Here is a 67,906-nt window from a genome sequence, read left to right on the forward strand (position 1 = left end):
CTTCAGGGGAATGCACGGGCACTTTGTGGTTCTTTAATCCAGCTGGTCTCCTCCAGGGGAAACCTTGTGGCCTCACCCAGCACCAATCCTCTCTCAGCTGGTTAGGCAGAAAAGATGCAGAGGCTCAGCTTTGCAGGAGCTGTGCCTTGATCCCTTCCAGCCAGAAGTGGTAGACTAATGCTAATTCACGTACACCAGACACCACAGTGGCTCCAGAAGTCCTCCGGGAGCAGATTCCTCTCCTGCTCCAAGTCAGCAGATTCCAAGCAAGGTAGCTCTACCAAAGCTGGCTCCTCGGGGAAGCAGCTGAAGGTGGGAACCCCGAGGTGCTTCTGGGCCCTCTGCCACCTCTAAGAGGAAAGGGACATCCCCACTGTGCTCCCCTCCTTCTGGTTCTCGGTTCTCGGTCTGCAGAAGCAACACCTCTGGGTCCCCACAGCCAGGGGCCCAGGTCAGGGAAATGTGTTGTTGAGGAAAAGGGAAGATGGGTGCTTTGTTGCCTAGGTCTGTTTAACTTGAACCTGCTGGGCAGCCTGGCGAAGGACACTACTCTCCTGTGGCATCAGATACTGCTCTGGAAATCTGAACCAGTCCTGCTCTGCCAGATCTTCAAATAGCTGCCTCATTGATCGGACTCCCTCCTGCCAGCTGCACCACAACCAACAGTTCTGGGTCAGCTTCCTTCCCATCTCCTGCCAGGTTGCCAGCCTCCTGTTGTGCTCTGGATCTCTCTATGTAGGAGGTGGGGAGCCGTCCTGTCAGTTCAAAATCACTTAGAGGCTAGTAATGTCTGGATGTAATGGAACAATGACATTGCCCAGGAATGAGCGACAACTGGTTATTTTCAGTAAAATTGGGAGAACAATTATGTCTCAGGATTATAAGGATTAAATGTACATAAAAGACTTAACAGGCGCTTGGGTAGTGATTGTCTTTGTTTCTTCTGGTGCCTGCTCCTTATCTTTCTTACATATTTATATATTGCCTATGCCCACACATTCATTTATTCCCAACACCCCCCTCCTGCATACAAAGCCACCACCATTTTGTGAGGGATTCCCTCCGAACATGACAAGAAAAGGAAATTATTTTAAATTCATATCCCGCAACTAACAGAGTTCCCTCAGTACGTGTGCGAGGTAGGTAAGAGGAACTGGTGAGCTGATGTGAGGACTGTCCTCCCGCTCAGCTCCTGGTGAATGCAAACAGGGCTACTTCCTCTTTAAATGCAAATCACCTCCAGGCGGCTTAGCTCCCACCAGCTCTAGTTCCCGGGAGGAGAGAGAAAGCAGGGCGGAGGGAGACTGCTAAGAAGCACTGTTCCACACTCCAGACCCCAAACCTCCAGGTCAGTAGAACCCCAAGGGGTGTGAGAAAGGAGTGAGGAGGGTGGGGTGGGGTAACGCACCTGATGCTCGTTTTTGAAGCCATAATTGAGAACCGAGTGATTCCTTAGACACATCTTCCCAGGCTGATCTCAGTCGCTCTGGCTGCTGCTTCCATCAGTCACTGGGTCACACTGCTGCTAACAGGGAGAGACAGAGTTCTCTGTCTCTCTTCCACCCTCCCCCCGCCCCACCCCCAGCCCCACTGATGCCACCCAGTTGTTCCATGCCAGTTTAAATGCTTATGTTCCTATTCCACCATTGCCATCTCGGAAGTAAAGTGACCGAGCTGATAACAGTCTGGACTGAGCCCCCCACCGTGCCCAGAGGACCCCAGCAGACCAGATGCCTAGGTGATGAGGCTGCACGGGAGTCAGGCTAAGCCAATCTAGTCACAGTTACAGACATTGTTGGAGGTCTACCCTCAAAGACTTTCTAACTGGAAAAAGAAGAGATTAGAAGCTGTTCGAGGAACTTCTGGGCATCCCTGGCATGTGTGGTTGAAGTGAAGTGGAAGAGAAAGACCAGTATGTAAGTGATGAGCCTGGTCGATATGGTTGACACTAGGGTATTTCCAGGCGCCTCTGCTTTAGCTTGGTTGCATCTTACGCAGTGTTGGTCAGTATCCGCCATATACAGACTGTGGCCTAGTGAAGACACTCCTGACCCTCAGCTGGCTCCCCTAGTCACATCACCTGTCTCCTGAGCATTTTCTTCTACAGCCCCAGGCTCTGGGCTGAAGTGACAAGAAAACAACACAGTGACCCTGGTCTAGGCCAGCCCTCTCAGGCACGCAAATGGGGATTTCAGGGAGAAGGGGGCTTCACTGGCTTTGGAAGGTTCTTCAGACACATAGCTACAGTTTAGCAGCAGGCTGGCATCTGGCTCTGTACAGACACCAGGACGGAGCTCCTGACTGCTCGACAAGGACAAATTTGAAGACCTTTCTCTGATCAAAGGGGGTGCAGGGTGAAGGGGTGATTTTGCCCCCTCATTATCTTCCTTCCCAGACCTGAGGTCCAACAACACCCAATGGAAGACAAAAAGAAGAAACGGAGTCCTAAGCCCTGCCTGACCCAACCAGCACAGGCCCCAGGCACACTGCGCAGAGTCCCCGTGCCCACCAGCCACAGTGGCTCCTTGGCTTTGGGACTCCCTCATTTGCCATCACCCAAGCAGCGAGCCAAATTCAAGAGGTGAGTAAGGAAGGGGTGCTTGGCAAGAACAGAGAGTCCCAGTTCTGGGCTGAGCACTGTGGAAACGAGGGAGAGCCTTCAGACATTGCTGCAGCTGATGCCTCCCTCACCCACTCACTGGTGATGCAGACCTAATCCATGTCCTCAAGTGCACAGAGAGAAAAGCCGGGACTTCCTGGGACTGAGCAGAGTGACAGTGTATCTCTGAGGAGGAAGTGAGTGAGTGTGAGAGAGAAGAGGTTGCTGGACACTGAAGAGGGGAGGTTATTCAAGACTGAAAAGCTCGCATGCAGTGAAAGCAAGCATAGGGAATGAATACCTGGGGGTGATTTTTCCTCTATTTCATTTTATTTTGGTAATGCTGGGGGGTTGTACTCAAGTACCCAGCATGCTCAGCAAGTGCTCTCCCGCTGAGCTCTCTTTCTTTCTAGCCCAGTTAAGTTCTCTACTCAGTTCTTTTTAAATAATGGAAATCTGCCTGAAAGTGGCAGTGCAGGACCATAATCCCAGCACGAGGGTGGCAGAGGGGCAGGATCAGGAGTTCAAAGATCATTGGCTATGTAAAGGGTTTGAAGCCTGGGTTACAAGAGACCCTGCCTCAAAAAAAAAAAAAAAAAAAAAAAAAAAAAAAAAAAAAAAAAAGTCAATAGTTGTTGCTAAGTATTTTGGTGGCACCGGGCGGTGGTGGTGCCTTTAATCCCAGCACTTGGGAGGCAGAGGCAGGCAGATCTCTGAGTTCGAGGCCAGCCTGGTCTACAGAGTGAGTTCCAGGACAGCCAGGGCTACACAGAGAAACCCTGTCTCAAAAAACCAAAAAAAAAAAAAAAAAAAAGAATTTTGGTGGCCAGGGATGGTGGCAGAGGCTGGTAGATCTCTATGAGGACAGCTTGGACTACACAATAAGTTCTAGGCCAGTCAAGGCTGTATAGTTAGACCTTGTCTCAAAACAACAAAAAATAATTTGGACCCTACCCTATGTCCACTTTTGTTCCCATAAATACAATGTGTTCTTTTCCCTATTGTTCTAAATAAAACCAGTGTCCTCTGTGGGACTCCATACCATCTGCCCGGCCAGCTCGTACTGGCACGGCTGTAGGTTTTATCTGAGGCTCAAGGCTGTTTAAGAATACTAGGAAATGCAGTTGGAGAGGAAGGAAGGCCCAACTGGCTGGTTCAGGGTTACCCTGGGGAGACAGAATGTGTTACCCTGCTGGAGCCAAAGCCACACCTTCAAGGAGATGGAAAATTCAGAACAGTTTCTGGAATGGAACAAGAGCAGGAAGATTTTTGGTGGTATGTGCTTCGTTGGCAGTAAAGGAAGAAACTCCCTCAAGGCTGAGGACAAGTGACCTGTCCAGGGTGACAGGGGCTTCATGGGCTCTTGCTCAGTCTCCTTGTAGGTATGCCTCTGGCTGCAGCACTCGTGGAAACAGATGTCTTTCTGCCCTCTTCCTTCCCTTCATTAGCTCCTTCCCTTAACCTATCCTGCTGCTCAGGGTAGGACCTGAGAACAAACACCAGTTTGTGTTGGTGAGTGGGTGGGGCAGATGAAGCAGTGCAGAGAGACATGGCACACCCATGACCATGGTCGTGTCTACTTCACCCAGAGTAGGCAAGGAGAAATGCAGACCGGTGCTGGCTGGAGGTGGAGGCGGCTCCGCAGGCACACCCCTGCAACACTCCTTCCTGACAGAGGTGACAGATGTCTATGAGATGGAGGGGGGACTACTGAACTTGCTCAATGATTTTCATTCAGGTCGCCTGCAGGCCTTTGGTAAGTCCAGAGCAGGGTAGTTCTGTGGGTGCTGCTGGGGGTCTTGGTCTGGGGGCAGGCTGGGTTTAGGGTCCCAGGCTGCCTCCTAAACTCAAGAGTTGTCCAGGGACGGAATGTTCCTTCGAGCAGTTGGAGCATGTTCGGGAGATGCAGGAGAAGTTGGCTAGACTTCACTTCAGCCTGGATGTGTGTGGCGAGGAAGAGGACGAGGAGGAGGAAGAGGATGGGGTCACAGAAGGCTTGCCTGAGGAGCAGAAGAAGACAATGGCTGACAGAAACCTGGACCAGCTGCTTAGCAATGTGGGTCATAGAGCTGGCTGTTTAAGGATCCTGGGGACACCAAGGGTGGAGAGGGCACAGGCTCCCAAGTCTCCCAGTGAAAAGTTAGGGGTACATGAATCAAAGAGTTGTGAGTTCCTCAAGCTGCACTAGTAGGACTTCCCCAGAGCATTCAGGTTTGTTCTGGGTCCCCTGACATAAACCCCCTTTTCCCTCTGTTGACAGCTAGAAGATCTTAGCAATTCCATGTATCCTTTCCAAGCGGCTTAATGAGGTTTCTGTGCCTCTCAGGTGAGGGAGAAATGAGGGGTGGGAAATAAGTTTCTTCCTGCCTCTATTCACACATAACAAATATTCCCATTTCTTGCTGTCCTACTGACTCAGAATTAGCCACAAACTGCCCCCACTTAAGATGAATGTAGAATTTACCAAATTCTAAAGGAAAAATGCATCAGGTGTGGTGGCACAAAATGTTAATCCCAGCACTTGGAAGGTAGAGTCATGCAAGTGGGGCTCTTGAGTTTGAGGCCACCTACATAGTGAATCCAGGATTCTAGGACATCCAGGAGTCAACAAAGCGGGGTGATGGAGGAGAGAAATGCATGTAGGGTCTATGGTTTTGTTTTGAGACCAAGTCTCACTGTGTAAACCCTGGCATGCTGAAAATCTTTGAAGCTGACACAGATACATAGCAAAGCTTGTCTACTCCTGCCCTTTCGGCCTTTTCTTTGGGGGTTGGGGGTGCAGGAGGAATTCGGGAGTTCGAGACAGGGTTTCTCTGTGTAGCCTTGGCTGTTCTGAGTAGAGCAGGCTGGCCTCGAACTCACAGTGATACAGAGATCCACCTGCCTCTGCTTCCCAAGTGCTGGGATTAAAGGCATGCGCCACCACACCTGGCTCCTTTCAAATTTAATCTTTGTTTAGATTGTTCCCTGGTGTGTTGGCCCGGAACACACACACACACTCACTCACAAGGCCTATAACAGGGTGAGAAGGCATGTGGATACACAGGTCCAAAGTGTCACAGTCCTTGACTGGCACAGACAGAAGCTGCATTTGGCAGAGAATGCTGAGCCTGAGGAGCAGCCAACGGCGTAGGTGTCGCCTAGACTCTTCTCTCCTCTTCAAACTGTGACTTTTTACGGATTCGGGAGCCCCTAGGTGCTATGGGGTCGGGGGCACTGGCTGGAATTAAACAAACTGAAAAGCGACTCCTCGGTGTTCTCCTTGCTCTTACTGTGCTATACTCCAGGTGTGTGGGGTGGGGGGAGCTCGAACGGGACCCGGATGAGGGTGCAAGTAGGAGGGAGAAGCCCAGCGTGTGACCCTGGAAACAGCGGGTGTGGCCTTGTGTTTGCGCATGCCCAGGAGCGGGGCTGCCTGAAGATTCACTGCGCAAGCGCACGCATGCGGGTGAGACACAGCGCAAGGCGGTTGGCAGGAGATGGATCCCGACCTCTTCCTCCGAAAGCTGTCTACATTGCAGGTCGGGATGGAGTTGCGAGTGCACCTGGGGTCAGGGGCTAAACCTTCCCGTGAGATGCAGCTGTCACATAACGTCCCTTACCCGCACGCCCTCCGCACTGCACTGAAGAAGGCGGAGCTGTGGCTGGGTTAGGGAAGAGATAAAAGAACCGTAAATCGAGAATGAGGGTCCAGCTCAGCATCTTTTCTTCACCTCCCAGAGCTCCAAAACATAGTCGCCTAACCCTTCCCCACGACCGTGTTCTCTCTGGCAGCCCCCAGGATGCAAAGATCTCTCCCTTTTGGGCTCAGAGGTCGAGTGCTTGCCCAGCATGTGCAAGGCCCTGGGCTTGATTCTCCATCTGCCAACAACCACAAAATCGAGAGTGCTTGCCAAAATACCGCTTTCTAAAAATGTTAAGAGGTATCTTTCCCACTTATTCTCTACATTAGGCTGCCTTCCGGGGCTTCTTAGTCCGACGTCAATTCCAGAGCCTTCGAGCTGAGTATGAGACAATTGTACAAGAGATTGAGGGTGACCTCAGCACGCTTCAGTGGACTGGGGGATGGATTCCCAGGCCCATATTTCTCCCAGAGGTACTACACACCCCAGGGGGAAAGGAAAGGAGAACCTGCTATAGGGTTGAGGGGAATGGTGGGACTCCTCTCTTTGAAGGTTTATTTTATGTGAGGGTGTTTTGCCTGTTGTTTGTACACTGTATGTATGCCTGGCACTCCCGTTGGTCAAAAGAGGACATTAGGCCCTCTAGAACTGGAGTTAAAACTGAACCACCATATGGGTGCTGGGAACTGAACCTGGGTCCTCTCAAAGAACGAGTTCTTTTAACTACTGAGCCATCTCTCCAGCAAGCTCCAAAAGTCTGTAGACACAGAGCCTTACTGGGTAGCCCTGGCTGGCCTTGAACTCAACGGATTTTTCTGCCTCAGTCTCCCCAGGTGCTACTAGCCAGACTGGAACTGATTTTTTTCTTCCAAAAGCCTCAGTAGTCACTGGAAGAGAAAGCAGGTTCACTTCCTCACACCCCAGTCCCTAATCCTACCCACTTGCCCACTAGACTATGGTTTCCAGCCATTAGTGATCCTGGTGGTGGTAGGGTTAGCCCTGCGATTCTCACACCTCTCTAAATTCTCATAAGGCAAAATCTCATCGATCCTGGAAAGCAGAGAAAATACCAAACCCAGAGCAGAAACTATGGAGCCATTCCCCATATAAAGACTCTAAAAAAGAGCTCATCCGGGAGGAGATGGTCCTGAAGAAGACAGAAAAGAGCCCAGCAGAACCAGGACGTCTTTGCAGAGATGACAGCTCCTGGCTGCAGGCTGAGCAGGGCAGGAAAACCAGCCAGAGGAACAGCAAAGATACCTCTGTCTCCAAGGTGGAAAATGCAGGTACTTATCTGGCTAGACGGGTGTTCCGACCTCCTCTGGGTCCCAGCCTCCCATGAACCATGAAAAGATATAGTTGCAACCCTCCCCCACCTCCTTCCCTCTGCCAGTACCTAGAACTAGACTAGTTCCCAGTATCTAAGGCTGTCTCAAGGCCTTCTTCTCTTCCTTCTTCATTGAAGTCACAGATCTAGGATTGTCCCAGAGCCAACAGGAGCTCCAGGAGCAGCGCAACCACTTGGCCATGGAGCTACTGTGGCTACAGCAGGCCATCAACAGTCGAAAGGAGGTAGGACTGACTGAGAGCCCTCTCTAAGCTCAAGGTGGGGGAAGGGCCTTCTGCCATACCTGAGCAAGCTTGCCTCTCTTCTTTCCTGACAGTACCTAATTCTCAAGCAAACACTGAGATCCCCAGAAGCAAGCCAGACCAGAGACAAGCCTTCTAACACGTGCCTGAAGCACAGGGGACAGGCCTATGAGAAGACCTGGTTGCAGTCAAGCTGTGTTCTGGAAAACCAATCCTATAGAGACAGGGTCATAGGAGAGTCACAACATGCAGAGGACTCCTGCCACACGGGCAGGTTGCAGCCCCAGAAACCCCCAGACAGTGTGACCAGTACCGGCAAAGCCACTGCTGGGTCTAAAGGCAGAGAACTCTGCTATAGGAACTCGGGATCACACCTGCCTGCAGCATTAGAGAGCCAGGCTGGAGGGGACAGAGTCACCAAAGGGCCAGACCATGGAGGACAGCCCTTTAATGAAACCTCCCTACAGCAGTTGAAACTCCTAGAGGATCAGACCCCTGGGGACCTCAAGTTTAGAAGTCCTTATTCTGGAAAAGCTGAAACACAGCTGCCTATTCTGTGTGAAAATCTAAATGTTAACAACAGACATTCCAGAAAGGCAAGCTACAAGGAGGCTGCCTGCCGAAGAGCCGGGCCCTGTGATCTGAGTATCTCAGAAGGCCACATGATTTGGGATGAGACCTTGGCAGGGCAGGAATGTGGTAGCCTGGATCTCACGAGGACTAAACCACCTAAGAGCCAACCCCCTAGTGCTAGCACTTTTAGGGATCTCACAAGGACTAAACCACCTAAGAGCCAACCCCCCAGTGCTAGCACTTTGAGCCATGGAACTACCAGTGAGCTTAGTCCAGGATGGGAAAGCTATGGGACTCTGCAGTGCAGATGAAGAACTGGAGAACTTGTCTTTCACAAGACAGGACTAGGGGAAGGGCAGATACTAGCAAGAAAGCAGGACCATCAGGGAAGACGTGGGGATCTAGGAGAGGAAGGGTTCCCAAAGGAGATGCTATGAAAACTGATAAGGGAAGCAGGCCCTTGTCTCCTGCCCTTGGCCCTTGGTATCAGGCTAAGAGAAGCTGGAGGGCTGAGCTGGTACAATAGGAGGAGGAGGACACACCCTTTTATCTTCTGCCTGTGACTTAAACCAAATTTCACCTTCTCTTGGGGTAATAAGTAGGGTGGGAGGATCATGGAGAGCAAAAGTTTTTCTTGGATTTTTGGACACCATGCAGGAGGAGCTGTATGGGCAAGTGACCTCCCTGGAGATGGCTCACCATCTTGCTCGGCTGCCATGCGTGTACTCTGGTGATGCACAGCCCCAGAGACTTCGTCCCAGGATTGCTTCTTGCTACTGATGTGCCTCCTCATGTTTGTCATTGCCACACTCCTCAGTTATGTGGCTTGGTGTGAGTGGACACCAGAAACCCTCAGTGCCTATAGCCTGGTGTCTTACTTCCTGGGTGATGGCCACCCTATTGGGCAAATTTCCTACAGATCAACATGAAAATGAACTTTCACTAATTAATGCTGTTTACATGAATTAATGACTATAGAATTGATTCAAATAATTTTAGGAAGAAAGTTTGAGGAGACAGTTTTAGTTGTTTTGCCAGAAAGATGAAATAAAGTTAGAGTCAAGAATAGAATGTGTCCTCTCCTCATAAAATATTAAGTAAAGGCTGCATAATAAGGAATGCAATGAATGTTCATAAATTACACTGAGAAGAGAAATGGGCTTGGGACAGATTTGTGATCAAGGAAAAACATTCATCCTAGGTCAGGTCCAAGGAAGAAGCCACAGGTGTGCACTGTGATAAAGCAAGGCCATGTGAAACTGTTGCTGTGAACTTATAATGAGCTTATAGAATAAAACACTGCTTTGAATTTACTATCAACATCTTCTGAAACTCCATTTTGTGTAAACATTTTATCTGTGAGGTATTTTATAAAGAACGTTTGTCTAAGAAGGTATAAAAAGGCTGAGAGAAAAGTAAGTGGCTGTTGGGGCCCTGCTCCATCCACCAAATATATATATTATAAACAAACATGTATATATACAAATATATATATACATATGTATGTCTATACATATGTATATATGTGTATGTATAGAAGTATTCATGTGCACTTGTGAAATTGATGAAACAGGTGGTCAGGCCCAGCCAGAGTGTGTGTGTGTGTCTGTGTCTGTGCATGACCTCTTTATCCTTTTCTTTCTGACCAGCCTCTTAAAGTTCAGAGTTTTACGCTGGGCATTCTTGCCAGCCCCAGATAATGAAGTTTTGTTCCTGTAAATTGCCCACCGCTGTTGGTGAGACCTCTGTTGACTGCTATTAACACTGACCCCATATCTTATTGCTTTCCTCAGTTATCTGGTTGTCAGAACAGGCTTTTGGCAAGTTCTGAGCCCATCTCCTTTTTGTTTGTTTGTTTTCGAGACAGGGTTTCTCTGTATAGCCCTGGCTGTCCTGGAACTCACTCTGTAGACCAGGCTGGCCTCGAACTCAGAAATCCGCCTGCCTCTGCCTCCCAAGTGCTGGGATTAAAGGCGTGCGCCACCACCACCCGGCACCCATCTCCTCTTATCTCCTGCTTCTGACCAGGACAGATTCTGGGCCATCTGACATGGAGTGACATTCCCAGAACCAGCTAGCAATGTTGCCTAGGATGTTAGCCATTCTCCTTGGGTAACAGGCTCCAGGCTGATTGCCCTGTCTTAGCTGTTCAAAGGAGCCCAAGCCCTGGAGAAGATGGGCATCTCCCTCTTACTAAGCCTAAGGTCTGCCTTTTATAATGTGATCAGACCATGCTGGACAAGGGCTGGGGTTTGATCCCAACTCTGCAAAACAAATGAAAAAAATAATCATACCTATCTATCCTGCTCCTGTGAGGCCCATCAAAGGCAGATCTGAGACCGAGTCCAGGGAAATGCTTCCATCCAAAGTGCTTGCAGACTTCCTGGATAAGAGGGCAGGACTCCACTTTTGACACATCTCCCAGCCCTGGCTTAGTTGCTTGGCAACAGCTCTGTGATATACTATGGCAGCCAAGAGGATACTGGTGTATCAAAATGGGGATGCCTTCTTCCCAGGCCACCAGCTGGTGGTGACCCAACGCCACTACCCTACCATGGAGGCTTTCCTATATGAGGTGACATCAGCTGTGCAAGCCTCACTGGCTGTACGAGCCCTCTACACACTTAGTGATGCCACCCTGTCACCAACCTGGCTGACCTACAGAATGGAGGGCAGTATGTGGCTGCTGGCTTTGAGCAATTCCACAAGCTCCAGTGAGTGGGTTGGGGCTGGCTGAAGTGCCTGTGGAGGATGGTGGGATTAACAGTGTACTTAATACTTCAAGTCAACAGGCTTAGTTTTTCCAAAGTCTGGGGAGACACTGTACTACCAGAGTGCAGAAGAAGCACACTGAGAAACTGGCCAGGGGCTATGTAAACAAATAAATTGAGCTGTAACTCAGATTAAGTTCTGTTACTAAGGTATATGTCCATCACAACCAGGACAAGCCTATGGAGAGAATTCTGTAAGTTGGATGTCTTTCTGAGGTCTGTTTTTTTGTTTAGTAATTACATTTATTTTTAAAGCCAGGCAGTTGGAGGCACACTCCTTTTATCCCAGCCACTGCCTCTGGAGTGCTAGAATTGTTTGGTTTTGAGACAGGACTTGTATAACCCTGGCTGTCCTGAATCTCTCTGTAGACCAGGCTGCCCTTGAACACAGAGATCCACCTGCCTCTGCCTCCCAGATCTGGAATTAAAGGTGTGTGCCACTGATGCCTTGCCAAAGGATTGTTAGAATTAAAGGCATATGCCACTATACCCATCACAAAGTTGTCAAGGGCAAGGGCAAATTGGAAAATAGTCTCCTCAGACTAGCTATGGTGATGACAGTCTTGGTTGTGATGGGCATAAACCTGGCTGGCCAAGGTTCACATTTCTTTAAGGTAACTTGGGATCTATCTGTCCTTTCAGCTATTTACCTCCTGGAAGGAAACACCCAGGTGGGAAGAACAGGCAACAACATGTAAGTCCTGGGGGGACACTGTAGCCTCTTTTGTCCCATCCCTCCTGGAAGCAGCTAGAGCTGTCAGTTTCAGGGAGCACATCACACTCATTCTAGAACCTGCTGCTGTCCTGGGTCCTGGGACTTAAGGACACTGCCCCTGGCTCAGTCCCAGCCTTTTACCTAATCTCCAGGCCATGGTCCCCAAAGGAATAAGTAGATAGTGACTCAGGAGGGCAGAGGACAGGAATTCTATGGCCCAGGAAACACAGATGCTCCTTTCAGAAAGGTGTGACCAGACTCATCCCCACTCACTCGCTCTCCTGCACAAGTTTGGGTCCTGTCTGTTCACCCCATGTGTAGAACCACCCAGTCCCAACCAAAGTCCTGAACTTCTGACTTGAGTGGCTGACTTGGTTTCAGGAGTCTTCCATGCCTCAGCGCCCATGTGATAGGACCTTTGGACAGTGGCTACCAGCAGATACTTCCTGCTACATCCAGTGAGTGCCCACCTCAGGGAATGGCGATATAGATTTGTGCCTGAGGTCAAGAAAATGGGAGTGGTCCCCTCAGCTCCTATTACAAGTGGGAAGATTGAAAACCCAATATGTAAGTGGTTCTTGGACCACTTATTTCTTACACCCCCTTTCACATAGGGAGTCTCGGAGATCCTTCCCCTTACCTGGCTGTTCTGTCTCAAAGTGTGTTCAAGAATGGGACCTGCTAAGTCCCCCCTTTAGTCTGAGGCTGTCCCAGACTGCCATTCAGGACTGGGAAAGTGCTGAAGCTGCTGACTGAGAAGGCCACGTTACAGAGTGGGGCTGTACATGAGTATGGGATGGGAGAATGCACCCCAAGGAGTGCCACTGTATCTGTCTGCTCCTCAGGATGAAAAGGCCACGGGAAGGTGTGTGCTCTCCAGCAGGACTTCCTCCAGGGCAGAACCTAAGTTAGCTGTTGCCCAGAGGACCAGAGTCAGAAGGTCCTCTGATGGAGCTTAGTGCCTACTGGGTAGGAAGCAGCTCTTAGCCACCAGCTCTTTCTTATTACCTCTCCTCACAGACTGCACCCTTGAGGGGCTCCCACTGTCCACAGGGACTGCTCTGGTGAACGGCCATTACTATCTGGCTGTTGGAGAAGTTCAAGGACCACCCCTATACGGAGCTGCTGGTGCCCAGCCCCTCTCAGTCCAAGGGCTACTGGTAGGTTTGTTTGAGGTGAAGGGTCACAGGTCACAGGAAGTACCCTCTGAGCCACCTCTACCCTTCCTTTCACTGCAGGTGTCCTCTAAACCTGTAGTATAAAGCCCACAGGCAGAGGGGACACCTGCACGGGTGATGGGGCATGGCTAGCTGAGCAGCCCAGGCTTACCCCATGCATGTGTTCTGCAAGCCTATGAAGCCAGGAGTCCATTCCCCTCCCTTCTCAGGGGTGGGAACTAACGTTCTCAAGCATAAGCAAGACGACTCATCCAGGGTGACAGTTACAGAGTGGCACATGACATGCCAAATGCTTCATCACTACACTGGATGTTGGAACTGGCTACTTGGCATAGCAGGGCCCATCCTTCCACTCACCCTCCCATTCCAGATTAGCCAGTGAGCATGTGGCCCGAGAGCAGAAAGCAGACTGGTTTCACTGAGCATCTCTGAATGCCAGTGTCAACAACTGAACTATTCCTAGATAGACAGTCTGACAGGAATGAAGGCAGGCAGGATGCAGACTATGAAGAAGGCACATGGTCTCTCCCAAGCTTGCACAGGCAGCAGGGCACACTGAAGTGTAGACTGGGGAGCAAGAAAGGTGAGAACAGTCAACAGATGAAGCTCTAACCCAGTGTCCCATCTGTAGGTCCAGGGCCACAAGGCCCTGGTAGCCCAGCCTTCTCCAAAGGAGCCAGGAGAAACTGAGCCATCCACTTTCTATGGCAGTTCCCAGCAGTCCCTTCAGCCATGGAACAAGCTCCCTGCTCTCGGTCACATCAGGCTAGGGGCCTAGGGTTGGCCCTCTGTATCCCCACACCGGTGCTTACACATGCTAGGAACACACACCAGTCCCCTCTGACGGGACAGGATGGTCCTTGTACTGCTGGGACATGTCTGCAGTGGGATGCTTCAGCAGACTATGCGCCACCCCTCTACTTGCATGTCCCTTGCTTCTTAGATTTACATCCCATGTTCACTGTTGTGTGCACATGTACATGGGCATATGCATGCCATGGCCATGTAGAGGTCAGAGGACAACTTTGTGGAGTCAGGTCTCTCCTTCCACCTTCACACGGGTTGTCATCCTCTGAGGCATTGAAGACCATGGACAAGGCTCGGGGGAACCAACTGGTAGAGCAGGTGAAGGCACAGGAGGCTGCTGAGGGCCCCAGAGCCTGGGCATCAGCCAATGTTGCCTCTTTATTAGGAGTTAGGGAGTGTATGGGGCTCTGTACCCAAGGAGGGAGACAGCTGGGGCTCAGAAAGTGGATCAGGTAAGCCCATCACATTGACACAGGGAAGCCTTTTTTTGTTGTTGTTGTTTTTGTTTTTCGAGACAGAGACACAGGGAAGCCTTAAGATGGTCAGAGATCTCACCTAAAGTCTGATCTCCATGGCGCATCTTCCTGGTGACTGAGCAGATATAAATCTGAAAGGCTGGCTTCCTGTTTCCCTCCTTGTTTCCCTCCTGTTTCCCTTTTAAGGCGTTCAAATTTCCAGTAGGCTCCTTTCGTAGGTTGGGGACCTCTGGCAGTCGATGCAAATTGGGCATACATATAGTTCTATGTCTCCATACATCCACCAGAGGGCAGCAGAGACAGTAGAAGAGGCCTTGCCTACACACCACCAGCCTGGGCTATAGCCCCAACCTCCGCCCATACTCCACCATCTTAAGATCTGGGAGCTTAAGATACAAACTGGGGACAACTACTCCCAGCCACCTCTAGTCCCAGCCCTCAGCAACCTGTTCTGGAGAAGCCATGCCTCCTGGGCTCTCAGTAAGTGTGGCCTCCTCAGTCACAGGCAAACAAGTTCTATGGGGGCTACTTCCTTATGTGATCCCTGCCAGAGACTCAGTTTAGGAGCAGGCTCCTTACAATAAAATATTTGCTAAGCTTTGTTTGCTGTGGATTTATTGAAAGCTGCTACTGGCCAGATGTTTGCTGCAGCTAGGTGCTGCTCGGCACACCGCTGTCTACTTGAGGGACTGGCAGTTGAGCATTCTGCCCAGGGCCAGCTTGTTTTTCTTCCACCTGATGTAACCCCAGTCCCCGAATTCCACCATCAGTCTGCCAAAGCACTGTAGTGGAGCTGTGGGGGCTTCTGGCCATTCCTGGTTGAGACTGCAGCCAGCCCTTTCCCTGTAGTGGAGGCGCTGTGGATGCTGACAGTCTAGAGCAGGTCAGGTAATGGAGGCTGGGCAACACTGCCTCAGGTGGCAGCAGGAAGAGAAGATGGCTGCAGGGCAGAGGCACTAAGGGTCTGTTCAGTCTCCACTGCTAAATCCTTTTAATGCTTTTTTTTTTTTCTTTTTGTTTTTTCAAGACAGAGTTTCTCTGTGTAGCCCTGGATATCCTGGAACTTGCTCTGTACCAGGCTGATGTCAAACTCACAGAGGTCCACCTGCCTCTGCCTTCTGAGTGCTGGGATTAAAGGCGTGCTCCACCATGCCTGGCTCCAGTGCTAAATCTCAATCAAGGAACCCAGTAAAGGTTGCAAAACCTGCCCAGTACTGTCCTTTGTCTGTTTGCGTTTTTGAGGCAGGGTTTCTGAGTAGCCTTGGCTATCTGGACAGTGCATTTCTTATTGTGACCCCTGAGGTAGGTGCGATCTGAGAGATGAGAGAGGCGAGCTGGCGGATCACTGCCTGCACCTCAGTGCCTAGCATCCGCTGAGCACAGCAGAGCTGAAGATCAGGGTTGGTCCTGGGTCTTGATCACTGAGCTTGTGATGCACAGTGTGATCCCTGTGATGGTGAGTACCATGCCGGCCACTGCTTCTGAGATAAAGAAACCATCAGGGGGCTGGGGTCAGTGGGGCCAAGGAAGAAAACTAGATGGTGACCCCTGGTCCTGGTTCTCATCCCAGACTCTGCCCCCAGATTGCTCAGGGAAAGGAGACTGAGGGCCACAAGCTTGCAGGAGAGCTGTGGTAGAATGCAGGGTAGGCCTTTCCTCGCCCACCCATGGGAGACAGAATGGGGGATGTTCACATGTTCCAAGGCCCACGCAGCCATGCCCTGCCATGCAGAAGTTCAACTTACCTTTCCCACCAACATCTTCTCCGAGGACCTTCCCAACCATCAGTGTGAAGACAATGGCCAGAGAGTTACAGATGGGCACAGCTAACGTCAGATCTGAGCAATCAAAACAAGAAAAATCCCTAGATGCAAAGAGCGCCTTTCTTGGGATAAAACATTTGCAACACGCCCTCCTCCCTCTCCCCTTATCACCATCAGCACCTATACAAAAGTGGCACAGGACAGTCACAGTGACATTTTTAATTCAATCACTCTGGAAGCAGAAGCAGGCAGATCTGAGTACAGGGCCAGCTTGGTCTACCTCAGGAGTTATCAGGGTCAGATAAAGTTAAAAGCAGAAGTTTAAGACTTCCTAGAAAGCCAGGCAGTGGTGGCGCACGCCTTTAATCCCAGCACTTAGGAGGCAGAGGCAGGCAGATTTCTGAGTTCGAGGCCAGCCTGGTCTACAGAGTGAGTTCCAGGACAGCCCAGGCTATACAGAGAAACCCTGTCTCGAAAAACCAAAAAAAGACTGCTCCAGATGGTGGTTCTAGATCCCAGAAAGGAGTTACAGGACAACATTTCTCTCCTTAAATAACAAATCGAGGTAGAGAAAGAGTATCAGGACTTAATCAGCTACAAAAATTAAAGACAGGGAAGAGGGAGAGGATAAGGAAAATCCCCCAGGTCCTTGCATTCCTTAACTTGGAGTCCAAAGACAGCCTTATCCTCTGGCTTTAGTTTAGCCACAGATCAGCCAGAGGAGGGAGAGGCTGAGGCTTTCCCTGTATCAGAGACCAGAGACACTCAAGAGGTTGTTTAGAGACATCACATAGGGTTTAATTTTCAAATCATTAAAGAATTAAAAAATGCAGTGTCACAATTTGGTGCCACTGCTTCTTTACTCTTGCAATCTTAGAATCTGCTGCAGAGGAGTGGCTGACTCCTGGGGATTGGAATACTCTAGTGAGAGCAGTTCTTAGTGGTGGAGACCATCTTATTTGGAAATCAGAGTATCATGAGAATTGTAAAGAAACAGCTAGGGGAAACATTCAGGCCAGCAATGGTTGGTCCTTTGATGCTTTAGTAGGAGAAGGTCAATTTGCTTCTAGTGATAACCAGATACAATATGACCCAGGCTTATTCGCTCAAATTCAAAATGCAGCCATGAAGGCTTGGTGTAAAGGGAGACACTGGTGTGTCTTTGACAGCACTCAGACAAGGGCCTGATGAATGATTTTCTGAGTTTGTTCATCAGTTAATGACAACAGCAGGGAGGATTTTTGGTAATGCAGAGACAGGTGTAGATTATGTGAAACAGCTTGCATGTGAAAATGTCAATCCTGCCTACCAAGCAGCCATTAGACCCTACAGGAAGAAGACAGGCCTTACTGGGTATATCAGACTCTGTTCTGACATAGGGCCCTCCTACCAACATGGCTTAGCTATGGCGGCTGCCATGCAAGGACAATCAGTAAGCAATTTCTTGGCAAGTAGAGACAAAAAGGCCTGTTTTAAGTGTGGCAAGCCTGGACACTTTGCAAAAGATTGCAAGGCAGAAAATGAGTTAACCCAGAGACAACCCAGCAAACAGCCTGGGCTATGCCCACATTGCAAACGTGAAAGGCATTGGGCTAATGAATGTAGGTCCAAGACAGATGCACAAGGAAACACCCTTTCCCATAATCAGGGAAATGGGAACAGGGGCCAGCTCCAGGCCCCAAACCAACACAGGCCAAAACAGGCTTATGGGGCAATCAGTTTCATAGCAGCAAACAACAATCCCTTTTAGAATTTAGTCGAGCAACACCAGGAAGTGTAGGACTGGACCTCAGTTCTGCCACCCACACAGTATTAACCCCAGAAATGGGACCTCAGGCCTTACCCACTGGAGTGTTTGGACTGCTCTATCTAAATGTGTTTGGTCTGATAGTGGGAAGAAGCAGTGCTACTATGCAGGGACTACAAATTTTTCCTGGAGTTATAAAAAATGATTATCAAGGTGAGATTAAGGTAATGGCACAGGCAATTCAGAATATAGTCACCATTCCTACAGGAAGGAAGAGAGCTCAACTATTGTTACTTCAATTGTTTCCTACTAATCACAAATGTAAGAGTCCTAAGAGAGGGGATCAAGGCTTTGGTTCCTCTGATGCATAATGGGTACAGCCTAGAGTTAAACAAAAACCTATGATGACAATCTGGCTGGATGGAAAGGCATTCCAAGGCTTGGTTGACACAGGAGCTGATGTGACTATTATCAAAAAAAGTAACTGGCCTGCCAGCTGGCCTTTGACCCCAACCTTAACCAATCTAAGGGGAATTGGCCAAAGTCAAAACTCACAACAAAACTCTAAGGTGCTGACGCGGAATGATAACGAAGAAAATACAGGGAATATACAACCCTATGTCATCCCAGGCCTTCCCATTAATCTCTGGGGCCAAGATCTGTTATCCCAGTTGGGATTGATTATGTGCAGCCCTAATGAAGTAACCATAGCTCAAATGATAATAAGCTCTGGATTCTCCCTGGGGAAAGGATTAGGAAAAAGTGAAGATGGGATTACTCATCCTATTGAGGTCCATGGTAACACTGGAAGAAGAGGCTTGGGGTATTTTTGATGGGGGCTATTGATTCAGCTGCACCCCTAGGGCATTGTGCCGATCCTATCACCTAGAAGGGGGACTTGCCCGTCTGGGTGGATCAGTGGTCCCTAACCACTAAAAAATTATAAGCTGCTCAGTTGCTAGTGCAGGAACAATTACAGGTAGGACATTTAGAAGAGAGTAACTCTCCCTGGAATACCCCAATATTTGTCATTAGGAAAAAGTCAGGAAAGTGGAGATTGTTGCAAGACTTGATGGCTGTTAACTTGACCATGATTCAGATGGGAGCCTTGGAACCTGGGCTGCCCACACCAGTGGCCATACCTTTAGGCTATTATAAAATAATTATAGATTTAAAAGACTGTTTCTTTACTATCCCCTTGCATCCTAACGATAGAAAGCACTTTGCTTTTAGTGTTCCCGATATAAACTTTAGAGAACCTATGAAAAGATATCAATGGAAGGTCTTGCCTCAGGGTATGGCTAACAGTCTTACCTTATGCCAAAAGTTTGTGGCTTCTGCCGTAGATGGTGTTAGAACCATATGGAAGCAAATCTACATGATTCATTTCATGGATGATCTTTAAATAGCAGGAAAAGATAGAAAGCAGGTATTCCAGTGCTTTGATGATCAAAACAGCTTTACAGGCTGCAGGGTTACAAATAGCACCAGAAAAGGTACAATTACAAGATCCATATACTTATTTAGGGTTTCAGATTAATGGTCCATGTATTATTAATAGCAAGGCCACCTTGAGGACTGATTCCCTTAAGACACTTAATGATTTTCAAAAACTATTGGGAGACATTAATTGGCTAAGCCCATATTTGAAACTTACGACAGGAGAATTGAAGCCTTTGTTTGATATTCTCAAAGGAGATCCTGACCCTAAGTCTGACAGCTCTCTAACAGAGGAGGGTAGAAAAGCCTTACAGAAGGTAGAGAGTGCTATTTCATCCCATTTTTAAACTCATATTAATTATTCTAAGCCTTTATATTTTCTTATTTTTAACACTAAACTAACTCCTACTGCAGGTTCTTGGCAAACTGCACCCATATTATGGGTTCATCTTCCCTCATCCCCTAAAAATGTTCTTTATCCATACTATGCAGTTGTAGCTGATATGAATATGTTAGGCAGAGATAACAGTCAAAAATATTTTGGAAAAGATCCTGATGTCATAGTACAACCCTATACAAGGCATCAGATTGATTGGCTTATGCAGAGCTCTGAAGTCTGGCCTATCACATGTGCTTCATTTGGTGGTCAGCTAGATAATCATTATCCGCCAGACAGATTGGTTCAGTTTTGTAATTGCCATGCATTCATTTTTCCATCTCGTACTGCGCATGCACCTATAAAGGAAGCACTGCTAGTTTTCACTGATGATTCCTCATCAGGAACAGCCGCTTATGCCTTTAAAGATCAAGTAATCTCCTTTGTTACATCATCTGTCTCAGCTCAATTGGTTGAATTACATGCTGTTATTGCTGTGTTTTAAGCATTTCCAAATCAAACCATTAATATTTACACAGATAGCTCATATACAGCTCAATCTATCCCTCTGCTAGAAACTGCTGCGCAAATAAAGCATTCCTCAGAAGCAGCCGATTTGTTTTTACAGTGCCAACAATTAATTTTGAGGAGAAAGTGTAAATTCTTTATACGACACCTGAGAGCCCACACTGGGCTACCAGGTCCTCTCTCTGAGAGAAACACCAAGGTAGATCTAGCCATTCGTTTAACCACAGTGACCTTATCAGATCCACCATCTAACTTAGATCAGGCCATAAAGGCTCATAGATTATATCACCTTAATTATCAAACTTTAAAGGTCATGTTTAAAATTACCAGAGAACAAGATAGACAAATTGTCAAACAATGTCAATCATGTGTTACACTTTTACCAGTTCCTCATTTGGGCATAAATCCAAAGGGACTGATACCAAACAGTCTCTGGAAAATGGATGTTACTCATTATAATGAATTTGGAATCAAAAATATATACATGTATGTGTAGATACATACAGTAGTTTCATTTATGCGACATTACAAGCCAGAGAAGCAACAAACATGTGATCACTCATATGCTCTCGACAATTGCTGTACTGGGTGTGCCTAAACAGATAAAGACAGACAATGGCCCAGGTTATACAAGCTCCAGTTTCCACCAATTCTGTGAAAACTTGGGAATACTACATAAAACAGGTATTCCATATAATCCACAGGGCCAAGGTATGGTACAAAGGGCACATCAAATCATTAAATGTCAATTTGAAAAAATTGAGCCAAGTCATAGCAGAAAGTGGCTATCATCTTTGTAGCCATCTCAGGCCATATACCCTGACAAGAGACATGTTTTCAACAGCCTACAACAGCTGAGCACACTCTGATAAACATCTTGTTTTTCTCACAGATCTTGTTTTGTTGTTTAGTGCCCCCAGATGAAAGGCGTAAAAGCGTCTTCAGCTGGATTCCCCTGCTTGTGCTTTTTCCTTTCAATAAATGGGACTTGATCAGACTCTGTCTTGTCTCCATTCTTTGAGTCTCTTGTCCCTCCATCCCCTCTCTTGCTGGCCCCTGTTGACTGATCCGCACAGGCTGGGTCACTTGGTGCCCAAACGTGGGGCAGTGTGGGCTGGGTCAATTTTCCACATAGAGAATGAGCTCATTTCCACAGAAGTGATTCGAGGCTCAGGGATGAGGTCCAAATTATCTGCCTCAAAGTTCAGTGCTTCCTCGGGACTCTAGCATGAACACCTGACCTCCAAGGTCTGAGACCAGCCTAGCTGTTTTCTTCCTTCCTTTCTTTTTTTCCATTAATTTATTATTCACTTTGCATCCCTATTGCTGCCCCCCCCCACACCCTTCTCTTCTCCTCTAAGAGGGAGGAGTCCTGTTGAGGATGGCCTTGGTATTGTTTGTGTTTTGATGTTAATTCTGCTCTCCTGGGAGGGGCTGTGGACAAGGAGTGAGTCATGTACTCAGGTGACTTCTTGTGAAGCATCCCCTAATGAATAAAGGAACCAATCACTGGACGAGTAGGAGGGACTTAGGGTTGGCTAGGGGAAGAGAGGAAGAGGAGAGACAAAGGGTCTCTTTGGACAGGAACAGCATAAGGACAAGATGTAGCTACTAGTGTCTCTCAGTGGATTCGCCACCAGAGGACTTAGATTTAATATAGATACAAGATTAGGATTCTAGTTGTTGGACCCAGAGATTGAGTTACCATTGTTTCTGAGCTAAGCTTGTGTGGTGTTTTCCTTCCCAGTACCACAGCAAGCATGAGTTTGTCAGACATACACCACAAAGGCCGTAGGGATTTTGAAGCATAGGGCTAGCATGGTAGCGACCCAGCAGTGGGAACTTAGTGAGCTGGATAGAGAGATTTTGGAGCCCTGAGTCAGAGAATCTCCATGAGATGAAAACAGACTGGTGAGACTCCGGGGCTGAGAGTAGCTGGGTATAGCGCGGGAACTTGTCATTCTTTTTTAATATTTTCCACAACAGAGTCCCACCCCAGTATCCTCCCACCCTAGAACATCAAGTCTCTGTAGGGCTGGATATATCCTCTCCCACTAAGATCAGAGAAGGCAGCTGAGTTAGAGGAATGGGATCCATAGGTAGGCAAGAGTTTTAGGAATAGCCCACTCCAGTTGTTGAGGGATCCCTTCCTTTCTTTCATTAAAGATTTGTGTGTGTATTTTGCTTTTATGCATGTGTTGTGCATATCGAGGTCAGAAGAGTGTCAGAACCTTCTGGAATAGTGTGAGAAATAATGTGGTAATGGGAATTGAACTAGGGTCCTCTATAATAAGTTCTCTTAAGCACTGAACCACCTCCCCATCCTAGTTAGATAATAAAAATAAGATCTTGAGAAGTTCAGTAGCTCACACTTATATCTTCAGCACTTAGGAGGCTGAGACAGGAAGACAGCCAGGAGTTCAAGGCCATCCTGGGGTATACCTAAATTCCAGCCTGGGCTACAGAGTGAGATCATTTAAAAAACACCAGGCATGCTGGCACACATTTTTAGTCTGAGCACTCAGGAGGTGGAGAATGTATTATCTTTGTGAATTTGAGGCCAGCCTGATTTATATACCAAGCTCCAGGACAGCCAAGACTGCATAGAGAGAACTTATCTCAAAACAAAACAAAAATAAGAATGAGGTCTTTACCCTCCAAGAGAAAGGAGATCTCAAGGCCACAGGACAGACAGGCACTATAGGGCACAGCAGAATGAGCTCCCACAGTTATGTACTCACTGGGTGCTGTAATACATTTTCACAGTACTTACCACTTAGTATAAGGGGAACAGACTCTATAAGTTATATACTTCCTGGGCGGTGGTGGCGCAGGCCTTTAATCCCAGCACTTGGGAGGCAGAGGCAGGTGGATTTCTGAGTTTGAGGCCAGCCTGGTCTACAGAGTGAGTTCCAGGACAGCCAGGGCTAGAGAAACCCTGTCTCAAAAAACCAAAACCCCCCCCCCCCCAAAAAAAAGTTATATACTCAAAAGCTTCTTTCTGTGTAGAGAGGCTGGCCTAGGTAAGATGGCTCAGTGGGTAAGGATGCCTGCTGCCAACCTGACTTTGGTTTATAGGAGTCACTTGAAGGGCCAAATGCCAAAAGTTGTTTTATGACCTCAACATGTGCACAGGTACACCATCGCACTCACACACATATACACACAATAAATATTTTTAAATCATAAGGACCCAGAGTGATGGTGCAGAGATTAAGAGCACTTGCTGGGTTTGTTCCTCACATGCACATGTAGGGACAGAACTCTCTCTAACTCCAGTTCAATGAGATCTGAAGCCCTTTTCTCACCTCTCCGGGAACCAAACACACATGTGGTATATGTACATGCAGGCAAAATATTCACACACATAAAATAACCTAAAGTTTTTAAAAATGAAATTTGCTCAACCTCTTCTTTTCTTTTTTTTTTTTTTTGAAAGATTTATTTATTTATTTATTTATTTATTTATTTAATGTATATGAGTACACCATTGCTCTCTTCAGACACACCAGAAAAGGGCATCAGATCCCATTACAGATGGTTGTGAGCCACCATGTGGTTGCTGGGAATTGAACACAGGATCTCTGGAAGAGCAGTTGGTGCTCTTAACTGCTGAGCCATCTCTCCAGCCCTCTTCTTTTTGTCTTGAGGCAAATTTCTCATGTAGCCCAGGCTAACTTCTCACTCTATGTCACTGAGGCCGACCTTGAGCTCTTGACTCTGTCTTCACTTCCTGAGGACTGCGATTACAGGTATGTACCATAATGCCTGGTGGCTCCAATTTTAATAAACGCCCTAAACTTGATCCCTAACACTGAAAGACAAAAGCTTCATAAACTAGCTGGGCAGTGGTGGCTCGCACTTTTGATCCCAGATCTTGGGAGGCAGAGGCAGGCGGATCTCTGAGTTTGAAGACAGCCTGATCTATAAAATGAGTTCCAGGACAGCCAAGGCTACACAGAGGAACTGCCTCAAAATACCAAAAATAAATAAATAAATAACTTAACAAATGAAAAACCTTATAAATAGCAATGCTGCCATGTGATTAGTAAGCCATGTGATTAGTAAGTTCCGCAGTCTTCCTCAGCAGGAGCTGCATTAGGCCAGAGGCTTGACACTTGGAATACCAACACCATGTGGAGGGCAGAGGACAACTAGCAAGCACAGATTCTCTCTTTTGACCTTGTAGGTTCCAGGGATCAAAGTCTGGTCATCAGGCTTGCTGGTGGGTGCTGTTACCTGTGGAGCCCTCTCCTTTGTTTTTGTAAGATAGGCTCTCAAGTATCCCAGGCTGCTCCTACTAAACTTGTTATTAGCTGAGGGTGGCCCTAAACTTCAGATCCTCCTGCCTCTACCTCCTAAGGTCTAGGATGACAGCTTTAACCACCATGAGGGTTTCTGGGAGCTGGGGTAGAACCCAAGGCTTCATGAATGCTGGGTAAGCACTCTTATCAAATGACCTGCATCCTAGCCTAGCAATTAAAGTCTTATGGATACTGACTCTCCAGCTGAATCTCAAGTACTCCATCTAGAGGCCGTCCTATCAGACTCTTTCCTCCTCTTGGGGCTCTTGTCTCTAGGATAGGCAAAAACACAGCAAGGAGACTTTTGCAAAAGTTCAAGGGCAAAAATCTAAGGGGTGGGGTAGAGTTTCTTGTTAACTTTTTTGAGACAGCCTGGCCTAGAACTCACTAAGTGTCCCAGGACATACTACGTATCCCAGAATGTCCATGAACTTGTGGCTCTCTTCCTGCCTTAGCCTCTGAGTGCTGGAGTTACAGGCATGAGGCACCAGGCCCAGCTTATAACCATTAATATGCAGCTGGAGAAGAGAGAGAAAGCGAGTGCAGTTATATTGGGACAGCTTTTATTTTATTTTATTTTATTTTATTTTTGGTTTTTCGAGACAGGGTTTCTCTGTGTAGTCCTGGCTGTCCTGGATGGAACTCACTCTATAGACCAGGCTGGCCCCGAACTCAGAAATCCGCCTGCCTCTGCCTCCCAAGTGCTGGGATTAAAGGCGTGCGCCACCACCGCCCGGCGACAGCTTTTATTTTAAAACTTATTTATGTACGAGTAGTCTGTCTACATAACAGGAGAACACATCAGATCTCATTACAGAAGGTTGTGAGCCACCATGTGGTTGCTGGGAATTGAACTCAAGACCTTTGGAAGAGCAGTCAGTGCTCTTAAATCACTGAGCCATCTTTCCAGCCTCTTTACTGGAACAGAAGCAGGTTGCAGGTGAGAACAGAACAAGCCAGAGAAGGAGAAGGAGCCAGAAGATTAGAACAGATTGCCAGAGTTAGTTTGAGGCTAATCAGAGCAATTAAATAGAAGCTGAGAGAAGCCAGTTTGAATCAGTCAGCATGGAGAGGAGTTTTGAGCCAGAAAAACTGAGTTGAACCAGCCAGCCAGAGTTCAGAGAGAACTAGAAAGGGTGAGCTTATTTAGCAGTAAGCCTCTAAGTGACAATTACATCAAGAAAATAAAAAGTACATTTACAAAGGCAAGCATAATAAACTGCCCATCATCTCCATGAATATAATCATGTTTGTTTCAGAAGATCATAATATAAATAAGATACACAGCTTGATTTAATAGGATAGAAATAGTCGACAAACACTTGGAGAAAGGATATTGATATTTATTGAGCCTCTCCTGTATGTCAGGTACTCTGCTAGATTCTTCTCATAGACTGAATTAATCTTCACACTGCTATGAATCCCACTATATAAAGCCAAGATTCAAATAAAAGACTTACTCCAGGCCAGGCAGATAGTATATGGGGGACCAAAGCATCAGAGCATCACTTACATGGGTGTTTGGTGAACACCTACAATCCTAGCACTTGGAAGACAGAGATCCAAGGATAATGATGTGGAGCCTGAGTTATGTAGTGAGACTCTAACCCAAACACAACAAAAAAAGGGCTGGTGTGGCCACTCCGTGGGTAAAGCACCTGCCATCAAGACTGATGGTCCCAGTTGATTACTAGAATCTACAAGATAAAAGGAAAACCTAAAACTTGTCCTCTGACCAAACACATTAGAACACATGTGCACACACAAGTACACAAGATAAATCTAAGAAAAAAGTTACAACAATCATCAAACCAACAGAAAAAGTATCAGGAAAACCCCCTCCTCCCAAATCGTAAAAGAGGCCAGCACTTACGAGACCACAGTGAACCTTCCTTCTGCTGCTGCACAAGACTGTCAGGCCAGCCGTAGTGACTGGCCTCTCACTCATGTACACCCACCTCACTGCACGACTCACAGAAGGACCAGAAACAGGTGCTCTCCCTCACTGACAGGTGACAGGTATTTCAGGTTCCCTTTGTAAAAAATATGGCCCCCACCCCAGAGAAGACTCAAGCCAGAGACCCACCTGTTGATGCCAACGTCAAGTAGTAGAGAAGGGAGCCACTCTGATTGAGGAGAAAGGGCATCAGGTACTAAAAAGAGGAGAAACCTGTCAGTTATCGCCTGCGTGTGCAACAGACGTCTCCGTCCTCAACCTTCCTAATGCTGTGGCCCTTTACCTCAGTTCCTCGTGTTGTGGTGACCCCAAACCATAAAATTATTTTCACTGCTACTTCATAACTGTAATTTTGCTACAGTTATAAACTGTAATGTAAATATCTGATATGCAGGATGTCTGGTATTAGACCCCTTTCCAGTTGCTACGCAGTTTGAGAACCCCTGTTCTGACTTAGGCCTTTCCCACAGGGGTTGGGATGGTTACCAATGCTCATGGAATGTTCATGTATTTGAGGACCCTTTAGAGCAAAGAAAGAAACATAGTCAGTGTACTCTATTGCCTTAAATGCCCACTCCCTCGTCGTGGCCTGTTCCCATCTTCCCTACAGGTATAAGGCCTTGAGTGACAGTGTTACCCCTTCCAAGAAGCCCCACTCCACGTCCTCCAGCTCCATCTCTCTCCTCTGAATTCACATAACACTGTATCTGTACCTCTCTCCTTTCCACTAACCCTCAGAGTGCGGCGGATCTAGCTTACATCGGCAGCAGTAGGCAGGTTGGAGGCAGTTCTGGACAGCTTTCCTTATGTTCTACCCCAGGGCAAGCTGAGCCCAAAGAAAGCTTCCGGAAAGGCTCCAAATAGCATATACTTGCTAGGGTGACAATAACATTGAGAATAGTTAGTCCTGGAGCCTGGCAATGGCGGTGCTTTTAATCCCAGCACTCAGGAGTCAGAGGAGGGCTAATCTCCGAGTTCGAGGCTAGTGAGTTCAGAATAGCCAGGATTGCATAAAGAAACCCCATCTCCAAAAACAAAAAACAAGAACAAAAAGCAAAAAAAAGTCATAGGTTAAACATGTATGCTGAATTCGGCCCAATGCTAACTGTTTTGTGTGCCTTAACCTCAGTTCTTATATCAGCCCTATACATGGGTTATCATTAAAATTTCCATTTTATGGATGATGAAGCTGAGACACAGAGGATAAATGACTCTTCCAGGAGCTTCTAGTGAGTAGGAGGTGGGATGGGAATCTGGCCGACCAGTAACCAAACGCTCAGCGTTTCCTCCAAGGGAGCTCCGCTCCACAGACGCACCTCAGTATTCAAGAAGAGAGTCTTCATCTCCTGCAATAGCTGCCGGACCCACGTCTGCTCATGCACCTGCTGCAGGCCGGAGGAGGCCCGCTTCAGCAGCGGCTGCGTGCCACCCCACAGTGCGGCCACCAGCACCAGAGCAAGCACCTGCCCTGAAAGCAAAGGGTCAGTGAGTCACCCGGGCCCTCTCTGGCCTCCTCCAGCCCGGCTGACCGGCTCCATCTCCCTCCCGCGCTTTCCACGCCGGGCTGCGATAGGTTGGGAGGACCCGCCGGAAGGCAGCGGAAGTGAGTCTGGGAGACCAGGGAAGGTGGCTTAGCATTCCTGGGGTTCAAAGATGCCAGGGGAGCCAGAAAAGATTCCCAGAGTTAGAGTGGAGGGGCGGGGCCAGCTACCCACCCAAGGACGCCGCCATGGAAACGCCGGGCCCTTCTACTTCCGGAAGCGAGAGGGCGGAGTCCCCGCATCCGGAAATCGTCCCAGTCTTCTTCCGGTCCTACTCACATTGCCTCTCTCCTCGCGTCACCGCCAGGATGGTGAGTTCCAGGCATGGGGTGCTGCTGTCGGGGGGGCCTCAGTAGGTTTGGGACTGGGTTCCCGGCACTGACACTCCGGTTCTGTCCCCACAGAAGCCCATCCTGCTGCAGGGCCATGAGCGGTCCATCACGCAAATCAAGTACAACCGCGAAGGGGACCTCCTCTTTACTGTGGCCAAAGACCCTGTGAGCGACCGCGGACGGGCGGGCGGGCCGGGCGGGGCACCCGGAGGGGCGAGTTCGCGCCGCCGGGACTGTAGGTGAACAAGGTTTACTGCCGGAGGGAAATTTCTCTGTGAAGCAGGGGAAACTACCCATACCGGGGGTAGGTTAGCGACAGCATTCCGCCGGGGAAACCTGGAAGAAGTTGGTGGATGAAAGGAAAGAGTACCCAGGAAAAAGAAAACTAAGAGACTGTGGAAGGGGACCTAGGGACAGGACAGGGTCATCTGCTTGGCTTAGTCTGTTCAGTCCTACATTTATTCCCTTTGGGTACTGTCATTTTCACATGGAGGCAGTAAACTGAGGGATAACAGTGGAGAGTCTGAAGTCAGAGCTTGGCGTGAGTCCTAACTCCTACTAACACCTACTAGCAGTGTGACTTTGAACACGACATTTAACCTCTCTAAACTACAGTTTTCCCTTTGAGTAAAACATGGAGACTTGAAGTAGCTCCCTCAGCAAAGTGAGGTCATTCCTGTAAATAGTTTTGCACTGTTCTATGTATGTTAGTCACTTACGTTTATGTTTCATAGACATGGTTTTATTGCCCTTTGAAGAAAGCTGTTGACAAGGGTGGGCTATCTGTCCAAGATGGCCTGCACTTCTCCATGCTCCTGCCTCAGCCTCCTGGTCTTGGGAGTATAGATGTGTGCTATCACACACAGCTCCTCCCAGTCCTTTTTAAAACAATTATATGTGTGTGTGCGCGTGTGCAATGATTTTGTTTATTTTATGTATATAGGTGCTTTCCTGCATTGTATGTCTGCGTAGTATGTGTGTCCTTGGTGCCTGTGAAGGCCAGAAGAGTATCAAATCCCCTGGAACTGCAGATACAGATCGTTGTCAGCCATCATGTGGGTGCTGGGAATCGAACCCAGGTCGTCTGGGAGAGCAGCCAGGACTCTGTGAGCTCTGAGCCATCTCTCCAGCTCCCCTAGCCATTTGAAGGGAAGAAGCTCTGTATTTAAGATCACATGGTGAGCTAGTGACAGAGAACTGGAGCTCATGCCTACTTACTATCATCCGGAGTCAACTGAACAGGACCTGAAAGGATTTTTTTTTAAGCAGGAACTCAACCTGGCCTTTGACTCTTCTGAATCCAGACAGAAGCATATGAGGATGCTATTGCAGGCCTGGCTCTTCTTCTGTTTATGTTAGGAAGGAAAGGCTGAGAACAACCCCAGGAACGGTCTTTTTAATCAGCTCTCCACTATAAGTGAGCAGAAGGCAGACTTGGCTTGGCTAGAGCCTGCAGAGGGTTTGTAGTGCAAGCTAAGCTATTGATTTTTCTGGGATGTAACCTGTCCTGTCATTTTACTCTTTCCAGATCGTCAATGTGTGGTACTCTGTTAATGGTGAGAGGCTAGGCACCTACATGGGCCACACTGGAGCCGTGTGGTGTGTGGATGCTGACTGTATCCTTTTTGCCGTGGGTCAGACATCCTAGGAGATGCTGACTTTGAGGCTGTGACTTTGGATGCTGTGGTGGTCTTAAGAATAATACTCCCTACTTCATCCTTTGGGAAAATAGGGCACATTCAAGTTTGGGAACTCAGAGGCCAGGACACTCTGAGGTAAAAGTGAGAAAGGCTCTTTGGGACTGAACTGGGAGATGCTCTGATGGCTTCCAAGAGGATATGGGCTAGGTGAACTATGTATTTTCATTTGTATATGTATATATTTGTGTACGTGATGAATCTGTGTGCCCAGGTGCAGAGACAAATGGAGACCAGCAGTCAGCATCAGGTCTGGTCTTAAGTCATTCTTCAACCTCTTTTTTAAAATCTTTTTTATCGTTTCTCGTTTCCCTAAAGATTAGTTTTATTTGTATGGGTGTTTTGCCTGCATATGTGTCTGTGTACCATGTGTGTACATTGCTAGCCATTTTCCTTTAAATGACAGAAGGCATCAGATCCTTTAGAACAGGAGTTATAAATGGTTGTGAGCCACTATGTGGGTGCTGGGGACCTAACCAGTGCTCTAACCAATGAGCTACCTCTCCCAGCTTTATTTGTTTGGGGGTGGGGGGTGTTTTTTTTTTGTTTGTTTTTTTGTTTGTTTTTTTGTTTTTTTGTTTTTTTTTGGTTTTCAAGACAGTGTCTCAATATGGTAGTGTTGGCTGTCCTGGAACTCTCTATAGACCGAGTAGGCCTCAAGAGAGCCACCTGTCACTGCTTCCTAAGTGTAGGATCAAAGACATGTACCACTGCCTGGCTCCAACTTGTTTTTTGAGAGGAAAACAAAAACAAGTTTTCATTGAGTCTGTAGCTACCTGATTACCTAGACTTAGCCAGCCAGTCACTGAACTTGCTGTCTTCTGTGTCTCAGCACTGGAATTACAGCCACTCCAGAGTCTCTATGTGGGCGCCGGGGATCTGAACTGGGGTCCTCAGATTTGCACACAGAGCATTTTAGCCTGTTTCCCCAACCCTAGTCATTCTTATTTTTTCTGTGTCCAGGAGTGATTTGCCTGATGTATGTATGTGTGCCTAGTACCCTTAGAAGCCACAAGTGGGCATTGGATCCCCCTGGAACCACCACGTGGTTACTGGGATTCTAACCCGAGTCCTCTGGCAGAGCAGCCAGTGCTCTAACCACTGAGCATCTCTCCCCCAAGTCATACTTCTTAACACCTTCCTCAGGGGACACCAAGCATGTCCTTACTGGCTCAGCTGACAACAGCTGTCGTCTCTGGGACTGTGAAACAGGTAAGCCTGGGTCATTCACTTTTTTAGCAAAAGTGCCAACTACAGCATACCTGTCTAAGCAAGTATGTTCTGGAGAACTAGAGATAAGTTCACAGATGGTTTCCAGTCTAGAGAGTAAGAGACAACAAACAGAACGGCAAGGAACTTAGCCGGCAAAAGAGCTTTACATCAAGATAAAAGGCCATGTTGAAGGACGGCCAGAAGGGGGCTGTGGACCTCCTGCAGTGGAGATGAGTGGCCTTGGAAGGTTTCTCAAGGTGACTGTCCATTGAGCTGGAGCTTTCCTGGGGCAGCACAGTGCACAAGCAGGAGTAAAAGCAAGTAGTGTCCAGGAGCTAGGACGAGCTGAGTAATGGCACACACCTCACCCCAGCACTAGAGAGGCGGAGGCAAGAGGATCTACACAGAGAAACCCTCCCTGAAATACAAAAAATATGTGTAAAATAAAAGCAAAAAACCCCAAGTAGAATTTATTTATTTTTAAAGATTTGCATATTTTATGTATATGGATGTTTTGTCTGCATGTATATCAGCACACCAGAAGAGGACTTTTAGGACTACAGTTACAGGCAGCTGTAAGCTGCCATGTGGGTGCTGGGAATTGCAGGACTTCCTGAAGAGCAGCCAGCACTTTGAAGTGCTACACCATCTCTCCAGCACAAGTTCTCTCTCTCTCTCTCTTTTTTTTTTCTCTCTCTCTCTTTAAAATTTTACATGTATGTGTGTGTTTAGCCTACATGTAGATCTTGTGCACGTGTATGTACAGTGCCCGTGGCATCCAAAGGAAGGCATCAGATCTGACTGGAATTACAGAAAGCTGTGAGCCACCTGTGGGTGCAGTGAATTAAATCTGCATCCTCTGTAAGAACAGCCTGTGTTCTTAGTCACTGAGCCATCTTTCCAGACTAGGCTTAAGATTTTTTTTTTTTAAATATTACTTATTTATTTATATGAGTACACTGTAGCTGTCTTCAAACATACCAGAAGAGGACATTGGATCCCATTACAGATGGTTGTGAGCCACCATGTGGTTGCTGGGAATTGAACTCAGGACCTCTGGAAGAACAGTCAGTGCTCCTAACCTTTGAGCCATCTCTCCAGCCTAAGATTTTTTGTTTTGTGTTTTGTTGTTTGTTTGTTTGTTGGCTTTTTTTTTTCCTTTTTGAGACAGGGTTTCTCTGTGTAGCCCTGGCTGTCCTGGAACTCACTCTGTAGACCAGGCTGGCCTCGAACTCAGAAATCCGCCTGCCTCTGCCTCCTGAGTGCTGGGATTAAAGGTGTGGGTACCATTACTCATCTAGGAGTAAGTTCTTAAGAGAGAACTTGTTTAGGTAAACTTGGCACACGGAGGAGTTTGATGAGCAGGGAAAAGCAGAGCACTGGTGGGTTTGAGCAAGGCCCAAGCAAAAGAGCAGACGGAAGCGGAAGGGAGGGGCCGTTCTAACAGTCTGGCTGAAGTGATGGCTGTACATCTGCTTCTCTGGGGAGGAATGGAGTCTGGGGGCAGACTTAGCATGGAAGCCCCTGTGCAGAGAGCATCATTAGCAGGGTTCGTGGGGAAGCGCTACTGGAAGGGCTGGGAGAGCAGCTAGAGAGCAGCAGCGGGCAGGAGGGTGCTGACCTGCAGTCGCCAGGGAAGGAACACTGAGACTCGGTGGCTGAGTGTGACAGGTGATGACATTAGACCAGAGTGACCCAGACTGTGTCTCTCCAGGGAAGCAGCTGGCTCTCCTCAAGACCAACTCAGCCGTCCGGACCTGTGGCTTTGACTTTGGGGGCAACATCGTCATGTTCTCCACAGACAAGCAGATGGGGTACCAGTGCTTCGTGAGCTTCTTTGACCTGCGGGACCCAAGCCAGATCGGTGAGGACGGGACTGAGGGGCTGAGGTGGGGAATGTGGTTTCAGATCCCGGGGCCTGACCGCTGCTGCTCTGCACAGACAGCAACGAGCCCTACATGAAGATCCCCTGTAATGACTCAAAGATCACCAGTGCCGTCTGGGGCCCGCTGGGGGAGTGCATCATCGCAGGCCACGAGAGTGGAGAGCTGAACCAGTACAGCGCTAAGGTACGGGGCCAAGTGTTGTCAGGTGTGTCACCTGACACTGAGGACATGTTATAGTGATCATAGAGAGGCATTTTCCTGTCACTAGAGAGTGCTAAGTCATATGGGGGGTTCTAGGAAAACAACTGGACACCAGCTTAAAAACAGCCAGGACATGAGTCAGGATGAGCTGATGCCACAATAGAAATTTCAGCTAAATCCAGAGCACACTTTGTCGCAGAGGAAGTGGTGTGTACATGTAGTCCTGAGAAGTAAGTACAGCTTCCATGGGTTAGAGAAGATGGCTCAGTGATTAACAGCATTGGCTACTCTTGCAGAAGCACTAGGTCCCAGCACCCATATGGTAGTCCCCAGCTGTCCTTAATTCCAGTTCCAGGAGTTCTCATACCTTCTGGCTTCTTGAGTACCAGGCATGCACATGGCAGACACATGTTTACACACATATGTACACACACAGAGAGAGAGAGAGAGGCAAAATACTTGTAACACATAAGATAAAAATGAATAAATCTTAAAGAAAAAAAAAAAGATCTTCCAGCAGGAAGGATAGTTTTCTGTGGGCAAGAGGAATAGCAGAAGCAGAGATTTGGAAATGCAGTGTAGTGGGAGAGCGCTTGCCCAGCCCAGGCCCAATACGCTTAATCCCAGTTCTTGGCAAGGCGAGGCAGGTGGATCTGAGTTTGAGGTCAGCTTGGTCTACAGAGCCAGTTCCAGGCCAGCCAGGCATGCCAAGCACAACTTGTTCCCAAAAGAGAAAAGTTCCAGCTGTGCCTGGACCGACCTTAGACAGCGTGGTGAGCCTGGGTCTCACATTGGAAAAAGTACAAAGGAGATCTGGGCCTGGAGAGATGGCTTGATGGTTAAGAATGCTTGATGCTCGGGCCAGGCAGTGGTGGCGCACGCCTTTAATCCCAGCACTTGGGAGGCAGAGGCAGGCGGATTTCTGAGTTCGAGGCCAGCCTGGTCTACAGAGTGAGTATCAAGACAGCCAGGACTACACAGAGAAACCCTGTCTTGAAAAACCAAAAAAAAAAAAAAAGAAAAAAAAGAATACTTGATGCTCTTGCAGAGGACCTGAGTTCCATTCCTAGCACCCTCATCAGGCAGTTGACAGCTACTGTAACTCCAGTTCCAGGGGGATTCAGTGCTCCTCTTACCTGTGGGCACAGACACATGTACACACACGCAGGCACAGACCTATCCTCGCTATCTTTTTTAATTATAAAGAGCTGGGTTTGGGGTCAGTCAATCCCAGTACCAAAATAAGGCTTGGGGGGAAGGCTTAGGGGCCAAAGATTATATTGAGGGTAAGGAAGGCAGAAAGTCAAACGTCTAGCTGGTCTTGGGCTTCTGGGGAATGGTGGCTCGGAACTCTGGCAAATCAATCTAACTTCCTCCCCCTTCAGTCTGGAGAGGTGTTGGTAAACGTTAAGGAGCACTCCCGGCAAATCAATGACATCCAGTTGTCTAGAGACATGACCATGTTTGTCACTGCATCCAAGGACAACACAGCTAAGGTGAGCCTGGGCAAGGGGTCTAGTGAGCCTCACGGCTCTCCCGATGCTCAGTCAGCTTGTCTGACCTGCTTAGAAAGGTGCCCATCACAGATCCTCCCCCTCCCTCTTCTCTCCAGCTCTTTGACTCCACAAGTCTGGAACATCAGAAGACTTTCCGAACAGAACGTCCTGTCAACTCAGCTGCCCTCTCTCCCAACTATGACCATGTAAGAAGACCCCGCCTGGGCCTCCTCCGGCTAAGGCTAAAGCTTCCTTACAGTGCTGGCTGATTTGGGGCGGGAGGTCCTTGAAATGGCTGCCCTCCCCCTCCCTGAGGACCCCCTACTGTGGGGGAGATGTGAGAGCAGGGGACAAAAGCCTGTGGGTAAGTCCTGGCTGCAGTGAGCTTCCTTTCTTCCCTGTAGGTGGTGCTGGGCGGTGGTCAGGAAGCCATGGATGTCACCACAACCTCCACCAGGATTGGCAAGTTTGAGGCCAGGTAAGGGGAAGGGAAGCTCTTCCCACTGAAGCTACATGGAGGCCGCCTTTCAGAGTAAACACGGGCTCCTGACCCCTCCTTAGAGGTCCCTGAGGGTCATAGAGAGTGTGACAGATGTCCAGTGCAGCAGATGGGTCTTGAATCAGCTGTGCATATAGCTGGCTAACAAGCTCACACACCAAGTTGTGTCTCTGGTTCTACCAATGAGCAGTGGCCCGAAGCCTGTGATACAGAGGTGGGGAGCCGTGACTTCAAGGTCATCTGTGACCTTAACCCGCTCCTAGCTCACCTGGGCTACCTGGGACCCTGTTTGTAAACAACAACAGAGATCATGAACTCTGGGGGCCTAGACGACATCGTCTTTCTCTGTATCCAGGATTCTTGACTATTTAATGGGGCACGACTCACCTCAGCAATTTGTATATTAAGTAAATGAATTGATACTCTGTAAGCTTTCAAGCACTGCCCAGCTGTGCTCTATTGAGGCAGATGTTTGAGTGGTTTTCCTTTAGCTTCATCTTATTTCTCCTTTATCCTAATTTCTCAACTTTATTAATTTTGTTACATAAAATACTACCTCAACAGTCTTCTTTTGTCGAATGTTGCCTCAGATGTGTTTTGGGATAACTGGGTCTCCTCCGCCCTCCCCCCTCCAGGTTCTTCCATTTGGCGTTTGAGGAGGAGTTTGGGAGAGTCAAGGGCCACTTTGGACCTATCAACAGCGTTGCCTTCCATCCTGATGGCAAGAGGTAGGGCCCATTGCAGAGACTGAGCCCGGGGCGGCCAGGGCCGGGGTGGGGAGGCGTCTGCCCATTTGCGGCGTGTGGCTGCGCAGGCTTCCCTTGCACAGCAGCAGCTGACCATCCCTGTTTGTCTCTTTCCAGCTACAGCAGCGGTGGTGAGGACGGTTATGTCCGCATCCACTACTTCGACCCACAGTACTTTGAGTTTGAGTTTGAGGCCTAAGGAGCTGAATCTTACACCAGGGAAGCTGCTCACAGAGGGTTTTAGACTCTGAAAAATAAATTAGTTTGTTAAAAATAGTTCCTTGTCAGACATTTTGTGCAGCCCGTTGGTTTTTCCCTCTTCACTGACCTGACCCTCCAGTGGCTGATAATAATAAGGAATACTTTCATTATTTGGGCCTCATCTCTATGCACCCAGACGCTGCATTGCTCTGGGCTATGTTGTAGACACCTTCATCCAAGAGGCTTAGAACCACTCCACCACATTCAAGAAGCTAGTGCCTAAGGTGGGCTTAGAACCTTCCCCTACCCTCTTCCTCTTCTGTCCTAATTGATGGCTCAGGTGGGCGTGGCCAGCACAGGAAAGGGCCTGAAGGGGAAGAACTGTGAGAAAACCCAGTAGAGAGAATTCTCCAGGGGACAGCTGGGGATTACCTAACCATAGGCACAGGTTTTGGGGCTCCACAGGGAGCCCCATGGCTAAGGAATTGAGGGTGTGGAGTAGGTGGCTTCAGTTCCCAGCACCTACATTGGGCAGCTCACAACTGCCTGTAACCACACAAGCCTGGTAACCTGGTTTAATTCTCTGACTCACATATTGAAAGAGAATGAACACTTGAAAGCTGTCTACTGAGTGACATGTGTGCCTATACTTACCACACCTGAAAGCTGTCCGCTGACCCTCCTGGGTACCATAACATGTACATATGCACACACAACACACTATCATGTGTGTAGTGTTTTTGCCTGGAGCCCATGAAGGCCAGAAGAGGACATCAGATCCCCCGGGAACTGGAAATTGTGGGTTGCCATGTGGGTGCTAGAAGCCAAACTGAGGGCTTCTGCAATTAGTACTCAACTACTGGACTCTTTACAGCCCCTAAATATATTTCTTTGAGTGGTGGGTGTTTGTTTTAATACAGTTTCTCTATGTAACTCCTGCTGCCCCACTGCAGACCAGGCTAGCTTCAAACTCACAAAGTTCTGACTGCCTCTGTATCCCAAGTGGGAGGAGTACATTGCCATATATGGCTAAAAATGATTTTTATTGTGGTACTAGGGATTGAGCCTGGCCTTGTGTGCCAAGCAAGCCCTCTATCCCTCTTAGTGTTGTGAAGAGATACCATGAACACAGCAATTCTTATATAATGTATCTAATTGGGGCTTGTTTACAGTTTCAGAGCTTTAGTCTGTCTTCAGCGTGGTGGGGAGCCTGGTGGTGGCACAAAGACAGACACAGCGCTGGCTGGACTAGTTGAAGCAGGCAGCAGGAAAGTAGCCTTGGAATAGGCTTTTTGAAAGTTCAAGGCCCACTCACAGTGACACACTTCTGTAAATGTAACTCATTCTCCTGTATTGTCATCTCCAAGGCTTACTGCCTCTGCCTGCAAGCCTAGGCCTACTCTTGGAAGCATCTAGCCTCTGTACAGTCAAATGTAGATCTAGAAGGTTTTCACTCTCTGCTGAATAAGCTCACCCTTTCTTACTCTTAGTAAAGTCTGGCTGGCTGGTTCAACTCAGCTATTCCCGCTCAAACTCCTCTCCAAGTGGACTCAAACTGGCTTCTGACTGAATTGCTCTGCACTCAGCGGTTTCTTCAGGCATGAATAGTGAGTGCCTAGGCTAATCGTGTATCCCAGATGAAGCCCTACCTAGGCTCCAAGGTGTGTTCCCACCAGCATGGCTCTAAACTGGCCCGCTAAAGTATAGCAGAACCTGAGGACAGGGCCTCAGCCTGTTTTCAAGGACCAGGGTAGGGGGAGGCTCAGCGAGGTCTTAAGTTAGTCTCCACACTCAGGAACTGGCAAAAGCCAGAAAGTGCAGACAGGAAGGGTGTATGTGTGTGTGTGGGGGGGGGGGGGGGGGATGGGAATGGGAAAGGACTCAGAGAGTAGACTGTGTATTTGCCCTGGGTTGACAAAAGGACAAAATTTAAAGTGGAGGTGTGGAGGGAGTGGGCCAGGTACCAGACACCTAGAACCAGAGAGGGGGCGAGGCCACGATCAGGCAGGAATTGGCCAGGCAATGTTTAAAAAGGGCCAATAATAAACTTCTAGGGACCTGAGACTGGTGAAAGGTGTGCTGGGAGTTTGGTGGTAGCTGAAGGCTCGGAAGCTGCCTGGACAGAGCTCGGGTATCTGTAACAGGAGCCACCGATATATTTAACCGGCTGTGTCGAAATGCATCTTGAGGGCACCTTACAGAGCGATCTGACCTCGTACCCCTGATCTCCTGAGCTTCCTTATCCGAGGGTCCCAAGACCGCTCCCACCTAGCGAGCTACGATCCCTTGTCTCAGCATTCAGGCGCTTGGAAGTGCCGGGTCTCAGCTTTTAGGACCTTAGAAGAACAGAAATGGCTGATTACAAGGACAGCGCCTGAGGATAGGGCTGGGGGAAAGTCGGGATGGTCTCTCCGTCATCCTCTTCTCGGTTCCTGCTACTCCGCGAATCTCAACACCACCCACCCACCCCCACCCCACCCACCCACATACCCCGCCTCCGGCCAGCCTCTCTACTTGGTTATGCCCCAAAATGACATTACATACAGAGAAGGAGAGCACTTTCCACAATATCATTTTTTAAAACGCCTTTAAATACACATGGGATAGCATCCGCGGCTCAAGGGCGCCCCCTCCTGGACGCCCGGATAACCGGAGATCCAGCATGGCTTCCACTTCTGGGTGTCCGGCAACAGCACCCTCGGCTTCTTACAGCAGGGAGTAGTGGTGCCCGAGTCACCTGAGATACTGCAACGCTGTGAATGGATTGATCTAGCTGCACAGATCTGGCTGTGTAGGAGGGAGTCATCTCCGGCTGCGCAGTCCCTTCACCCGGTCATCTCCCGGGTCTCAACTTGGGGCGTGCCACCATTTCTCAATGGATAGTCAACACCACCAACAATGGCAGCCACAGATTCAAAATCAACTAGGACCTGGCGACAGCAGCAGGTGGTGCCACGGAGCTCAGAGTTTGGCGTGGGCTCAGCTGTGGGGAGATAAGCTCCTGAAACTCCAACTTGCTAGCGTAACCCTGGGACCCAGCCCCACAGACTCTGGTAGGGATAGGAGACACCGACCAAGGCCTTCCAGAAGGGAACGCACAGTTCCATAGACATTTTCTCACAGTCCCAGGTTCTCAGGTTTTCTTAGGACCGCCACCAAGAGTCCATTAATAAAGTCTAAGATTCATGATCAGTGCAATGGTGGTGACAGTCTTGCCTCTGTGCTGGGTCTCTGAAAGTTCTGGATTTTTTTTTTTTTAAAGTTCTGGGGTGCTGGCACCCCTCGATGACATAAAAAGAAAGAAAAATAACCATTTGTTCCCCTGCATCCTAGTAGGTGGGCTGGAAAGTGTGGGTGAGTTAACTGAGAACTGCCTTCTTTCTCCCCCACACATCTGAAGCTTGGGTTGGGGAAATCCCTTGGTCCACCTTAAAGAGCAAACAGCTGTGTAGCTAGCGGCCCTCCCCCACTTCACAGCTGTAAGTCCTGCCCTGGTGGGCAACATCTACAGGCCAATTCTGGCGTGTCAGTGTCCGACTTGAGGAACTCCAGTCCTTTGATTCCATCCTTTTCATTAAATGTGAGTTGCCCACACAATGAAACTGGGCCATGGTCTTGGTAGAGGGACCCAAAAGGACCCTATGTTCACAGGGTTTCAGTCTAGCAAAAGATACGATTCAGTTGGCAACTACAAACAATAGGAAACTCAACTGATTTGCTAGAGGGCTCATTCAACCATTCACCCATGCACCTACTTTTTTTTTTTTTTTACTCTTCTTTGTATCGTTCCAATTTTAGTATATGTGCTGCCGAAGCAAGCACCATGCACCCACTTTTAATATATATATGTATAATATATATGTGTGTGTATATATATACATATATATATATATATATGTATGTATATATGATGTTATAATGTGTATAAGTGTTTTGCCTAAATGTGTGTCTATGCACCATATGTGTGCCTGGTGTCCATAGAGGTGCCTTGAGTCTGCTGGGACTGGAATTATGAGGGATTGTGATCCACCATGTAGGTGCTGGGAATCAAAACTTAGAGGAGGCTTGGTGAGTAAAGGCACTGGCTGCTAAGCATGGCCACCTGAGTGCAGATCTCCAGAATCAGGTAAACGCACCACTAAAGGTTCTGGAGAGACAAGCCAAACCCTGCTGCCAGCCAATTACTGATCTTCAAGTTCACTGAGACACTGCTTCAAAAAGAAAGATGGGATGCCTCCTGTCTCATGCCTCTGGCTTGAACATTACAGTCTCCTGCTCCTGGACGGTCTATGGTGTACATAAAATGGTGGCGAGTCATTGAGAAAGACGTCCTCACACAGCACACACAGTACACTGAGAGTTCATCTCTCCTAGAAGGGCTAGCATCAAGAAAATAGCAAACGGGGGCTGAAGAAATAGCTCAGAAGGGCATGTATTACTGCTTACCTGGGTTGCATTCCCAGCATCGCATGGGGTCTACTTAATTACCTTCTGTAACTCCAGGTTCTGGGAATCTAAAGCCCTCTCTGGCTTCCATCAGCACTGTTCACATGTGGTGTGCATACATTCATGTAAGCAAAACACTTGTATGCATAAAACAAAAATAAAGTTGTTTTGTTTTTTTTTTTTAAAAAAAAAAGAAAGAGAAACAGAGAAAATATCAATAAACGCTGGTGGAGCAAGAGAACCTCTTCTACACTTTGGGTAGAAATGTAAACTGAAGTGCTCACTAACCGGAAATCAGGACAGGGGCCTCCTAGGAAACCAAAACCAGGAGCTGGAGAGATGGCTCAGAGGTTAAGAGTGTTGCTCGTTCTGAGGACCTGGGTTTGATCCTTAGCACCACACTACAGCTCAAACCCATCTATATGTAACTCCAGTTCCAGGAAATCCAACCTCCTCTTCTGGGCTCGGTGGGTACCCAGTATGCACATGGTGTACATACATAGATTCAGGCAAAGCACCCATACACACACACACACACACACACACACACAAAAAAAAAAAAAACTAAAAATGACCACCATTGCAAGCCAGTTATGCATCCTGAGATTCTAAGTCAGCAGACCACACAGACAGCTGAACATCCACGCCCCGTGATGCACAATTGTCAGGTCCTAAAGAGATGGTTAACTTTGGTGCCTATTAGCACACCAAAATGCATGCTGGACTCCAGGTTCTCTCGGCATAAAAAATACCTGTTACAGAGTCCACACTGGCGTCCTGGCTCTCCACACACTCCCCCACTGCATCTTAGATTTCTCCAGCCATGTGCTCTCTCGGTTGTCTTTTGTCTTCCTCTCTTGGTCCTTCTCTCTCTCTCTCTCTCTCTCTCTCTCTCTCTCTCTCTCTCTCTCTCTCTCTCCTCCCCTCCCCCCCTCCATGGCCTGTTCTACTCTGCTGGCTATGTTTAGTCTACAACTTTCTCTCCCAGCTCTGGACTTTTTCAGATGCCCCAGCTGCACTCTCCCTTACGTCTCGTCTCAGTAAGAACCTAAGAACCTTCCCTCAACCATGCCTTGGTGTGGTCATGTCCACACTTTACATACTAATGTTTATACTTGTTCCTGTGGTCAAGGTATAGATCCATTCTAGAGGTTTGTCAAGAGACAAACGGATGGAGGAAATGTGGTAAATACACAATAGTACCTTATTTAGTTATAAAGAGAACGAAATGGCAACATTTGCAGGAACATTGAGCAAGCTGGAGATCAGCATGTCACCTGCACTGAGCCAAACGTTGCATGTTTTCTCTCATTTATGGGATCCAGAATTAAACCATACACAGATATAGGACAGAACAGGATGGGAGAGAACTCGATGGTGGAGGGAAAAGAGTAAGGAAGAGTGATGGAGGGCTGGAAAGATGGCTCAGCCCAGCAGGTAATACATAAATCTGAAGCTGCTCTCTGAAAGCAGCTAAGCTTGAAACAGAACATGCTGTAGCTGGGTGTCGTGCCTCACACCTGTGTGTCGGACCCTGAGGGGGCTTAGAGGCCAGCTTTAGCTGCACAGTGAGACCCTGTCTAAAAGCAAACCTGAAAAGAGACCAGGCTATGAAATTCCAGATCAGGGAAACCTTCAAGATGGGGATTTGATAGACACGCAGATTAGTCTTCTGCCTCATAGACTCATACTGAATCTGAAACTGGTGGTGGGGGAAGCCATCTGTTTTAGCAGACTTTCCAGGTGACTGACACATGGCAGAGCTGGAGGAACACTGGAAAGATTATAAAATGGCACGATTCACTGATGCTGCCAGAATTGAGAGTAGGGCTGGGGGAGCCAGTCAGTAAGACCCTTCTGAGCATGCTCAGCCCGGGGTTTGCCCCCGCAATTGGGTGGGAGGGAGACAAGAAGTAGAAAGTAGTGCCAGGCATGGTGGTTCCTCGATGGAATCCCAGGATTCAGAGGCAGAGGCAGGAGGATCCCTGTAAATTTGAAGCCAGTTTGTGCTACAGAATAAGCTCTGTAATGAGACCCTGCCTAAAAAAAGAAAAGAATTATGATCTCAAAAATACACACACACACACACACACACACACACACACACACACACACACACACACGTTGATTTGGAAACAAAGGATTTGTATCCTGCAGAGGAATGTGAGAAACATCAACTCAGGACTCGCCCCTTATGGAGAAGCGTTATTTGACCGTAGTGCTGTTTCATTGATTATTCGGGAGAATTTGCCAAACTACGGATTTAGATGTGTGCATTTCTGGTTTTGTTTCCTCCTCTGCTTTCTCCTCTTCCTCCCCCTCCCCTTCCTCTTCTTCCTCTTCCCTCTTCTTCCCTCTCTTCTTCCTCCCCCTCCTCCTCCTTCTTGGTTTGTTTTGGTTTTGAGTCATGGTCTCCTGTATTTCAGGCTGACTTCAAGTTCACAGCGTAGCTGAAAAGGAACTCCGGGCATGTGACTGCACTTGTGTCCCAATAGGTTTTTGGTTGCTTGCTGCATCAGAGATAGAATACAAAATCCACTTATGCTGTCACTGTGCCTGCCTGGCTCTATCTACTACTGCCTTTCTTTCCTTTCTCTTCTCTTCTCTTCTCTTCTCTTCTCTTCTCTTCTCTTCTCTTCTCTTCTCTTCTCTTCTCTCTCTCTCTCTCTCTCTCTCTCTCTCTCTCTCTCTCTCTCTCTCCTTTTCCCTCCCCTCCTCTCTCTCTCTTTCTCTCTTGGTTTTTTTTCGAGACAGGGTTTCTCTGTGTAGCCCTGGCTGTCCTGGAACTCACTCTGTAGACCAGGCTGGTCTCAAACTCAGAAATCCGCCTGCCTCTGCCTCCCAAGTGCTGGGATTAAAGGTGTGCACCACCACTGCCCAGCTCCACTCTCTCTCTAATTGCTGGTGCAAACTCAAAGCTTCGAGCATACTAGGAAAGGTTTTACTACTGAGCAGAATCCCAGCCCTGCTCTTGTTGCTGACAGTAATACAGAGATTTAGAGAGAACTGAGAAGCATGGTGGCAGCTGGGTGGTGGTGGCACACACCTTTAAGCCCAGCATTCAGGAGGCAGAGAAAGGCAGATTTCTGTGAGTTCAAGGTCAGCTTGGTCCATAGAGCAAGTTCCAAGCTAGCCAAAGCTACAAAGAGAAACCTTCTCTCAAAAAAAAAGAAAAAGAAAAAAAAGAGAAGAGAAGAGAGAGAGAGAGTGAGAGAGAGAAGGAGAAGAAGAGGGAGAGAGAGAGAGAGAACGAAACCCTGTGAATGGCAGGAAGAGGGATGGCTGGAAGTCCATCTACAGCTCTGCCCTCTGCTCCTTCAGTCGGAGCCTTTTTCAGTGATTGCTAACAGAATCTCTAAGGGTCTTTAGAGTAAAGCTTGGTGTCACCAACCTGTCACAACAGAGGCTCAGAGAAATGACTGGGCTACCCAAAGTCCCCTCAAAATAGCACTAGGATCAAGGGCTCCTATGCCTTAGGCTAGGCACCTGGACCCTATTGCCTTGCAGAAGGGCTAGCTCTGTAAAGAGGAAGAGCACCAGTTAGCTGCCTCTTCCCCTTGACTCCTTTGACTTGGGTCTTGGGAGCAGGGCCAAGTCGGCTGTGGACGATGCTTTTCTTATCCTGCTGCAACTTCCTTTCTGGGAACCAGGAACCTGATTCTGGGCAAAGACAATAAAATTCATCTGAAGGGCTCCTCCTGCCCCCACCCGGATGGGCATCACGTGGGCCCTAGTTAGCAAGCCAGGAAAATTCCATCCCTTGCACACTTAGCCTCACATACCCATCTGCTCACTCAGCCTGGCACACTTACTCACCTTCTGAATTCACCACACACTCCTGACACATTCTCTTCAACTTCATCTTCTTTCATCTCTCGTACGGCCGAAGAGCCAGCCTTTCCTTACTGTCCCATTGGTCACCACAGACCTACCATGTCCCTAGGGCCGCTGAAATTCCAAGCAGTGGGTGAGGAGGATGAGGAGGACGAGGAGGAGAGCCTAGACTCTGTGAAGGCCCTGACTGCCAAGCTTCAGCTGCAGACCCGACGGCCCTCATATCTGGAGTGGACTGCCAGAGTCCAGAGCCGGGCCTGGTGCAGAGCCCAAGTTAGACCTGAGCCGGTGGGACCTGGGGCCATCTGTGGCTTTGACTCCATGGATTCTGCCCTTGAGTGGCTCAGACGGGAGCTGGTGAGTCTGGGGGGTTAGACAGACTTGCATGGGGTCTTTGGTTTTTTGTTTTTTTTGGGTTTTTGTTTGTTTGTTTGTTTTTGTTTTGTTTTGGGGTTTTGGTTTTTTTCGAGACAGGGTTTCTCTGTGTAGCCCTGGCTGTCCTGGAACTCACTGGGTAGACCAGGCTGGCCTCGAACTCAGAAATCCACCTGCCTCTGCCTCCCAAGTGCTGGGATTAAAGGCGTGCGCCACCACCGCCCAGCGAGACAGAGTCTTTATATAGTCAGAGTTGCAAGGAAAATAATTTTCTGGTTGGGGGTCACCACAGCATGAGAAGCTGTATTAATGGGTCCCAGCATTAGGAAGGTTGAGAACCATTGCCCTAAAGAGAAGAGACAGCCAAGTCAAAAGTAGAGCCAGATCGTGCTGTCACTTATAATCTGAGGAGGGAAGAGCTGAATATTAACTGTCAGCCCATGTGCAAACATAAGGATGTCCAGTTCAGCTCAGTGAATCATCTCAGCTAATTTGTGATGGCGTACGAGACATCTGTATTTGCATACTAATGGTTCCTTGGCTGGTTTGAGAACCACCAATTCGGAAAAAGATCTGCGAGACCGAGTCGGAGGAAGTTAGGTGAGAAGGAGCTATACAGAGTAGTCCCAGAAAGGGACCGATGCCTGGTGAGGCTGGAGGCTAATCTAGCAAACTCACGCCCCCTTTTGGTCACAGCAGGAGATGCGGGCTCAGGACCGGCAGCTGGCAGGGCAACTGCTCAGGCTGCGAGCCCGGCTGCACAGACTAAAAGTGGACCAAGTCTGTCACCTGCACCAGGAGCTTCTGGATGAGGCTGAACTGGAGCTGGAGTTGGAGTCTGGAACTGGCCTGGCTCTGGCCCCACCGCTGCGGCACCTGGGACTCACGCGCATGAACATCAGTGCCAGACGCTTCACTCTCTGCTGACAGCGCTTGGGTGTGTCTTGCAGTATCTGGGGAGAAGGAAGGAAGAGGGACCCCAGAGGCTCTGGAGCCTGCTGGGGAAGGAGGACACACTTAGGTTTCTGAAAACTGAATTCAGAGAGCACCAAGCTCCAGGATGAGGAGGGAGAGAGGGAACCTGGGCCTCAAATTTCTTAATAAAAAAAACCATTGAATCCCATCAAGATCTCTGTAGACTGTCATGGAGCCTGAAATGTTGTTGTTGTGTGTCCACCCTGTGTCACTGGGACTAGGGACTCCACAACAGGAGACAAGATGGCACCCAATCTCCCCAACAGCTCCTGATCTATTTCTCTACCTTCATCAAATCCAAAAGTGGGGAGAAACAACAAAATTTTAAAATGAAGACTTATTGTGGATTTTGATGGTGTGTGCCCAGAGAGGCCAGACAGGGTTGTTGGGTTAGCTGGAGCTGGAGGTACAGGCTGTTGTCAGCTGTCTGTTGTGGATGCTGGCAACTGAACTCAGGTCTTCTGTAAGAGCAGAAGTGTTTTTTTTTTTTTTTTTTTTTTTTTTTTTTGGTTGGTTGGTTTTTCCCCAGCCCCCCCCTTTGGTTACCTCTTCAGCCCCAAAACTTAAAATTTTACACCACTCTCATGACAGGTGATTTAGGTAAATTGCAAACTTGGAGAAAGCAGAAAGTGGTAGTTCTGTGTTCAAAATCAACTCCCCTTCTTATTTTTTCTTTTTCTGTCTTTCTTTTTGTTTTTTCTCCTCCCACCCCACATACAGGGTCTCACTATGTAGCCCTAACTGTCCTGAAACCCACTCTGTAGACTATACTGGCCTTGAACTCATAGAGATCCACCTGCCTCTGCCTCTGGAGTGCTGGGATTAAAGGCGTGTACCACTCTGCCTGGCTTCCCCTATGTATCTCTATTAGACAATGGAAAGATCAGGCCGCTATGAAACCATGTCTTTAATCCTAGCATTCAAGAGGCAGAGGCAGGCAGAGATCTCTATGAGCTCCAGGCTAGCCTGATCTACAGAGTGAGTTCCAGGTTAGCAAGGACCACCTAGAGAGAGACCCTGTCTCCAAAATTCCAGAAATAAGCAAACAAATAAATTTTAAAAACCAAGCTAGCTGCTAATTCTTGTCCCACAGGCAGCTAGAGAGGCCTTACTTCAAGCACTGCTTCTTAGCACCGTGCCCCCACAGGCAAGTGCTGAAGCTGAGGTGAGCTGTAAAATGCTTAGGTTTCTAAGTGAGGCTAGCTGGGCGTGCATCAGGTCCGGAGACACATCTGCTGGCTCTGTCACTCTGAGAGTTGAGTTACTGTTTTTTTTGTTTTGTTTTGTTTTTTTCTGTGTGTCTCTCAGCCTTTGTTTCTGAGTTTCTCTCTTTGTCTGACTTTCCAACTCAGGCTTCCTCTCCCCCCAACCCCCATTTCCTGTTCACCCTTCCCTCTGCAGCTGAGGTGCACAGGGCTTCAGCTCCTACCTCACAAACCCCAACAATGCTCTGTGGGCTCCCCTCCCCCACCTGCTCACTCAGCGTAGCTCAGGAGGTGACACATTTACACTTTCTTTCCAGTGAGGTCAGGACCCATTCTTGGTCCTGATGGGGCCATTTGGGGTTCCTCACATCACTGGTCTCCTGGCCCTCTGCCTGTGAGGGACACAATCCTCACTTCTGTCTGCTGGCAGCTTATTGCAAAGTTCTTAAACTCCTGCTGATGTCAGAATGTCTGCTGCCTGCCACAGATACCTGTACAGTATGCTTGCTCCATCCTCTACCAGTGGCTACATTGTAGCTATGCCATGCGCTCCCTTAGGGGTGTGGCCTTGCTTCTTCTTGAATTACCATCTTCTGCTGTGCTGTCCTGTCCCCTGCCTGTTATTCTATTCTGTTATTCTATTCATCTATCTATTCATCTATCTATCTATCTATCTATCTATCTATCTATCTATCATCTATGTATCTATCTACCTATGTATGTATCTATCCATGTATCTAACTATGTATGTATGTATGTATATATGTATGTATCTATCTATCATCTATCTACCTATCTACTATCTACCTATCTACCTATTCATCTATTGAGACAGGGTCTTTTTAGCCCTGGCTGTCCTAGAACTCACTATATAAGCTGGTCTGGCTTGAAATTCACAGAGATCTGCCAGCCTCTGCCTCTGGAATGCTGGGATGAAAGCAGTGTTCCACCATGCCCCAGCCTGTCACTATAGCCTTAAGGTATGAGGTTTTCTTGCCTTCCTCCTGAAACAGGCAGTCAACATTCCACCACTAGAGGCCTGCCCCGTGACTCTAACCCTCTGCTCTCCTGTGCCTCAAGGTGACATGGATATGCTCTGTCAGTGAGTGTGACTGCTCTTTTTACTATAGTACGTGCAACCTTGTCACCAGCTATTTAACAGAGATATTATCCAGGCTTCAACTCTGAACAAGAGATGCCTTTTGCCATGAGGCTAAATTAAAGGCCACCTAGTTCTTGCATAGCGTGACTGTAGTTGGTGTTGTAGCGCCATTTCCCGTCCCTGAAAGCTGACCTTGTAGCTGCTGTCCTCTGCTCATGGGGGTCAAGACTCCCTTTGGATCTCTTACCCAGGCGTATCTTGGAGGGCAGGAGGAGTGCTCTAACAAACATCCTTCCCTGCCATATATAGTGACCTGCTTCTTTAATCCCAGTACAGAGAGGAAGAGGCAGGTGAATCTCTGTGAGTTCAAGGCAACACTGATCTGATCTACATAGCAAGTTCTAGAACAGTCAGGGCTACACAGTGAGTCCCTGCATTAAAAAAAAAAATTTCATTGGATGATGATGGTTGGTTTTTTTTTTTTTTTTTTTTTTTAGTCTGGGACTTGAGAGGTTCAGGCTGGTCTGGAACTCTGTATGTAGCCACTCCTGTCTCCACCTCCAGAATGCTGGGATTATGGACCTGTGGCATCACACACAGCCTTCCCTTCAACTTGCCCCCGAAGTGCCTCCCTCAGTAGAGGTAGAGTAGAAGCTGGCCTAGAGAGCATGGGACCCAAGAGGCTGAGGGGGTCTAGGCCTATGGCAGCAGGAAGCCTGGGGTGCTGGAGGCTTGTGGTTGGGTTGCTGGGGCTGGGTTGGCTGCGGAGCCCTTAGAAGGAGACAGGAAGTCAGGGTGGAACGTGGGCGCGAGGAGACAGGTGGTGACTACGACGGGCGAGGGGAGCTGAAACAGGGTCCAGGCAGCCAAGCCAGGCCAGAAGCATCATGTGAATAAGCCAGAAGGCTCCCAAGCTGGGCAGGTAAGGGATACTGGGAACAAGTGTGGAGGGGGAGCTATGGTGGGAGCCAGAGAACAGAAGACTGCATCTATGGAGGGCCAGGCTCCCTAGGTGTACAGTAGCCTTTCAGAAATGCCTTCTGGAGGTTGGCTGGGTTGGTGGCTCTTGCCTCTGCAGTCCGTTGTCCATCATTCCCCACCTCAGGAAGAGCATATTCCTCAGAGATCCAGCACATGATGTCAAGTATTAAGAAGGCCATCAGCAGTCACCAGTCCAATTCCTTGAGCTCATAGGGGATGCAGTTTCTGAGGTCCAAAGGTGGCCATGACCCTGCCTTAACCCATACCTCCTCATTCTGGACAGTGGCGAAGCAGGACCTGGAGACAGAGTGACGGCTCAAGCTGGCCTCCTCCACCTGGGGCACACAGGGCGAGGAGATGGACACTCTTGAAGGCAGGGCCCCCAGGAATCAATCCCCTGGTCCCTGGGCAGACCTGAGTGGCAAAAACTCAGAAAGAGAAGGATGTTTGTTAGACACATGAGAATTGGCGGGAGCCTTAGCGACCAGCATCCTGAATGACAGAGGAGTCACCAGGGAAGTGGAGAGATATGTGAAGGGCACTTACCCAGAATGGATGTGTGTTCCCCGGGGAAGTTGTTAGGGAACGGGGTGGGAGAAGGGAAGAGGAAAGACTATTTTTATCCCGGACAGGGTACAGCTGGCTCAGGGCAAGAACTTCTGAACTTCCCTCTGGAAAGTCACCTCTCCTATCCTGCCAAGTGTCAGGACAGGATGTCCTTGCCTTTGCCCTTGTCCCCCGTCCTGTCTTAACTCGGCTGTATTTGTGTGTACATGTTGGCCTTCGTGATTCTTGTTTCAGACCCTAAAGGGTAGAGGCTCAGAACTTTGTCACCAGCCACCTCCCATTCACTCACAGGCCAACTCTAAACTCTGAGAGACAGTCTCTGCCGCCGCTGACTGTCCATGTTTCCGTTGCCTCGCTGGAAATGTTCATTTTACAGACTTTCCATCTTGTCAGCAAATGCCAGCCTCTTCCAAGACCTCTCGCCTCCTTACAGGGGCAGAAAACACACTGGTTCTTCCTGTGTCTCATCGGTCCTTGAACAGCAGTCCTTAGGCTGACCAGCCCTGTGCTGACTGGGAGACGAATCCAACAGGGTCTCTCGTACTTAGAGCTCAGGATGATGTCTCTTCTCAAAAGAGCTCAGAGGACAAAGGCAGAGAATGGGTTGAGACCAGACCGGGGGGGGGGGGGGGGGGGGGAGGAGGAGGGGGGAGAGAAGTTTCCTTCAAGGGAATCCAGAAACTTCCTGAACAAGGCAGTGCTGAGAAGGCTCATTCTGGAAGGTTCTTGGGACAGAAAGCTAAGGTCTTTGGCCCCTGTGCTCTCCAGGACCATAGAGACAGAGACCTCAGAATAAAGTCAAAGGTGCAAGAGCCCAGGGGTATAGTATAGTGTAAACACACACACACACACACACGCACATGCACACGCACACACACACACACTTTTCATCGTCAGAGAGGCCCAAGAACAATTCCAGGCCAGCCGTTTGTCTGGGTGAGCCGTTTGTCCACTCCAAATTTCAGTCTGTTTATAAAGACACAGTAACGAAGACCTGGCTTCCAGAATGCCTGGCAAAATCAAAGAGAAAAGAATGACAGTGTGCCCTGGGTAGTATTGACACACAGTAGGTGCTTAAGGGAAGCTAGGCACTTCCTCTCCCTGCAGAGTGTTGGTTCACACCCAAAAATTACACCTATTCAGGGCCTTGGCATGACAGTGAACCACCCAATCCCTCACACTTGTGGTACGGCTTTGCAGATGATCTTGTTTCCTGTATATAGTCGGGTGTGAAACTCTCAGGAAGGCCAGATTCTGACCAGAGAGGAGGGATCTATCATAGGAGTCTATATAGCTTTTCAGCCAGGCTCCATTTTGTATTGTCTGGCACTCAGAATGCTGAGGCAGGAGCATGAAGAGTTTGAGCTCAATGTGGGCTACATAGCTACGACCTCGTCTTACAAATAGTCCGGAGACACACTCACATGCATCGCTTCTCTGTTCAAAGCTTCTCCTATATCATAGGAAAACATGTGTGCATTCAGTCAGAGTTAGGGCTACCTACCCCCACAGGCTTGATGGTTTCAAAGCCAAGTTTAAATCAGAGGAGGGTGTTGGGGTGGGAGAAAGATAGGCTCAAAATAGTCTCTAGTAAAGTGGGAACGTTTCTCCTCTCCCCCTTCTCTAACTCTGTATCTTGTGCATGTTAAATCCATGAAGTTGCACCGGCGTCTAAAGATGTGATCTTTAATAGCTTCCCCTTCAGTGTGGTTCTGGAATATGTAATGCTGAACTGTAATGCTTGCACTGAAAAAAAAAAAAAAGTTCATGATGCACCTGGGAAGAAAATATGTCAGAGCCAACCAACATGGCTTCCGTGACAAACTGTCCCATGAGAGTCTCAGGGTCAATACTGGCTTGTTAAGTCTCTGGAGAGGAAAAGCCTGATTCATTTTGCCTGATCCAGGATTTCCTAAATGTCTTAGACACAGAACTGTTTTTTTCCCTCTATTACCCATTCCAGGCCTGGGATGAAAGGGCAGGGGAGCTGTGTAGTTGGTACGTTCTTGAAGGATTGTCGCTCACGGAGTATGGTGGTACTTGTTACCCCACCACTCAGGAGATGGAGACAGATGACAAGCATGAGGCTAGCTTGGGCTTCATAGCCAGATGTTATCTGAAAAAAGAAAAAAATGGGGGTGGGTGGGTTATGTTTTTAATAGTGCTTTTGCGTTGGTGGTGAGTTTGTTGTTTTTATTTTGCTGCTACAAAATTAGCACATGGCTGGCTTTGTTTTGTTTTTTAAAGCCAAACAGCACAAAGGCATCTAAAGATTCCAGAAAGACAGCTTCTTTCATCCCTTTTCTGGGATGTGTCCCTGGGAGCCATCTGCCTCCGGACAGATTGTCGGGTGGTTTGGCCGAGAAGTGTGAGGTCAAATCCCCGCCTCTGGAGCGGGCAAACCAAGCCTCAGCTATGGTTCTTCAGGCAAACTGCTTTGCTCAGTTTCAGCCTCAGTTTTGCATCTGTAGCATGAGGCTGATAATGACATTTTTTTTTTCATTGGACTACCATGAGAGTTACATGGAATCATGCAAAGTCTGTGAAATAATGATGGCCGTGAAACCTGGGCCTCTAGATATATTTGAATGCAGGTTACCTTCTGGCCACAGTGTGCACTTAGCTCGATGCATCTTGGAATCTCCCCTGTCCATACACGGGGCTCTGACGTTAGCTTGGTTAGCGAACGGGTAATGGCGGTGATTTTCACGTTACTTCCTGGAAAGTGTCGCTTCGAGACTGTGTGGTAGGGAGCTGGAGACAGTCCTGAGCAGAGACAGCAGGCATCAGGCCTTGCTTATAGCCTTGTGAAGATGAAGTGACACACCGGGGACACCTTACCCTCTCAGTCACAGAGGGTGGGCTATGTGAAGGATACTGTTCCCAGCCTGCTCCTCTCTGTCAGCCCTCCCTAGACCGGAAGATTGGAGGGGCACACTTCATTTTTGTCAATACATCAGCCAATTTAGAACATTGCAGTATGACCAAAAGTGGCGCCATGCAGAGGCAGAGACAGGCAGATCTCTGTGAGTTTGAGGCCAGCCTGGTCTACAGAGCAAGTTCCAAGACAGCAAGGGTTCCTCAGAGGAACTCTGTATCAAAAACCAAAAAAAAAAAAAAAAAAAAAGAAAAGAAAAAAAGAAAAGAAAAAAATTGCACTCTGGGGTGAGGTATGTGGGGGGTGGGGTGGGGAGATAGGTCAGTCATTAAGATGCTTGCCACACAAGCATGAGAGTGTAAGTTTGATCCCCAGAACCTGTGTACAGAAGCTACATGCCGTAGATCATGCTTGCAAACCCAGGGCTTGGGAAGCAGGGGTCTTATGGCTCTTTAGCCAGCTAGTCTATGGGAATGAATAAGCTCCAGATTCTTGTCTCAAAGAAGTTGGCAGGAAAGCAATTGAAGAAGACACCTCAATCAATTCTCTCTAGACACACACACACACACACACACACACACACACACACACACAGAGAGAGAGAGAGAGAGAGAGAGACAGAGACAGAGACAGAGACAGAGACAGAGACAGAGACAGAGACAGAGACAGAGATTGTTGCCTATGGACATAGTCTTAGGTCCAGCTCTCTCTCACGGGGCAGTGTCTCACAACTTGTGGTCTGTAAGATCCTGACAGCCTGAGCAGTTTTGGAGGCCGATGGATGAGCGTGTACACATGCTCACCTATATGTTCTAACATGTGTGACATGTAACTGCCATGTATGGCTAGTGACACTGATTTTCCATTCATGGTAGTGAAATTTCTATTTCAGGTAAACATATTAAGGAGGAAAAAGAGAAGCTGGGCAGGGGTAGCACACGCCTTAAATTCCAGCACTCAGGAGGCAGAGGCAGGCAAATCTCTGAGTTCGAGGCCAACCTGGTGTACAGAGCTCAAGTGGAAGTGTCCAAAATCATGAGGAAGAATGAAAATGACAGGCAGTTTCAGCCCGGAAGATGTAGGATGAAACACACATTCACCTCAAGTGATAATTGTTCTCATCTATTTAGTCCTTAGTGTGACTGGGCCTGGTGGCACAGGCCTGTTATCCCAACTGTTTAAGTGACAGAGGCAGGAGAATTGAAGGTTTAGGACCTACCCAGCTATACACACAGGTCAAGGTCAAGGTCAGCTTGGGCAACTTAGTAAGTCATACCCCCACCTACCCTACCCCCACATCCCTACAATCATCCCTACAGAAGCAGTCACTGTGCACCAAGATCTGTATGAAGTGTTTTATACCTCAGGGTCTTCCATGTGTCATGGATCATGCTCATAATGGTCCAAGATGCAGGTCCAGTTTTTACTCTCATTTTCCAGATACAGGAATTAAGAAAGGGTCTGGGGGTTCAGAAACCTAAGCTGCGTTTGGTGGCTCAAACCTGTAGTCCTAGGTCTTGGGAGGCTGCAACAGGAGGATGATTGAGAGTCTGAGGTCAGTTTGGCCTACATAGCAAGATCGTATCTCAAAGAAATAGTGTGTGTTTGTGTCTGCGCATGTGTTTATATATGTGAATGTGTTTGTAAGTGTGCATGTTTGTACAGATGTGCTTGTATGTGTGTATTTGCATATTTGTATGTGTGTATGTGTTTGTAAGTGTGTGTCTTTGTATGTGCTTGTATATGTTTGTATGTGTGTGTTTATGTGTCTGTATTTATGTGTATGTGTTTGTATGTATGTGTGTATGTGTTTATGTGTGTTTTGGGGGATGGTATGTGTGTGGGGGTGTGTATGTGTTTGTGTGTGAGTGTCTGTATGTCTGTGTGTTGGGGGGGGTAAAACGGCTCAGTGGATAAAGTTCTTACTGCAAACCCCGACAAACTGAATTAGGTCTCCAGGATCCACAAGGTAAAGGGAGGGGTCTGATTGCATCTGTTGTCCTGTGACCTCTGCACTAACACCATAGGATGCCCCCCCCACACACATACACACAAAAATAAATACATGCAATAATTATTTTAAAATTCTAGTGTGTGGAGAGGAAGGCCTAGTAATATTCCACAGACCTTTTGTCAGTGAGCAACTGAGAGATTGTGAAATCAGAGCTGGGTCTCTAGGCCATAGACACAGTGAGCTGGGTCACTATGGTGTAGACACAGTGAGCTGGGTCACTATGGTGTAGACACAGTGAGCTGGGTCACTATGGTGTAGACACAGTGAGCTGGGTCACTATGTCACAGAACAGTGAGCTGGGTCACTATGACATAGAACAGTGAGCTGGGTCACTATGACATAGACACAGTGAGCTGGGTCACTATGACATAGAACTGTGAGCTGAGTCACTATGGTGTAGACACAGTGAGTTGGGTCACTATGGTGTAGACACAGTGAGCTGGGCCTCAGTCACACTTAGACTATCAGTAAGATTCTTCCATCTAGAAACTCCCATAATGCAAAGTGGACCCAGAGTTACCCAGGACAGGGACCACTATTAAGATGCTGAATACAATAGCTACAGTGTATCCTTTACTGATGACAGTGGTAACCAACCGGAAGCAGTACTGTGTTTAAGCCAGTCCTGGTTTGAGGGAGTAAAGTCGTCTTGTGACTGAGGGTGTCGGTCAGTGGAAGGCCTTGGGCACAGGATGTAATCTCAGCTGCGGGGATGGTCAGGCAAGAGGCTCCCCTGGGCAACTAAGTGAGATCATGCTTCAAACAAACAGAAAACGAAAGGTATTCAGATGGGGGCAGTGCTGGTACCGCTTACCTTTAATCCTGTACCCTGGCTGGATTTCTGTGAATTTGAGCGCAGTATGGTTTACTTCCCAAGCTCCAAGCCAGGTTGCATGGTCAGTTTACCAGCTAGCAAGTATTTATCATGCCTGCCAGCCTCGTGTTTTAGTATCATGATGAGGTGTATGTGGCTTTCATTTCTTTCATGGATCATGTACAACTTTGACAGTATTCAAATCTTGGGTTGGAGAGATGGCTCAGTGGTTAAGAGCACTGACTGCTCTTCCAGACACATTTCTCAAAAAGAAAAACCAAAAAAAAAAAAAAAAAGTTAGGAAACTATTTTAAATGGCATCTAGTAACTTGTGCTCAGGTCTGCCACAGAAAGGCCTTCCTATATTCTTCATTTGTTTTGTTTGTATGTTTGTGGTTTTATTTTTGACATTTGAGACAGGGATTCTCTGTGTAGCCCTTGCTGTCCTGGAACTCACTTTTGTAAACCAGGCTGGCCTTGAACTCAGAGATCTGCCTCCAGAACACTAGGATCAAAAGCATTCACCACCACTGTCTGGCCTGCCTGTATCCTATGTAAAGCTGTAGTCCAAGACTCTCAGGCCAAAAGCCCAGTACACATTCCAGACAAAAGATTCATAAATCTGTAGGTTTGCTGTTGGAGCAGAAAAGGAGCTGATGGCAGTGAAGCTGAGAATCAGAACTCATTTTGATGTCTTTGACAATTCTAGGATCAGAGAATCTAATCCAGGGACCCTCAAGCTGGCTCTTGTGGCCAAGCCTGACAGCTGAGTTCTAGTCATGGAACCTCCACAGTGTGAGGAGAGAACCAGCTGTGTCCTCTGGCTTCCACACACATGCAGTGGCATGCACACATGTGTGGAAGCATGTGCATGCACACAAACAATACATTCTTATTTATTGTGATTATAATATTTGCATTACTATTATTTGAGACAGGTTGTCACTATATAGCCCTGGCTGGCCTGGAACTCAATATGAAGACTGGCTTTGAACAGAGATCCACCGGCTTCTGTCTTCTGAATTCTGGAATGAGAGGCCTGGGCTACCAAGCCTGGTGCTGATAAGAACTAAGGTTGTGGGTCGGGGGACACTTGCTTCAGGGTCTTTTGACAGCCTGACTTATTGTATGTCATATACCACGTGAACAAGGCTACTGTGTCTGCTGACCAGGTGGCACTGTACTGAAGAACAGCTAATGAAGTAGGAACCAAACACCAGCTCTGACTCCATTCTCCAAGTTAGAAACACTGGGGCAGGATAGCCCTTTTGTTATGAGTAAACAGCGCCTAGTGGACCAGCCGCTGCTTTGAGTCTGACCAAGGCATTGCAAATCCTAGTGAAAGATGGATTAGAATCCATACCACTCAGCAAGGGGTGGAAGAAGAGGTGGTTCTTTATTCCCACCAGAATCTGTCGTCCGTGATTCTAAGAGCCCTGAGGACTGCCGTTTTTCTTTTTCCATTTCAGACAATGAGAAGTTTACAGTGTTTTAATGTTGATCTCTTTATTTGTTTTATTTATTTTTTGAATTTTATAAGATTAAATATGTCTACATACCATATGCATTCAGTGTCCATGGACGTGAGGGAGGGCATTGGATCTCCCGGGCCTGAGCCTAGAGTTACAGATGGTTATGAGCCACCATGTGGATGCTGGAAATGGAACCCTGGTCCCCTGGGAGAGCAGCCAGTGATTTTGAAGAATGACCCATCACACCAGCCTGAGCTTTGGTATCTTTATATTGACCCTGTTTCTAACCTGTTTAGACCACATCTGGCTACCCAGAAATCTTTGTTTTAAATTACGACTAGAGACGTGGAACTAACATTTTGTATACAAAGCACCTTACAATTTAGAGACAGACATGGCTTTGCACGCCATCTATTCGGTCACACAGGGACTCTAGCAAACACAGGATTTTGCATGGTGTAAGCAAGATACTGGATTATGTACACAGACTTGAATTCTCTGGTCAGGTGAATGTAGATCTCAATGCATTCCAAGTAGAGAGATAATTTCTTGTGAAAATGCCTTGGTTGACAGTACAATGGTCAACTGTGTGTGAGGAGAGAGAGGGGGGGAGAGGGAGAGGGAAAGGGAGAGGGAGAGGGAGAGGGAGAGGGAGAGAGAGAGAGAGAGAGAGAGAGAGAGAGAGAATTTTGTGACAGGATAACACTGTGTAGACTGTGTAGCTCTGACTGGCTTGGAACTCTGTCTGTAGCCCAGGATCCAGGATGTTTTGGAACTCACAAAGACCCTCTCACCTCTCCCCCTAAGTGCTGGAATAAATAAATGAATAAAGGTGCAGTGCGTGTCACCATACCTGGCAATGGTCATGTTTCAGATGAGGAATCTTCACTTCCAGTTCTGTTCCCTGTCTAGCTTCCTTCGTGATGTCTTGTGACCCAACTGTGTGATGTAAACAGATGCATGCAGGGGTGAACAATAGAAGAAAATAAAATAAAAGGTGGAAGCTTCTGAGTTCTTCTTCTTTTTTTTTTAGATTTGTATTTATTTTTAGATTTTATTTTAAGATTTGTTTTTCTCTTTAGACACCAGAAGAGGGCACTGGATCCCATTACAGATGGTTGTGAGCCACCATGTGGTTGCTGGGAATTGAACTCAGATCCTCTGGTAGAGCAGTCAGTGCTCTTAAACGCTGAGCCATCTCTCCAGCCCCAGCTTCTGAGTTCTTATTTTGTTTCATTTTTGGTTTTTTGCTTGTTTGTTTGTTTTACCTTGTTCTTTTTTGAGACAAGGTTTCTGTATTTGGTCCTGGTTGTTATGTAACTTGCTGTGTAGGTACAGCTAGCCTCAAACTCTTGAAGATCTGTTGCTTGAGTGTTAGGATTAAGGAGATGGGCCGGGACAGCCAGCTGTGATTTGATTTTGCCCTTGCCAAAACCCAGCAGTGTGCTGTTGGGAAGATCACAGAACCTCTCCGATCTCACAGATCTCCCGTTGTTATTACCTATTTATTGTCTGGTGCATGTGTTTTTTTTTTTTTAATTATGTGTGTATGCACATGTGTGCATGTGTACATGAGTTTACATGTCTGTCAGAGGGGACAGAAGAGGGCATAGAATCCCAGTAGAGTTGGGAGACAGCTTGTTGGAATTTGAGAGCTGAAGTTGGGTCCTCTACAAAGGCAGTATGAATTCCTAATTGCTGGGCCATCTCTCCAGCCCTCTGTATATGTGTTTGTCCATTGTGTACACATATGTATGCAGATACCTCTGAGTGTATATGGGTGTGGAGGCCAGAGGTCAGGAGCCATTTTTTTTTTCTCTCTTTTATTAAAACAGGATTGTACTGTGTAGCTCTGGCTGTCCTGGAACTCACTCTAGGAGACCAGGCAGCTGGCCCCACCTCACAGAGATCCAACTACTCTGCCTCCTGAGTGCTGGGATTAAAGACACACACACCTCCACACCCAGACAAAGTGTCATTCTTAGGGAGCTGTCCACCTTGTCTTTCAAGGTAGGATCTCTTCATCTGTGGCTCTGTGGTTAGTTTGGCCAGCCAGCGAGCTTCCAAATGACATCATCACACCAAGCCTTCCACATGGGAGCTGAGGGCAGAACCCAGGTCCTCATGCTGTGTGACGAGCACTTTCATGACTGAGATGTCACCTCAGGCACTATCTACTCTTCAAAAAATCTGTGTGCATGTGGATGTGCGCGAGCCATAGGGTATGTGTGGGGAGGCCAGAGGATAAATTCTAGACCTTAGGTGTCTCTTGATACCATGGAGGTCCCAGAGATAAAGGTCAGGTCCTTGGTTTGATGGCAAGCAAGATTACCTCCTGGGCTATCTCACTGGCTGACAAACACCCCAGGCTCCCCCCGCAGTGCAGTGTGGCCTTAAAATCATTGCTATCTTCCTGCTTCAGCCACTTGAGTTTAAAGGTGTGTAGCAACACTCCTGGTTTCTTTTTCTGTCGTTTTAGATAGCCTCTCTAGCCAACGCTGCCTCAGACTGCTTGGCACTGAGATTATAGAATTGTGCCACCATGTCCTGGTACATGATTGTTATTATTTCTCTTCTTTTTTAAAAAAGCGATTTATTATCTGTCTGTCTGTCTGTCTGTCTATCTATCTATCCATCCATTGATATGCATGTACGCCTGTGCATGCATATGCATACACAAGATGGCCCAGCATGCTTATGGAGGTCAGAGGACCCTTTTGTGAGAATTGTTTCTCTCCTTCATTTTTTTTTTTTTTTTTTTTTTGGTTTTTCGAGACAGGGTTTCTCTGTGTAGCCCTGGCTGTCCTGGAACTCACTCTGTAGACCAGGCTGGCCTTGAACTCAGAAATCCACCTGCCTCTGCCTCCCAAGTGCTGGGATTAAAGGCCTGCGCCACCACCGCCCGGCTTGTTTCTCTCCTTCTACCATGTGAGCCTCAGAGATTGAACTCGGGTCCCCAGGCTTGGCAGCAAGCGACTTTACCAGTTGAACCATTAAGCAGGCCCCTTTTCTATCTTTAAATGAAGCTGGTGATTAACATCAGTTCATCTAAAACTATTCCATCTGATTCTTGTCCTTAAAACAAACCTATCTCTCGTCTTCTTACTTGTTTTTCTTTTTTTCCTTTTTCCTTTTTCCTTTTTTCTTTTTTCTTTTCTTTCTTTCTTTCTTTCTTTCTTTCTTTCTTTCTTTCTTTCTTTTTTTTTTTGCTGCTAGAGACTGAATGTAGAGCTTCATACAGCATGTATGCAGATCAAAATTTTAAAAGGGGTTTTGTTATTGTTGTTTTACTGCATGTATATGCGTGTGAACCTGGGTGAGTTTCTGTGCAACAGAAGCCTGCAGAGGGCAGAAGAGGGCACCGGATTCCCTGGAAAAGGTATCTCAAGCAGTTGTGAGCTGCCATAGGGGTGCCGGGAACTGAACTGGGGTCCTCCACAAATGCAGTAAGCACTCTAAACTGCTGAGTCATCATCTCTCCCTCGCCCTTACCCATAGTTCAAAACGTCATCAAAGACTTAAATGGATATACATTGAAGAAACAATATAAGTTGTCAAACTAATAATTTCTTTGTTTCTGGTAGCACTGGGGATAAAACTCAAACCCTTAGGGATACTAAGCAGGCCTTCTGAACTTCCCTCCCAAACTCAGACCTTTTTTTTTTTTTTTTTTTGAGACAGAGTCTTTCTATAGCCCTGGCTATCCTGGAACTCACTCTGTAGATCAGGCTGGCCTTCAACTCAGAAATCTGTCCGCCTCTATCTCCCAATTGCTAGAATGAAAGGCATGTATCACCACTGCCTGGTTTTAAGTTTTTTTCTGACAGACTTATGTGTATATATTTTTGTATGTCTGTATGTCTGTATGCCCTGTGCATTCCTCTTGTCAGAGGAGACCAGAGGAGAGTGGAGCCCCTGGAACTGAAGTTATAGATGGTTATGAACCATTATGTAGGTACTGGGAATCAAATCCCTGTTCTTGGAAAAGCAGCTGGTGAGTGCCCTTAGCCACTGAGCCACCTCTCCTCTCCCTAGCCCCCTTAAAAACTATTTATCTTCTTTTAATGATGTGGGGGGAGGAGGAGGGGTGCTATGTGTATGTGGGTGCAGATGGCTGTGGAAGCCTGAGGTCTGAGGCCCTTCTGGAGCTAGAGTTACCCATTGAGATGCCCATTGTGGGTGCTGGGAGCCAGATTCTGGCTCTGTGCAAAGACCTGCCATGCTTTTTCAATCATTGAACCATCTCTCTTGCCCCAGATAGGTTTTGTATGGTAGTCCAGGCTAGCCTCAAACTATTTTGTTTTGTTTTGTTTTTCGGTTTTTCGAGACAGGGTTTCACTGTGTAGCCCTGGCTTTCCTGGAACTCGCTCTGTAGACCAGGCTGGCCTCGAACTCAGAAATCCGCCTGCCTCTGCCTCCCAAGTGCTGGGATCAAAGGTGTGCGCCACCACTGCCCAGTGCCTCAAACTCTTAATCTTCCTATCTTAGTAACCTACCCTGCAACCTGTGCCATCAGGCCTTAAATCACCACAACTTTCTCTTCCTTCTCTTCTTCTTCCTCCTCTTCCTCCTTCTTCTTTCTGTTTTTTTAAAGTTTTTAAAAATGTTCTGTGTCTGAGTGCCACTTGTGTGCCTGAGCCCATGGTGGGGGCAGAAGACAGGATTATCAGATCTCTTGGAACTGGACTTAGATGGTTGTGAGCTGAAATGTGGCTGCTGGGATGCAAACCCAGGTCCTCTGGATGAGCAGCAAGGGTTCCTAGCCAAGGAGCCATCACTCCTGCCCCTGAATCAGCCTCCTTAACCCCAAACTTATTTCTTGCTTTTTCTTTTCTTTTTTCTTTTTCTTTTCTTTACTTTCTTTTTTTTTTTTTTTTTTTTTTTCCCCTTTGAGACACAGTGTATGTCTCATTATGTAGCCTTGGCTGGCCTGGAACTCACTATGTAGACCAGGTTAACTTCAACCTAGTAGAAATCTGCCTGTATCTGCCTCCCAGTGCTGAGAGCTTGGATTAAAGGCCTGAATCATCACACCCAGTCTCTTTTGCCTTTTCCCACAGCCTCCTAAAATGTCAAGCCTAAAAGGCACCTTACAGCTGGAAGTGCACTGTGGGTACCTCAGTACGGCTTAACCAACCTGTGTTTTCCTAGGGCCCATGTAAATCACAAACAGGATGCTTACTCACTTCCCGATCTTCTTCTGGGAGTTCCTACCACTGCCAGCCACTTTCTGGACATAAGATAATTGAGCTGATAAGACAGCAGGTGGAGCCATGATGAGCCCAGCTTATGGCCTCCCGACCATGGGTTGAAGAAGAATGAATGTGTTTGTGTGCTGCTTTCTTGAGGCTCCTCCTCCCTGCCTCCCAGTTTCTGGGGCAAGGTCTCTTGTTTCCCAAGCTAACCTTGAAGTCCTGATCCTCCTGAGCTGGAACACGTGTGTAACACACACCAAGTCCAAGTCTATTCAGTGCTGGCGATTGAAGCTTAGGGTATTTAGCAAAGCACTACCCACTGAACTACATTCACAACCCCTCTGAAGAAGTCTCTTGATTTGGCTTAATGTTCTATGGGTGTTTTATTATTCCCCCATATAGGTACACATTGTTTAAAGTCAAATACCCAGGAAGATACACATTGTAAGTTCCGGGCCCCGTGGGATGCTGTGACTAGCTCAGATTTAAAACTGTAAGCCTGAAGAGGGTTATTCTCCGGTCCCATTTTCTCATAGTCCCATGCAGGGGTGGGTAAAGCTGAAGATGCTGGTGGGTGCCTTCCCAAGCTCCAGTAAACTGAGTATGTAGGGTGACAAAAAGGAGTTGACAAGTCTCAGTGACAGACGAAGAGAACAGTCTGGACAAAATCAGGCACACTAGTGTTATCTTACTGTTTGTTTTCAGGGGTTTTGTTCTTGGTTCGTTTTGTTTCTGAGAGAGGATTTCATGGAATCCAAGCTGGTCTCAAACTCACTACATAATGAGAACTGACCTTGAACTTTTGATCCTCCAGCCTCTACCTCCCAAGTGCCAGGACCACAGACCTGCACGACTATGTCCAAAATACAGCTAACATTTGAGTGTAGGTCTTTCAGATTCTGGAGCTGGGTCTTCTGGATTTTGCTAACCAGACATCTCCCCTGCTTCCATATTCACTTGGACACAGCATAAAATTAGCAAGTCTTGTTTTGTTCCACTGCAAATGTGTGGCTTCAGGCAGGCCTCCCTGGGGCTTGCTTTGATCATCTAAAAATCGAAAGTCAGTGTTATGTATGACAGTGTGAGTCCAGTTACCTAAGATGCTGAGCAGAAAGTCCAATTGATCACAATGGGCAATGCAGCGAGACCCAGTCTGAAAAATAAACACGTAAACAAACAAACAAAACCAGAGGTTAGGTTTGATGGATTAGAAGCTCTCTGCAGGTGGGAGAATGTGTGCTTAGTCTCCACACTCCTGCGGTAAGTGTGGCAGGCTTCCAGGCGGGTGTACACAGTTTCAATTCTTGAGCCCATCAAGTGGGTAGGGCAGCAGCTGGAGAGATGGCGCAGGTGTTAATAATCCCCGTTGCTCTTTGGCCTGAGTTCTGATTCTGGAGGTCAAGTCCATCCGCTTAGCCGGCTGTTGCTTCAGTTCTGGGGTATCCAAAAACCTCTATGTCCACGCACACAAATGTGAATGCGTACACATATGGAGGAACATACAACTATAAATAAAAATATTTTTTTAGAGAGAAGGGAAGATGAGAAGAACATTGGTTCTGACATGTAGATAGTAAGCATTACCCTCAGTGTCTGACCCAGTAATTTCGGCCTGAGTAAAATGAGGCAAGAACCTGAGAGGCACAATGTGACATCTGAGATGAAGTCAGAGTGTAGCAGGTGGGTGTGAGAGTCACAAACACAGGGGAGGCAAGATGGTGCATCTGATGGAAGGGCTCTCCGATGGGTCTAACAATCGGAGTTCAATCCCCAGAGATCCAGGTTGTGGAAGGAGAGAACCTGTTCCCGGAATTGTCTTCTTACGCCTGGCAGTGGTGGCGCACGCCCTTAATCCCAGCACTTGGGAAGCAGAGGCAGGAGGATTTCTGAGTTTGAGGCCAGGATGGCCAGGATTTCTGAGTGAGTTCCAGGACAGCCAGGCCTACACAGAGAAATCCTATCTCGAAAAACCAATAAAAAAAAAAATTGTCTTCTTACCTCCACACCCGACCTGTAGCACATCACACACATACACTAAAAATTAAAAAAAAAAAAAAAAAAAGTCAGAAAAACAAAGGTCTAAGGATGGTGAGAATGTGGTAAAAGTACAAAATACAAATTGTGGCCAGGAGGTGGTGGCGCATGCCTTTAATCCCAGCACTTGGGAGGCAGAGGCAGGTGGATTTCTGAGTTCGAGGCCAGCCTGGTCTACAGAGTGACTTCCAGGACAGCCAGGGCTATACAGAGAAACCCTGTCTCGAAAAAACAAAACAAAACAACAACAACAAAAAAAACAAAAAACAAAAAAACAAACAAAAACAAAAAAAACCAACAAAAACAAAAACAAAAAAAAACAAGTTGTGTGAGTGTGTGGGTAGCTCTGTGTGTGTGTGTGTGTGTAGGGGGGGAGGTATGTAGCATAATAAAGCACTGAGGGATGGAATAGGTCTTCTTGACATCAAAAACATGATTGTGCACCCCCCCTTTACTAATCCTAACACTTAGAGACAGGCAGATCTCTTCAAGCTTGAGGCCAACCTGGTCTACAAAATGAGTTTCAGGCCTCAAGGCCAGCCAAGGCTACATAGTAAGACCTTAGCTAAATAAAATAAAATACAATAAAAATTAATCTTCTCCTCATGGTAAACCGTTTATTGAGGACCAGTGCTCAGGGAAGGAGGTACACAGGGATTCCAGAGGCTTCAGAGAAAGCCCTGCTCTGACTTGGCTAGAGCAACTCTACTGGTTGTATCTATGAGGTTCTGCTTGATTTCATTTGACAAAAAGTTTCCATAGCTAAATCAGGCAAGTGACCCAAAGTAGTTACAAAGTAGTTACAAAGTAGTTTCTTTCTGCTGTTGAGAAGCAAAAGCATCTATGAAGAAACCCTCTGAAGGAGACTGCGGTTGTGCGGGGAGGTGGGGGCCAGAGGGGAGTGCTGGGGTTGGGCTGAGGCTGAGGGTTGACTCTAAGGACTTGAAACCCCTCATCTTCAGTAGCTAGGCAGGGGAGCTGTAATGAGAAGGGACATACACCCTCCTTGGTGGAGGAGGGTGGAATAAAAATCTAGGTTTCCCCCCAGAGCTTGGCAAAGTGTGTGTGATGTCTCCCAGGTAGTCCCCCAAAGGAGACTAGCAGAGCTGAGGAGGCAGGAAGTGGGTAACTAGACTAACAAAGATGCCTGTGGCGGTTTGCCCATCCCAGGTGGGAGGGTGGGGACTAGCCTTGAGCCTCGGCCCCCTGTGAACTTGTTGCTTGAGGGCACGGAGCGAACCCAGTCAGAAGCTCTTCTGTCTACCGCCAATGGGGGCCTCTGAGCTGACAATCTCAGGTACTTTTTGTAACTTCCAGGGCAGTGCTCTAGGATGTCTGGTGTTGTGGGAACTGATTTAGGGGCAGCTCCTTCAGGCCTCTCTACATTCCTTCAGGGATCATGGGCTGTGTCTGCAGCTCAAACCCTGAAGATGACTGGATGGAGAACATTGACGTGTGTGAACACTGCCACTATCCCATTGTCCCGCTGGACAGCAAGACCTCGGTAAGAGGAAGACGGGATTGGTGCGGGGATAGGGGCGGGGAGATGGGATTGGTGAAGGAATGGGGGCGGGGAGATAGGATTGGTGAAGGAGTGGCATGGGGGAAAGGTTGTGTATCCAGGAGAAAAAAAAAAAGGACCATAACGAAAGGCTCTGGAAAGATCATCATTCCCATGTAGTACACATCTCGGAAGAGGTCCAGATAGAGGAAGGAACCTTCCTAAGGTCAAATGCTCACATAGTTGGTGAATTCAGAGACAAGGTCCAGCCAGGCTGGAGAAACCGAAAGAGTAGAGAAGAAGGGAGCCAGGGTCATATCCAGTCTTTTTTTTCCCCTTTAACCCCAGCCTCATTTCCTACCCCACAGTTGCCCATCCGGAATGGCTCTGAAGTTCGGGACCCACTGGTCACCTATGAGGGCTCCCTCCCACCAGCCTCCCCGCTGCAAGGTGACTCCATCCAGCAGCATGTGAAACATAATACAGCCTGTGGATGCTTCGTGTCCATACCCTCTTCACCTTCTCCGCCTTGTCTGCATCCTGTGCCTATAGAATCCCACTGTTCCTGTCGGCCCCAGGCTGGTTCTTCTTGACTCTTCCTATCTTTACAGACAACCTGGTTATCGCCCTGCACAGCTATGAGCCCTCCCATGATGGAGACTTGGGCTTTGAGAAGGGTGAACAGCTCTGAATCCTGGAGCAGTGAGTATATCTCTAACCCACCTTGCCTGGTGTGTGTGTGTGTGTGTGTGTGTGTGTCCTCAGCCCTTCTGCACCCCTGACAGGCTCTAGCCTTAGTTGAGGGGTTTTGGAATGAGGTAGAAATCTCCAGAGTGCTTGATCCACGGAGTGATGGCCTGGCCTAACTGGGGACTCTGAGGGATTTCCAGTTGGCTATGTGCACCATGGTGATGGTCTGTGTGGTGCAGGAGCGGTGAGTGGTGGAAGGCTCAGTCCCTGACTACTGGCCAAGAAGGTTTCATCCCCTTCAACTTCGTGGCGAAAGCAAACAGCCTGGAGCCCGAACCGTGAGCAGGAGACCTCCGCGGGAAGGGGGGTGGGGCGGGGAACACATCCAGGGATCTCAGTACAGGGTGTGGTCCGGAGAGTGGGGGATGTTTGACTGGGATGAAGGAAAAATTGGACAAAGGTGGCACAGGCTTTTCATCCCAGCATTCGGGAGGGAGGGGCAGGCAGATCTCTGAGTTTAAGGCCAGTCTAGTCTACAGAGGGAGTTCCAAGACGCTAGGGTTGCACAAGAAAAAAAAAAAAAAAGAATCGACCAATAGCCGATGGTCTTGCGTCTGCCTTATATAGTTGGTTCTTCAAGAATCTGAGCCGTAAGGACGCCGAGCGGCAGCTTTTGGCGCCCGGGAACACGCATGGATCCTTCCTGATTCGGGAAAGCGAAAGCACGGCTGGTAAGAGAAGACCTGGTGGGCGGAGCCTCGGCGTGGGCGGGGCTGCGAGGTGAGGGCGGGCGCCTCCGGGCGAGGAGGTAGGCGGGGGCGGGGAGCTGTAGGGAACCGGTGTGGTGGCCTTCTGATTTATGGAAGCAATCTGTCTCTTTTTCTTTTCCCTCTTCAACTTCTCTTCTCTTCCTTCCTCCCCTCTCCAATCTTTTTTCAGGATCCTTTTCACTGTCGGTCAGAGACTTCGACCAGAACCAGGGAGAAGTGGTGAAACATTACAAGATCCGTAACCTAGACAACGGTGGCTTCTACATCTCCCCTCGTATCACTTTTCCCGGACTACACGATCTGGTCCGCCATTACACCAGTGAGCTCCGGCAGAATGCGTTCCCCTGTGCCCAACCTAGCAGCGTATCTCCCCCTAGTCATCCTTAGGGACCCTCCAAACATCTTTTATTCCCCTTTAATGGATGAGAGTTATAGTACCTGACCGACCCTAGACCCTGCAGGCTAATGTTGGATGACCCACGTCTCTCCACCCATGCCAGTCTGTTTCCCCTGCGAGGAAAGTGGAGAGAGGTAGGGGCTGGAGGGAGCATCCAAGGTCTCTAGTGACCCGCCTTAGCCTTCTCCTTTGTCCATGCAGACGCCTCTGATGGGTTGTGCACAAAGTTGAGCCGTCCTTGCCAGACCCAGAAGCCCCAGAAGCCGTGGTGGGAGGACGAATGGGAAGTTCCCAGGGAGACACTGAAGTTGGTTGAGCGGCTGGGAGCTGGCCAGTTCGGGGAAGTGTGGATGGGTGAGTGTGGTCCTCAGGACTGATTGTAAAGAGGGAAGGGGATG

General features: G+C 48.0%; 7 protein-coding genes across 17 annotated transcripts in view; 6 read left to right on the plus strand and 1 right to left on the minus strand.

Annotated features, from left to right (window-relative positions):
* The first annotated feature begins 1,208 nt into the window (after positions 1-1,208).
* Positions 1,209-5,845, plus strand: Ccdc28b (coiled-coil domain containing 28B). Of its 6 annotated transcripts, XM_034503014.2 has the most exons (6): positions 1,209-1,348; positions 2,396-2,581; positions 4,189-4,355; positions 4,462-4,655; positions 4,860-4,882; positions 5,678-5,845. In XM_034503014.2, exons 2-6 carry the CDS (start codon positions 2,418-2,420, stop codon positions 5,730-5,732), a joined length of 603 nt encoding a protein of 200 aa, XP_034358905.1. In that variant the 5' UTR covers positions 1,209-1,348; positions 2,396-2,417; the 3' UTR covers positions 5,733-5,845. The 6 variants fall into 6 exon arrangements, 5 of the variants coding, with proteins under 5 accessions (XP_034358905.1, XP_076790252.1, XP_076790256.1 ...); XR_013110440.1 differs by having other exon boundaries at positions 4,462-4,882; XM_076934139.1 differs by adding an exon at positions 1,662-1,916 and having other exon boundaries at positions 1,272-1,348; positions 4,462-5,845.
* On the minus strand, positions 1,374-28,226 carry Tmem234 (transmembrane protein 234). 5 transcript variants are annotated; one of them, XR_013110441.1, is made up of 6 exons: positions 28,163-28,226; positions 27,764-27,915; positions 26,577-26,643; positions 19,157-19,309; positions 16,078-16,170; positions 15,796-15,813 (listed from the first exon to the last, which is right to left on the minus strand). XR_013110441.1 is itself a non-coding variant. In XM_076934143.1 (5 exons), the coding sequence occupies exons 1-5, from the start codon at positions 28,176-28,178 to the stop codon at positions 1,515-1,517; spliced, it is 336 nt and encodes a 111-aa protein (XP_076790258.1). In that variant the 5' UTR covers positions 28,179-28,226; the 3' UTR covers positions 1,374-1,514. The 5 variants fall into 5 exon arrangements, 4 of the variants coding, with proteins under 4 accessions (XP_076790258.1, XP_076790257.1, XP_034358788.1 ...); XM_076934143.1 differs by lacking the exons at positions 15,796-15,813; positions 19,157-19,309 and adding an exon at positions 1,374-1,522; XM_076934142.1 differs by lacking the exons at positions 15,796-15,813; positions 19,157-19,309 and adding an exon at positions 1,374-1,525.
* On the plus strand, positions 5,982-9,705 carry Iqcc (IQ motif containing C). Its single transcript, XM_034503013.3, has 5 exons — positions 5,982-6,120; positions 6,552-6,695; positions 7,256-7,508; positions 7,688-7,794; positions 7,887-9,705. Exons 1-5 carry the CDS (start codon positions 6,079-6,081, stop codon positions 8,694-8,696), a joined length of 1,356 nt encoding a protein of 451 aa, XP_034358904.1. The 5' UTR covers positions 5,982-6,078; the 3' UTR covers positions 8,697-9,705.
* Dcdc2b (doublecortin domain containing 2B) lies at positions 9,831-14,783 on the plus strand. Its single transcript, XM_076933529.1, is given in 15 exon segments — positions 9,831-11,015; positions 11,018-11,099; positions 11,799-11,850; positions 12,253-12,329; positions 12,532-12,542; positions 12,545-12,605; positions 12,607-12,697; positions 12,831-12,967; positions 12,969-13,031; positions 13,110-13,148; positions 13,680-13,814; positions 13,935-13,940; positions 14,245-14,314; positions 14,551-14,668; positions 14,671-14,783. Coding segments are annotated over 15 exon segments (1,146 nt in total). The 5' UTR covers positions 9,831-10,849; the 3' UTR covers positions 14,709-14,783.
* On the plus strand, positions 28,148-36,333 carry Eif3i (eukaryotic translation initiation factor 3 subunit I). Its single transcript, XM_034502895.2, has 11 exons — positions 28,148-28,299; positions 28,393-28,485; positions 29,849-29,936; positions 31,164-31,229; positions 32,944-33,093; positions 33,171-33,298; positions 34,702-34,812; positions 34,929-35,018; positions 35,217-35,290; positions 35,947-36,039; positions 36,175-36,333. Exons 1-11 carry the CDS (start codon positions 28,177-28,179, stop codon positions 36,254-36,256), a joined length of 1,098 nt encoding a protein of 365 aa, XP_034358786.2. The 5' UTR covers positions 28,148-28,176; the 3' UTR covers positions 36,257-36,333.
* Positions 36,334-44,447: 8,114 nt separating this feature from the next.
* Positions 44,448-46,050, plus strand: Fam167b (family with sequence similarity 167 member B). Of its 2 annotated transcripts, none has more exons than XM_076934144.1 (2): positions 44,448-44,895; positions 45,613-46,050. In XM_076934144.1, the coding sequence occupies exons 1-2, from the start codon at positions 44,638-44,640 to the stop codon at positions 45,838-45,840; spliced, it is 486 nt and encodes a 161-aa protein (XP_076790259.1). In that variant the 5' UTR covers positions 44,448-44,637; the 3' UTR covers positions 45,841-46,050. The 2 variants fall into 2 exon arrangements, with proteins under 2 accessions (XP_076790259.1, XP_034359380.1); XM_034503489.2 differs by having other exon boundaries at positions 44,456-44,895; positions 45,610-46,050.
* A 19,274-nt stretch (positions 46,051-65,324) lies between these two features.
* Positions 65,325-67,906, plus strand: part of Lck (LCK proto-oncogene, Src family tyrosine kinase) — a 10,227-nt gene continuing 7,645 nt past the window's right edge. Inside the window, 8 exon segments of the mRNA XM_034502550.2 lie at positions 65,325-65,447; positions 65,545-65,654; positions 66,020-66,101; positions 66,263-66,353; positions 66,581-66,679; positions 66,969-67,072; positions 67,281-67,430; positions 67,710-67,862. Coding sequence (XP_034358441.1) covers positions 65,420-65,447; positions 65,545-65,654; positions 66,020-66,101; positions 66,263-66,353; positions 66,581-66,679; positions 66,969-67,072; positions 67,281-67,430; positions 67,710-67,862 — 817 coding nt within the window. The 5' untranslated portion in view covers positions 65,325-65,419.

This window comes from Arvicanthis niloticus, chromosome 5, assembly GCF_011762505.2.
Source record: "Arvicanthis niloticus isolate mArvNil1 chromosome 5, mArvNil1.pat.X, whole genome shotgun sequence".
Taxonomy (NCBI): domain Eukaryota; kingdom Metazoa; phylum Chordata; class Mammalia; order Rodentia; family Muridae; genus Arvicanthis; species Arvicanthis niloticus.

Bases quoted from the DNA above. Each gene is read 5' to 3' on its own strand.
- Tmem234 (XM_034502896.2), bottom strand. The intron at 16,171-26,576 runs GTGGGTCTCTGG...TTGATTGCTCAG, and splicing joins CTTGACGTTGGCATCAACAG to ATCTGACGTTAGCTGTGCCC. The intron at 15,814-16,077 runs GTAAGTTGAACT...TCTTTATCTCAG, and splicing joins AGAAGATGTTGGTGGGAAAG to AAGCAGTGGCCGGCATGGTA.
- Eif3i (XM_034502895.2), top strand. From the start codon at position 28,177: ATGGAAACGCCGGGCCCTTCTACTTCCGGAAGCGAGAGGGCGGAGTCC. The intron at 28,486-29,848 runs GTGAGCGACCGC...TACTCTTTCCAG, and splicing joins TTACTGTGGCCAAAGACCCT to ATCGTCAATGTGTGGTACTC. The intron at 29,937-31,163 runs GTATCCTTTTTG...CACCTTCCTCAG, and splicing joins GTGGTGTGTGGATGCTGACT to GGGACACCAAGCATGTCCTT.
- Ccdc28b (XM_076934137.1), top strand. From the start codon at position 2,418: ATGGAAGACAAAAAGAAGAAACGGAGTCCTAAGCCCTGCCTGACCCAA. The intron at 2,582-4,188 runs GTGAGTAAGGAA...TACTTCACCCAG, and splicing joins CAGCGAGCCAAATTCAAGAG to AGTAGGCAAGGAGAAATGCA. The intron at 4,356-4,461 runs GTAAGTCCAGAG...AGAGTTGTCCAG, and splicing joins AGGTCGCCTGCAGGCCTTTG to GGACGGAATGTTCCTTCGAG.
- Iqcc (XM_034503013.3), top strand. From the start codon at position 6,079: ATGGATCCCGACCTCTTCCTCCGAAAGCTGTCTACATTGCAG. The intron at 6,121-6,551 runs GTCGGGATGGAG...TCTCTACATTAG, and splicing joins GAAAGCTGTCTACATTGCAG to GCTGCCTTCCGGGGCTTCTT. The intron at 6,696-7,255 runs GTACTACACACC...AATTCTCATAAG, and splicing joins GGCCCATATTTCTCCCAGAG to GCAAAATCTCATCGATCCTG.
- Fam167b (XM_034503489.2), top strand. From the start codon at position 44,638: ATGTCCCTAGGGCCGCTGAAATTCCAAGCAGTGGGTGAGGAGGATGAG. The intron at 44,896-45,609 runs GTGAGTCTGGGG...TTTTGGTCACAG, and splicing joins AGTGGCTCAGACGGGAGCTG to CAGGAGATGCGGGCTCAGGA.